The sequence below is a fragment of the Dendrobates tinctorius genome, unplaced genomic scaffold, assembly GCF_039654945.1.
Source record: "Dendrobates tinctorius isolate UK_male_01 unplaced genomic scaffold, ASM3965494v1 ptg000152l, whole genome shotgun sequence".
NCBI classification, from domain to species: domain Eukaryota; kingdom Metazoa; phylum Chordata; class Amphibia; order Anura; family Dendrobatidae; genus Dendrobates; species Dendrobates tinctorius.
The window spans coordinates 6,323,704-6,393,105 of record NW_027361819.1 but is presented as its reverse complement, the minus strand read 5'-3'; the positions used below and the strand labels follow the sequence as shown (position 1 = coordinate 6,393,105).

Genomic DNA, 69,402 nt, shown 5'->3' with positions numbered 1-69,402 from the left:
GACAGTGTAGTGTCTGGCACAGGGTGGAGGCAGTGTAGTGTCTGGCACAGGGTGGAGGCAGTGTAGTGTCTGGCACAGGGTGGAGGCAGTGTAGTGTCTGGCACAGGGTGGAGGCAGTGTAGTGTCTGGCACAGGGTGGAGGCAGTGTAGTGTCTGGCACAGGGTGGAGGCAGTGTAGTGTCTGGCACAGTGTGGAGGCAGTGTAGTGTATGGCACAGTGTGGAGGCAGTGTATTGTCTGGCAGTGGAGGCAATGTAGTGTCTGTCACAGGGTGGAGGCAGTTAGTGGCTGGCACAGGGTAGAGGCAGTGTAGTGTCTGGCACAGGGTGGAGGCAGTGTAGTGTCTGGCAGTGTGGAGGCAATGTAGTGTCTGTCAGGAGGCAATGTAGTGTCTGTCACAGGGTGGAGGCAGTTAGTGTCTGGCACAGGGTGGAGGCAGTGTAGTGTCTAGCACAGGGTGGAGGCAGTGTAGTGTCTGGCATAGTGTGGAGGCAGTGTATTGTCTGGCACAGGGTGGAGGCAGTGTAGTGTCATGCACAGGGTGGAGGCAGTGTAGTGTCTGGCACACTGTGGAGGCAGTGTAGTGTTTGGCACAGGGTGGAGGCAGTGTAGTGTACAGGGTGGAGGCAGTGTAGTGTCTGGCACAGTGTGGAGGCAGTGTAGTGTCTGGCACAGTGTGGAGGCAGTGTATTGTCTGGCACAGGGTGGAGGCAGTGTAATGTCTGGCACAGTGTGGAGGCAGAGTAGTGTCTGGCACAGTGTGGAGGCACTGTAGTGTCTGGCACAGGGTGGAGGCAGTGTAGTGTCTGGCACAGGGTGGATGCAGTGTAGTGTCTGGCACATTGTGGAGGCAGTGTAGTGTCTGGCACAGTGTGGAGGCAGTGTATTATCTGGCAGTGGAGGCAATGTAGTGTCTGTCACAGGATGGAGGCAGTTAGTGGCTGGCACAGGGCAGAGGCAGTGTAGTGTCTGGCACAGGGTGGAGGCAGTGTAGTGTCTGGCAGTGTGGAGGCAATGTAGTGTCTGTCACAGGGTGGAGGCAGTTAGTGTCTGGCACAGGGTGGAGGCAGTGTAGTGTCTGGCACAGGGTGGAGGCAGTGTAGTGTCTGGCAAAGTGTGGAGGCAGTATAGTGTCTGGCATAGTGTGGAGGCAGTGTATTGTCTGGCACAGGGTGGAGGCAGTGTAGTGTCTTGCACAGGGTGGAGGCAGTGTAGTGTCTGGCACAGTGTGGAGGCAGTGTAGTGTTTGGCACAGGGTGGAGGCAGTGTAGTGTCTGGCACAGGGTTGAGGCAGTGTAGTGTCTGGCACAGGGTTGAGGCAGTGTAGTGTACAGGGTGGAGGCAGTGTAGTGTCTGGCACAGTGTGGAGGCAGTGTAGTGTACAGGGTGGAGGCAGTGTATTGTCTGGCACAGTGTGGAGGCAGTGTAGTGTCTGGCACAGTGTGGAGGCAGTGTATTGTCTGGCACAGGGTGGAGGCAGTGTAGTGTCTGGCACAGTGTGGAGGCAGTGTAGTGTCTGGCACAGTGTGGAGGCAGTGTAGTGTCTGGCACAGGGTGGAGGCAGTGTAGTGTCTGGCACAGGGTGGAGGCAGTGTAGTGTCTGGCACAGGGTGGAGGCAGTGTAGTGTCTGGCACAGGGTGGAGGCAGTGTAGTGTCTGGCACAGGGTGGAGGCAGTGTAGTGTCTGGCACAGTGTGGAGGCAGTGTAGTGTTTGGCACAGGGTGGAGGCAGTGTAGTGTACAGGGTGGAGGCAGTTTAGTGTCTGGCACAGTGTGGAGGCAGTATAGTGTCTGGCACAGTGTGGAGGCAGTGTAGTATCTATCACAGGGTGGAGGCAGTGTTGTGTTTGGCACAGGGTGGAGGCAGTGTAGTGTCTGGCACAGTATGGAGGCAGTGTAGTGTCTGGCACAGGGTGGAGGCAGTGTAGTGTCTGGCACAGTGTGGAGGCAGTGTAGTGTCTGGCACAGTGTGGAGACAGTGTAGTGTACACGGTGGAGGCAGTGTAGTGTCTGGCACAGTGTGGAGGCAGTGTAGTGTCTGGCACAGGGTGGAGGCAGTGTAGTGTCTGGCACAGGGTGGAGGCAGTGTAGTGTCTGGCACAGGGTGGAGGCAGTGTAGTGTACAGGGTGGAGGCAGTGTAGTGTCTGGCACAGTGTGGAGGCAGTGTAGTGTCTGGCACAGTGTGGAGGCAGTGTAGTGTCTGGCACAGTGTGGAGGCACTGTAGTGTCTGGCACAGGGTGGAGGCAGTGTAGTGTCTGGCACAGGGTGGAGGCAGTGTAGTGTCTGGCACAGTGTGGAGGCAGTGTAGTGTCTGGCACAGTGTGGAGGCAGTGTATTGTCTGGCAGTGGAGGCAATGTAGTGTCTGTCACAGGGTGGAGGCAGTTAGTGGCTGGCACAGGGTAGAGGCAGTGTAGTGTCTGGCACAGGGTGGAGGCAGTGTAGTGTCTGGCAGTGTGGAGGCAATGCAGTGTCTGTCACAGGGTGGAGGCAGTTAGTGTCTGGCACAGGGTGGAGGCAGTGTAGTGTCTTGCACAGGGTGAAGGCAGTGTAGTGTACAGGGTGGAGGCAGTGTATTGTCTGGCACGGGGTGGAGGCAGTGTAGTGTCTGGCACAGTGTGGAGGCAGTGTAGTGTCTGGCACAGTGTGGAGGCACTGTAGTGTCTGGCACAGGGTGGAGGCAGTGTAGTGTCTGGCACAGGGTGGAGGCAGTGTAGTGTCTGGCACAGTGTGGAGGCAGTGTAGTGTCTGGCACAGTGTGGAGGCAGTGTATTGCCTGGCAGTGGAGGCAATGTAGTGTCTGTCACAGGGTGGAGGCAGTTAGTGGCTGGCACAGGGTAGAGGCAGTGTAGTGTCTGGCACAGGGTGGAGGCAGTGTAGTGTCTGGCAGTGTGGAGGCAATGCAGTGTCTGTCACAGGGTGGAGGCAGTTAGTGTCTGGCACAGGGTGGAGGCAGTGTAGTGTCTGGCACAGGGTGAAGGCAGTGTAGTGTCTGGCACAGTGTGGAGGCAGTGTAGTGTTTGGCACAGGGTGGAGGCAGTGTAGTGTACAGGGTGGAGGCAGTTTAGTGTCTGGCACAGTGTGGAGGCAGTGTAGTGTTTGGCACAGGGTGGAGGCAGTGTAGTGTCTGGCACAGGGTTGAGGCAGTGTGGTGTCTGGCACAGTGTGGAGGCAGTGTAGTGTACAGGGTGGAGGCAGTGTAGTGTCTGGCACAGTGTGGAGGCAGTGTAGTGTCTGGCACAGTGTGAAGGCAGTGTATTGTCTGGCACAGGGTGGAGGCAGTGTAGTGTCTGGCACAGTGTGGAGGCAGTGTAGTGTCTGGCAGAGTGTGGAGGCAGTGTAGTGTCTGGCACAGGGTGGAGGCAGTGTAGTGTCTGGCACAGGGTGGAGACAGTGTAGTGTCTGGCACAGGGTGGAGGCAGTGTAGTGTCTGGCACAGTGGGAGGCAGTGTTGTGTCTGGCACAGTGTGGAGGCAGTGTAGTGTCTGGCACAGGGTGGAGGCAGTGCAGTGTCTGGCTCAGTGTGGAGGCAGTGTAGTGTCTGGCACAGGGTGGATGCAATGTAGCGTCTGGCACAGGGTGGAGGCAGTGTAGTGCCTGGCACAGGGTGGAGGCAATATAGTGTCTGGCACAGGGTGAAGGCAGTGTAGTGTCTTGCACAGGGTGGAGGGAGTGTAGTGTCTGGCACAGGGTGGAGGCAGTGTAGTGTACAGGGTGGAGGCAGTGTAGTGTCTGGCACAGGGTGGAGGCAGTGTAGTGTCTGGCACAGTGTGGAGGCAGTGTAGTGTCTGGCACAGGGTGGAGACAGTGTAGTGTCTGGCACAGGGTGGAGGCAGTGTAGTGTCTGGCACAGGGTGGAGGCAGTGTAGTGTCTGGCACAGGGTGGAGGCAGTGTAGTGCCTGGCACAGGGTGGAGGCAGTGTAGTGTCTGGCACAGGATGGAGGGAGTGTAGTGTCTGGCACAGGGTGGAGACAGTGTAGTGTCTGGCACAGGGTGGAGGCAGTGTAGTGTCTGGCACAGGGTGGAGGCAGTGTAGTGTCTGGCACAGGGTGGAGACAGTGTAGTGTCTGGCACAGGGTTGAGGCGGTGTAGTGTCTGGCAAAGGGTGGAGGCAATGTAGTGTCTGGCACATGGTGGAGGCAGTGTAGTGCCTGGCACAGAGTGGAGGCAGTGTAGTGCCTGGCACAGGGTGGAGGCAGTGTAGCGTCTGGCACAGTGTGGAGGCAGTGTAGTGTCTGGCACAGGGTGGAGGCTGTGTAGTGTCTGGCACAGGGTGGAGGCAATGTAGTGTCTGGCACAGGGTGAAGGCAGTGTAGTGTCTGGCACAGGGTGGAGGCAGTGTAGTGCCTGGCACAGGGTGGAGGCAGTGTAGTGTCTGGCAAAGGGTGGAGGCACTGTAGTGTCTGGCACAGTGTAGAGGCAGTGTAGTGTCTGGCACAGGGTGGAGGCAGTGTAGTGCCTGGCACAGGGTGGAGGCAGTGTAGTGTCTGGCACAGGATGGAGGGAGTGTAGTGTCTGGCACAGGGTGGAGACAGTGTAGTGTCTGGCACAGGGTGGAGACAGTGTAGTGTCTGGCACAGGGTTGAGGCGGTGTAGTGTCTGGCAAAGGGTGGAGGCAGTGTAGTTTCTGACACAGGGCGACAGCAATTATATGGAGCAGTTGCCCGTGCACCTGAACATCAGCTTCCATCAGCCACCACAATGTGATCACAGGGCGCCATCAGTGAACCACGGCAGCTGATTACTGCCATCTTGGTACTCCTGTGAATCCCAGCGACAGGCTAAGCTTCATCGGAGGCCACGATCCACACTATATGTCGATATACACTCCCCTCGGAAGAAAGCTAATATGACAAAACGTGCGTCGGGGTACCTGGCTCCACCCTTTCTGTACATCGATGGCATTTATGTCTACCTGATAGATCATTTGGTTTGTATGTACTGTTGATTCATGAGAGTTCCTACAGGGGCCATATATTATTACAGACTATTATGTTACATACATTTTTGTGTTTTACTACTCATCATGTTATTCATTGCTCCTGTAACCCTCCTCAAAGATTTGTTCATGTTTAAAGACTGTTTTTTTCTTATCATGTCACTATGATTTACTGGTTTGTGGGCCACCATATTGGCTAGTTGTATGTCTTTGTATTTTTATCATATGCTAATAAACGTTTTTATTTCACTAGACACGGTTATCCACTCCTTTTCTGGCGTCAGATCTGGGGATCGTGGTATACATGTATACTTTCCTGTGACTGGTCGAAAGTGCACCATGATATTACGGACACACTGTATATTACTTGCTGTTTGCACAGATGTGTTATCTAGGACGACGTATTGATACTTATTTTGTGTCGCCAATCCCTTTGATGCTATATACCGCTGGTAGTGCAGTATATAGAGGAAGCGATCAGATGACCACAAGTTCACGTCCCATAGAGAAATGTAAGAATGGCTCGACATTAATGAGAATGGAGGATTAAACCATAATGTGATGATCACTAAAGTCTTGGGGGGAAAGAATTCCAAACCGGCAACGGACGGGACTTTCTTCACAAAACAAAGACTTTTTATCTGATTCTAAAGACACGAAAATCTAAAAGAGGAACAAGAAGATACAAATCTAAATGATTTGAGGTTAGTTCTGAACTGACACTTACTTGTTGGGGTCTCTGTCTCTCTGGTTCCTTGTAAATAAAGGAAAACAAGAAGATACAATGTATCCAAGAATAAACGTTATTCTATTAAAGCTTCATGGATGTCCTCCCGTAGATGAAGGAGTCCTCGCTGTGGACATTTCTCCAGGCTTCTAATCTCTCCACCATGTTGTCTGTTATGGTATATGTGGCGTCCCTGAGGCTCAGTCGCCACAGAGGTACTGCACCTCCTCCTGAGGTGTGGTGCCCCACCATCCAGGTAAGGTGGAGACTCCTGACCACACTCCAACACCTGCACCCCACACAATAGAGTAGTGTAGCAAAGCACCTTCGGGGGCTCCCTGCTTGGAGTATAGCAAAGCACCCATTGGTGGCTCCCTGCTTGGAGGGTAGCAAAGCACCCATTGGTGGCTCCCTGCTTGGAGTATAGCAAAGCACCCATTGGTGGCTCCCTGCTTGGAGTGTAGCAAAGCACCCATTGGTGGCTCCCTGCTTGGAGTATAGCAAAGCACCCATTGGTGGCTCCCTGCTTGGAACACGAAACGTGCTGGAGGTGGGTGGAGCTTAGTTTACATTAAAAAGAGCGGGAAGAGTTTAGGATTTTAGTTAGTCAGTTGGTCAGTAGTCAGTCAGTAAGCAGTGAGAGAAGAAGATCCCCAGAGAGAGGGATAGATGGATGGAAGTGCTGCAGCAGATCCCAGTGATCTGGGTCTGCTGGCACAGGAAAGGAAGAGAGAGAGAGCGACATAGACTGAAAGCCTGACTCTCCATAGAAAGAAAGATCAGTACGGAACGTGAGGAGTAAAAGAGAACAGAGGACGTGGGTGAGAAGAGAACCCTTCCTAGAAGTTCTAAGCGCAAGGCCGGGGCCCAGTCCCTAAGGTTGTATGGATACTAATGGTCCTGCAGCAGACACCGGAGGAATAGAAGTAGTGACCACTTTATTCCCACACAAGACTTGGGGGCACAACAGCATCAGAGAAGTGATCCGGGACTTAGTAGCAAGGAGTCCCCGAAGCAGGCTACAGCTGTCTGCCGTACAAGTAGGGTTCATAAGAACATCGGACAGGAGGAACTCCAGTGTAACTCAGTACTAGGAGTACTTCATTTAAAGGCGCTATAAGAGGAGACGTTCAGCAAGGCACATGTTGGCGGAGTGTTGGAAAGGAGTATTCCATCTGACCTGGAGGTTGACTGAGTCCCTGACCCGGAGGACATGGCACGGAGGCGGGCACCTGTTTGTACAGCAGACTGTGAGTAAAGCTTTGGAACTACAGTCATGGCCAAAAGTTTTGAGAATGACACAAATATTATATTTTCACATGATCTGCTGGCCTCTGGTTTTTATGTGTGTTTGTCAGATGTTTTTATCACATACAGAAATATAATTGCAATCATATTATGAGTAACAAAAGGTTATATTGACAGTTAGAATGAGTTAATGCAGCAAGTCAATATTTGCAGTGTTGACCCTTCTTCTTCAGGACCTCAGCAATTCTCCCTGGCATGCTCTCAATCAACTTCTGGATCAAATCCTGACTGATAGCAGTCCATTCTTGCAAAATCAATGCTTTTATTGTGTCTGAATTTGAAGGTTTTTGTTTGTCCACCCGTCTCTTGATGATTGACCACAAGTTCTCAATGGGATTAAGATCTGGGGAGTTTCCAGGCCATGGTCCCAAAATCTCTATGTTTTGTTCCCTGAGCCATTTAGTTATCACCTTTGCTTTATGACAAGGTGCTCCATCATGTTGAAAAAGGCATTGTTGATCGCCAAACTGCTCTTGGACGGTTGGGAGAAGTTGCTCTTGGAGGACATTCTGGTACCATTCTTTATTCATGGCTGTGTTTTTAGGCAAGACTGAGAGAGAGCCCATTCCCTTGGCTGAGAAGCCACCCCACACATGAATGGTTTCAGGATGCTTGACAGTTGGCATGAGACAAGACTGGTGGTAGAGCTCACCTGGTCTTCTCCGAATAAGCCGTTTTCCAGATGTCCCAAACAATTGAAAAGGGGATTCATCAGAGAAAATGACTTTACCCCAGTCCTCAGCAGTCCACTCCCTGTACCTCTTGCAGAATATCAGTCTGTCCATGATGTTTTTCCTGGAGAGAAGTGGCTTCTTTGCTGCCCTCCTTGAGACCAGGCCTTGCTCCAAGAGTCTCCGCCTCACAGTGCGTGCAGATGCACTCACACCTGCCTGCTGCCATTCCTGAGCAAGCTCTGCACTGCTGGTAGCCCGATCCCGCAGCTGAAACACTTTTAAGAGACGTCCTGGCGCTTGCTGGTCTTTCTTGGGCGCCCTGGAGCCTTTTTGGCAACAAGGGAACCTCTCTCCTTGAAGTTCTTGATGATGCGAAAGATTGTTGACTGCGGTGCAATCTTTCTAGCTGCGATACTCTTCCCTGTTAGGCCATTTTTGTGCAGTGCAATGATGACTGCATGTGTTTCTTTAGAGATAACCATGGTTAACAGAAGAGAAACAATGATGCCAAGCACCAGCCTCCTTTTAAAGTGTCCAGTGGTGTCATTCTTACTTAATCATGACAGATTGATCTCCAGCCCTGTCCTCATCAACACTCACACCTGTGTTAATGGAGCAATCACTGAAACGATGTTAGCTGGTCCTTTTAAGGCAGGGCTGCAATGATGTTGAAATGTGTTTTGGGGGATAAAGTTCATTTTCTAGGCAAATATTGACTTTGCAAGTAATTGCTGTTAAGCTGATCACTCTGTATAACATTCTGGAGTATATGCAAATTGCCATTAGAAAAAATGAAGCAGTAGACTTTGTAAAAATTAATATTTGTGTCATTCTCAAAACTTTTGGCCATGACTGTACATGCCCTGGTGTCCTCCACTCATTCCTGCGCCACACACCTGGAACCGCTACATCCCTGTGCCTACAGTGCACCATTCCTGCAACGCTTATCTACACTGCCCTGGGACTACAGCTTCACCTGTGGGGAGCGATACCATCTTTGCTGCGCCATACCATCAGTCCCAGAGGATCTGCATGCAGCGTCGGCTTAACATCTCCCTTGCCGAATACCACGGGTGGCGTCACGAACCATTCAACTTTATTCCGTCATTCAATTCCCCTTTTACTTGGGCGCCCAGGGCCACGAACCGGGTCACCGCTGCTGTGACACCTTACCCCTGAGTTGCCGGCCCGGTACCGAGTACCCCACAGCCCTGGGAGGGCGACCCATAGACATCCATCCAGGTTCATGGACTGAAAGGTTTGGGGTGTCTAGATGGCGTCCATGGATGGTGGGGTTTGGGTGTCTAGATGGCGTCCATGGATGGTGGGGTTTGGGTGGTCTAGATGGCATCCATGGATGGTGGGGTATGGGGTGTCTAGATGGCATCCATGGATGGTGGGGTATGGGGTGTCTAGATGGCGTCCATGGATGGTGGGGTATGGGGTGTCTAGATGGCGTCCATGGATGGTGCGGTTTGGGGTGTCTAGATGGCGTCCATGGATGGTGGGGTTTGGGGGGTCAAGATGGCGTCCATGGAATGTGGGGTTTGGGGGGACTAGATGGCGTCCATGTATGGTGGGGTTTGGGGTGTCTAGATGGCGTCCATGGATGGTGGGGTTTGGGGTGTCTAGATGGCGTCCATGGATAGTGGGGTTTGGGGGGTATAGATGGCGTCCATGGACTGAATAGTTGTTGTCTTCTATTCTTCAATCAGCTGGAGAACGATTTCTGAGAACAGGAACGTTCCTGAGATATTTGTGACAACCTCAGCGATTCTTGAGTACAATGGACAGAGAGTCTTCTGGTAAGACCTCACGGTGGCTGGTTTTCCCCAAATGTCCCGTCCCCAATGTTCCTGTATTTGCCCTTCTTCTGGTCTATATATAGTCACTATGTGGCAATGTCTCATCACATCAGTGAATCCTGGAGACACTCTACAATGAAGGTAAGGGATCGCACTTTTCCGTGTTTTCTAGAAAGCCATTTTCTCCTCCATTCCCAGGTTATTAAAGGGGTTTTTGGGGGCTTAAGTTACATTTCTGCAATCACTTTAAGTGCTGAATCCTGACAGTAGGCCATGTGCACGCTCTCAGGATTCCTCGCGTATCAACTATTAACTTTTCCTATTTTTCTTAATGATCTGTTGAGAGAAGCGGATGAGGAGCTGGTGGACACATGACCACCGCCTGGAGCACAATCCTGACTGTGCGCACAAGGCTAATGTCAGGATCCAGCAATCTCCAGAATGTCCCTTCTTCTCTTTGGGTCTTGAAGCTTTCCAGTTTCACTGGCAATATGGAGGCTGCTCCTGTCCTGACTCTTATTTTCCCCATCATCCACCATCTTCTTCTACTATGAGCCGAGTCTTCCTGTTACACTGAATGTCCAGAGTTAGATGATGCCTCCGTCTGGTCATCTGGTGGATACTCCGGATGTTACCTGTGCTCCCACCAGGAGCTCCCATTGTTTCCACACCTTCCACAGCTGTGTGGGACTTTCTGGGCCAGACACGAGCGCGCTAGTGGAAAGCAGCAGGGGTCTTGGGCCTCCATCCTGACATTTTGTGGTGGTCCGGTGGGTAAACCCCCAATATAACAACTGGGACACCTATGTAAGAGAAGGCGAAGAATCCACTGTTCTCACCTCCCACGTCGCAGGTCTCAGGTCCTAATATTCCCCCGTCCTCTTCCTGTTGTGGGGTCCATACAATCTGCTCCCCCGATCTCTCGGCCCCTGATTAGGGCTCAGGACCTGTGCTGTCCCCCCGGGTCCATGTGATGGTTGTACATGTCTTCTCTTTGTCTTCTAGATCTTCCTCCTTCTTGGGTTTTATCTTATTCCACAAGTCACCTGCAGCTGGAACAAGACTGCACCAGGTGAGTGGCGAAAAGCGCGTGAGCGCGGACCACCCTGCACCGTATCGGGGTCATTGCCACTGCTGCTTGCCCACTTATGTGTGTATGCTCACCATATACCGCATGCACGCTCACTACAATATACTATGCACGCTCACTATGTATATTTACACCTATGCATGCTCACTATATATGCACATACTGGGGCACATTCATGCATGAGATCAGTTTTCTACACACGTTAGCCACGTGCTCCCAACATGTGATCCTGGCGCCATACTAGCGACTGTCACCCCCTTCTCAGCTCTGCGACCCCTGTCTGAGGGCGGACGGCTTCCTGTAGACTGTCAGGATATTTGTGACATACGTGGACCCTCTTGCGGAGTCTACATCATATATCCACAAGGTGCGCAGCGTCCCCTCCCGGTGTACTGTGACGTGACGGGTGACGGGCTGGTGTGGACGGTGAGTATTCCTGGGGGGTGACGTGAGACGGGCTGGTGTGGACGGTGATTAGTCCTGGGGGGTGACGGGCTGGTGTGGACGGTGATTAGTCGTGGGGGGTGATGGGCTGGTGTGGACGGTGATTAGTCCTGGGGGGTGATGGGCTGCTGTGGACAGTGATTAGTCCTGGGGGGTGACGAGCTGGTGTGGACGGTGATTAGTCCTGGGGGGTGACGAGCTGGTGTGGACGGTGATTAGTCCTGGGGCTGACGGGCTGGTGTGGACGGTGATTAGTCCTGGGGGGTGACGGGCTGGTGTGGACGGTGACTAGTCCTGCGGGTGACGGGCTGGTGTGGACGGTGATTAGTCCTGGGGCTGACGGGCTGGTGTGGACGGTGATTAGTCCTGGGGGGTGACGGGCTGGTGTGGACGGTGACTAGTCCTGCGGGTGACGGGCTGGTGTGGACGGTGATTAGTCCTGGGGGGGGACGGGCTGGTGTGGACGGTGATTAGTCCTGGGGGGTGACAAGCTGGTGTGGACGGTGATTAGTCCTGGGGCTGACGGGCTGGTGTGGACGGTGATTAGTCCTGGGGGGTGACGGGCTGGTGTGGACGGTGATTAGTCCTGCGGGTGACGGGTTGGTATGGATGGAGATTAGTCCTGGGGGGGTGATGGGCTGGTGTGGACGGAGATTAGTCCTGGGGGGTGACGGACTGGTGTGGACGGTGACTAGTCCTGCGGGTGACGGGCTGGTGTGGACGGTGATTAGTCCTGGGGGGGACGGGCTGGTGTGGACGGTGATTAGTCCTGGGGGGGGACGGGCTGGTGTGGACGGTGATTAGTCCTGAGGGGGTGATGTGTGGATGGTGATTATTCCTGGGGGGGTGATGTGTGGATGGTGATTATTCCTGGGGGGGTGATGTGTGGATAGTGATTATTCCTGGGGGGGTGATGTGTGGATGGTGATTATTCCTGGGGGGGTGATGTGTGGATGGTGATTATTCCTGGGGGTTGATGTGTGGATGGTGATTATTCCTGGGGGGGTGATGTGTGGATGGTGATTATTCCTGGGGGGGTGATGTGTGGATGGTGATTAGTCCTGGGGGGGTGACGTGTGGATGGTGATTAGTCCTGGGGGGTGACATGGGGGCTGGTGTGGACGGTGATTAGTCCTGAGGGGGTGATGTGTCGATGGTGATTATTCCTGGGGGGGTGATGTGTGGATGGTGATTATTCCTGGGGGGGTGATGTGTGGATGGTGATTATTCCTGGGGGGGTGATGTGTGGATGGTGATTAGTCCTGGGGGGGTGATGTGTGGATAGTGATTAGTCCTGGGGGGGTGATGTGTGGATGGTGATTATTCCTGGGGGGGTGATGTGTGGATGGTGATTATTCCTGGGGGGGTGATGTGTGGATGGTGATTAGTCCTGGGAGGGTGACGTGTGGATGGTGATTAGTCCTGGGGGGTGACATGGGGGCTGGTGTGGACGGTGATTAGTCCTGAGGGGGTGATGTGTCGATGGTGATTATTCCTGGGGGGGTGACATGTGGATGGTGATTAGTCCTGGGGCTGACGGGCTGGTGTGGACGGTGATTAGTCCTGGGGGGTGACGGGCTGGTGTGGACGGTGATTAGTCCTGCGGGTGACGGGTTGGTATGGATGGAGATTAGTCCTGGGGGGGTGATGGGCTGGTGTGGACGGACATTAGTCCTGGGGGGTGACGGACTGGTGTGGACGGTGACTAGTCCTGCGGGTGACGGGCTGGTGTGGACGGTGATTAGTCCTGGGGGGGACGGGCTGGTGTGGACGGTGATTAGTCCTGGGGGGGGACGGGCTGGTGTGGACGGTGATTAGTCCTGAGGGGGTGATGTGTGGATGGTGATTATTCCTGGGGGGGTGATGTGTGGATGGTGATTATTCCTGGGGGGGTGATGTGTGGATGGTGATTATTCCTGGGGGGGTGATGTGTGGATGGTGATTATTCCTGGGGGGGTGATGTGTGGATAGTGATTAGTCCTGGGGGGGTGATGTGTGGATGGTGATTATTCCTGGGGGGGTGATGTGTGGATGGTGATTATTCCTGGGGGGGTGATGTGTGGATGGTGATTATTCCTGGGGGGGTGATGTGTGGATGGTGATTATTCCTGGGGGGGTGATGTGTGGATGGTGATTATTCCTGGGGGGGTGATGTGTGGATGGTGATTAGTCCTGGGGGGGTGACGTGTGGATGGTGATTAGTCCTGGGGGGTGACATGGGGGCTGGTGTGGACGGTGATTAGTCCTGAGGGGGTGATGTGTCGATGGTGATTATTCCTGGGGGGGGTGACGTGTGGATGGTGATTATTCCTGGGGGGGTGACGTGTGGATGGTGATTATTCCTGGGAGGGTGACGTGTGGATGGTGATTAGTCCTGGGGGGGGGTGACGTGTGGATGGTGATTAGTCCTGGGGGGGGTGACGTGTGGATGGTGATTATTCCTGGGAGGGTGACGTGTGGATGGTGATTAGTCCTGGGGGGTGACGTGTGGATGGTGATTAGTCCTGGGAGGGTGACGTGTGGATGGTGATTAGTCCTGGGGGGGTGACGTGTGGATGGTGATAAGTCCTGGGGGGGTGACGTGTGGATGGTGATTAGTCCTGGGGGGGGGTGACGTGTGGATGGTGATTAGTCCTGGGGGGGGTGACGTGTGGATGGTGATTAGTCCTGGGGGGGGTGACGTGTGGATGATTAGTCCTGGGGGGGGTGACGTGTGGATGGTGATTAGTCCTGGGGGGGTGACGTGTGGATGGTGATAAGTCCTGGGGGGGGTGACGTGTGGATGGTGATAAGTCCTGGGGGGGGTGACGTGTGGATGGTGATTAGTCCTGGGGGGGTGACGTGTGGATGGTGATTAGTCCTGGGGGGGTGACGTGTGGATGGTGATTAGTCCTGGGGGGGGGGGTGACGTGTGGATGGTGATTAGTCCTTGGAGGGTGACGTGTGGATGGAGATAAGTCCTGGGGGGGGTGACGTGTGGATGGTGATTAGTCCTGGGGGGGTGACGTGTGGATGGTGATAAGTCCTGGGGGGGGTGACGTGTGGATGGTGATTAGTCCTGGGGGGGTGACGTGTGGATGGTGATTAGTCCTGGGGGGGTGACGTGTGGATGGTGATTAGTCCTGGGGGGGTGACGTGTGGATGGTGATTAGTCCTGGGGGGGTGACGTGTGGATGGTGATTAGTCCTGGGGGGGTGACGTGTGGATGGTGATTAGTCCTGGGGGGGGTGACGTGTGGATGGTGATTAGTCCTGGGGGGGGGGGGTGACGTGTGGATGGTGATTAGTCCTGGGGGGGGGTGACGTGTGGATGGTGATTAGTCCTGGGGGGGGTGACGTGTGGATGGTGACTAGTCCTGGGGGGGGTGACGTGTGGATGGTGATTAGTCCTGGGGGGGGGGTGACGTGTGGATGGTGATTAGTCCTGGGGGGGGTGACGTGTGGATGGTGATAAGTCCTGGGGGGGGTGACGTGTGGATGGTGATTAGTCCTGGGGGGGTGACGTGTGGATGGTGATTAGTCCTGGGGGGGTGACGTGTGGATGGTGATTAGTCCTGGGGGGGGGTGACGTGTGGATGGTGATTAGTCCTGGGGGGGGGTGACGTGTGGATGGTGATTAGTCCTGGGGGGGTGACGTGTGGATGGTGATTAGTCCTGGGGGGGGGTGACGTGTGGATGGTGATTAGTCCTTGGAGGGTGACGTGTGGATGGAGATAAGTCCTGGGGGGGTGACATGGGGGCTTATACCATCCCTTTATAATAACTGCCCCCACAGGTGTTTCAGAGGCGGCTGGACGGTTCGGAGGACTTCGGACGCCCCTGGCAGGATTATGTGAGCGGCTTTGGGAGCGCGGACGGCGAGTACTGGCTCGGTAAGTGGTGACGGCACCACAGCCTCACATGGAGGAAATGTCTGACCTCCCCCAGAAGCTGAGGTCGGGGCTGCTGTTTGCAGGGTCCTCACAGGTCAGAATGGAGTTTGGCGCCATGTTGCCGTTCTTGGGTTGCGGTGAATGTGGCGTCACTGAATATTGGGGGCCATGTCTCTATAAACGCTTTGACCTCTCCCCTTGGTATCAGGGCTGCAGAATATTTACCGCCTGACCGTGAGCGGCGACTACGAGCTGCGGGTGGAGCTGGAGGATGTGGAGGGGACGCGGGTGACAGCGCAGTACACCAACTTCAGCCTGTCCCGCCACGCCCTCAACCCGGACAGCGACGGATACCGCCTGCACCTCGGGGAGTTCAGCGATGGAGGGGCCGGTGAGGACGACACGTACATACAAACGCTTTAATTGAGGTTATTTAAAAGGGATTGTCTGGAATTAAAAATATATATTTCAACCCCTACTTCTCCCTCACCGCTGCTCTGGGGGTCTCTACTTACTTTCCTGCAGGTGATTACAAGCTGTGTACCACTGCAGCCAATCACTGGTCTCAGTCATCTCACACCAGAATCTGGAGGTCAACGATTGGCTGCAGCGGTCATACGGCTGGTAATCAGCTGCAGGGAAGTCCACTCACGAGGTCAAAGCGGTGGACACAACATGGACAGTCCCTTTAAGCCGACCTTGTCTTTGCAGGGGACGCGCTGAGCCTCCACGCCGGACACACGTTCTCCACATACGACCACGACCAGGACGGACACGCTCAGAACTGCGCGGAGTATTGGGGGGGAGGCTTCTGGTACCACACAGGGGGCTGCGCTGAGGCCGGCCTGAACGCACGCTACCACATGACCGACCCCCTGCACCCCGCATTCTCCTGGACCACCTGGGTGGATTTTCCACAGACCCTGCGGGGGAGTCAGATGAAGCTGAGGAGGGTCTCAGCATGATGAAGCCCCCATAAGCTGGAGCGGAGGCAAATATATACTGAACCCCTGGCAATAAAACATGTGCTGGCAAATGAATGTTTGATTTCCATCAATGAGTGCCCCCTATATAGGGGATGGTGCAGACCCCTCAGACGGCTCTTAAAGGCACAGTATCTCATTTTCATCTTACTGGTGAGAAGTGGTCCCCTAGAGGGCACGGATAGCTCTGCTCATCCTGAGCCTCCTGGTTCATACAAGAGCGATGATGACATTGGTGCAGGCAGCATGAGAGGGCGAGCGGGGCGCCCAGCCCACTGACACCACCCCCCCGTTACCCATGAAGGAGACGTTCTCGCTTTTTTTTTTTACTGAATGCGGATACATTTATTGAGCTCTGAAAGGTAATGACAAGGGGTAGGGGCACGGCCGGCGCCTGGACCTGTGGGACCATAGTGGTGTAAGGCGCTGGAACGGCCTCCTGGTCACGGCACGTGGTGAAGGACCCTGAGCGGCCCCCCGTTCTTCCCCGAGTCGTTCAGGCAGGGGCAGAAGTAGGGGTAGATGGTCTCGGAGAAGGAGGTGACGAAGGTATAGATGTGGGACATGTCGTCGGCGTTGTAGAAGGACAGCTGGCCGCCCTCGTAGTCGAGGTAAATGCCCACGCGCTGCGGTTTGCTCCTCAGGGTCAGCGTCCGGTACGGGACGTCCAGGGCTTTGAACTCGTGGCCGTTCCTCAGCCACAGTATCCAGAAGCCGTTCTCCGGGGACAGCGTGATCCCGCCCCGGCGGTTCACCGACTCTTTGGCCACGCCAAGATTCCACTTGGTCTTGCTGCCGACGTCGACAGCCCAGTAATGGCGGCCAGAGGTGAAGCCCTCGGTGCCCAGGACGCAGCAGCAGTAGTCGAAGCGCCGTGGGTTCTCTGGTAACGACTGCTTGGTGTCGCTGTATCGTACGCTGGTCAGGTCCTCAGACAGCACCAGGTTCAGGTGAGCCGTGCTGGGGTCCATGATGATGTCCGGTAAGGCTGGAAAAGAAGGAGGGGAGTAAAGATGGTGCCGAGAGGTGGCGGCAGGGGCAGTAGTGTATAGGGGGCACACACATACCGGGGGGTCCTGTATACATCAGAGGTCTGTGGGGGGCACACACACATACCAGGGAGGTCCTGTATACATCAGGTCTGTGGGGGCACACACACACACATACCAGGGGGGTCCTGTATACATCAGATGTCTGTGGGGGGCACACACACACATACCAGGGGGGTCCTGTATACATCAGATGTCTGTGGGGGGCACACACACATACCAGGGAGGTCCTGTATACATCAGGTCTGTGGGGGCACACACACACACACATACCAGGGGGGTCCTGTATACATCAGATGTCTGTGGGGGGCACACATACCAGGGGGGTCCTGTATACATCAGATGTCTGTGGGGGGCACACACACATACCAGGGAGGTCCTGTATACATCAGGTCTGTGGGGGGCACACACACACATACCAGGGGGGTCCTGTATACATCAGGTCTGTGGGGGGCACACACACACATACCAGGGGGGTCCTGTATACATCAGGTCTGTGGGGGGCACACACACACATACCAGGGGGGTCCTGTATACATCAGAGGTCTGTGGGGGCACACACATACTGGGGGGGTCCTGTATACATCAGGTCTGTGGGGGCACACACACATACCAGGGGGGGTCCTGTATACATCAGGTCTGTGGGGGGCACACACACACACACCAGGTGGGTCCTGTATACATCAGGTCTGTGGGGGCACACACACATACCAGGGGGGGTCCTGTATACATCAGGTCTGTGGGGGGCACACACACACACACACATACCAGGGGGGGTCCTGTATACATCAGGTCTGTGGGGGCACACACACATACCAGGGGGGGGTCCTGTATACATCAGGTCTGTGGGGGCACACACACACACACCAGGTGGGTCCTGTATACATCAGGTCTGTGGGGGCACACACACATACCAGGGGGGGTCCTGTATACATCAGGTCTGTGGGGGGCAAACACACACACACCAGGTGGGTCCTGTATACATCAGGTCTGTGGGGGCACACACACATACCAGGGGGGGTCCTGTATACATCAGGTCTGTGGGGGGCACACACACACACACACATACCAGGGGGGGTCCTGTATACATCAGGTCTGTGGGGGCACACACACATACCAGGGGGGGGTCCTGTATACATCAGGTCTGTGGGGGCACACACACATACCAGGGGGGTCCTGTATACATCAGAGGTCTGTGGGGGCACACACACATACCGGGGGGTCCTGTATACATCAGGTCTGTGGGGGGCACGCACACACACATACCAGGGAGGCACTGTATACATCAGGTCTGTGGGGGCACACACACATACCGGGGGGTTCTGTATACATCAGAGGTCTGTGGGGGGCACACACACACACACACACACACACACACACATATACCAGGGAGGCACTGTATACATCAGAGGTCTGTGGGGGCACACACACACATACCAGGGGGGTCCTGTATACATCAGAGGTCTGTGGGGGCACACACACACATACCAGGGGGGTCCTGTATACATCAGAGGTCTGTGGGGGCACACACACACATACCAGGGGGGTCCTGTATACATCAGAGGTCTGTGGGGGCACACACACATACCAGGGGGGTCCTGTATACATCAGAGGTCTGTGGGGGCACACACACACATACCAGGGGGGTCCTGTATACATCAGAGGTCTGTGGGGGGCACACACACACATACCAGGGGGGTCCTGTATACATCAGAGGTCTGTGGGGGGCACACACACACACACATACCAGGGGGGTCCTGTACACATCAGAGGTCTGTGGGGGGCACACACACATACCAGGGGGGTCCTGTATACATCAGAGGTCTGTGGGGGCACACACACACACACATACCAGGGAGGTCCTGTATACATCAGGTCTGTGGGGGCACACACATACCAGGGGGGTCCTGTATACAATACATGGGTGTATGGGGGGGGTTATGTTGTGGGCACTGTAGAGTCGCCATCCTAGGGGTCTGCTCACCGGGGCTGATATAAGACTTCATATCCTTCCAGGCCGTATATTGGATCAGGTCCTTCACTCCTCCGTAGCCAAAGTCTCTGGGAGCCACCACATTCTGTGCCGGGAACCCATCCCTGTAGCCCCCATAACATCTGATAACAGAGAGATAAAGAGGTGGGTCAGATCGGATCAGAGTCACGGGGCGCAGGAGACGGGGAAGCAGCAGATACTCACATGTCCATACACGACTTTATATCCTGCAAGAAAAGAAGAGAAGTCAGGGAATAGCACTGGACACAAAACCCCAGGACAAGCCCCCCGGGACTAGCCTCCCCCCAAGACAAGCCCCCCTGTGACTAGCCTCCCCCAGGACAAGCCCCCGCTACAAGGCTATGTCAGTTATCATCTGCCAACTCAAAAATGGCTGCCCTGAACAGGATTAGGGTAAGTGACTCAGTTTACCGCCGGGGTCAGACTTGCGAGTGCATCAACATCCGGCACTCGGACCGGAGATGCAGATACATGCATTTCTATGCAGCCGCACCTTCCGGTCCCGAGTATTGATGTGAGTGTGACCGCGGCCTACCAGGTAGGAGGGCTTTCCTTGTATAGGGGTCTGGAGATACACAGAGTCAGCTGCTGGCCGGTGGTGCAGGCTGGCAGGCACAGAACAAAATCAGTAAGCAAAAGAAATGTCAGTAAGTGGACTGTGGTCCGACAAGAGGGATAGAACAAAACAAGTCCTGTGCGGAGCACAGACCCACATGTGGCAGCTCCCGGCAGTGAGATTGGAGCATTAGTACTATCAGTAAGGTGCAATGCTGGGCTGAAGAAGGGACCTGATTGCTCCAGCTGGACAGCACATGCACCAATACTGCCAGGCTGGACGGCACTACAGGTTCCAGCAACCCCAGTCTCAGTGGCCTGAAAAGAGCCTGCGTCGTACAGAGCTCCTGGCCCCGACGTCGCCCGCAGAATGAATATGGCCGCGACTGGCGACAGCAGAGTCACAGGAGCTGCCCCGGAGGAGATGGGACAACGCCCAGAACTATCCTCCCCAGGACTACAACCCCTAGAATGCAAGTGGCAGAGAGTGATGGGACTTGTAGTTCTACAGATAGTCTGACACATCAATTACAGGACGTCTGTAGTGAGACCCCCAGACCTGCCGACAATCACGCGGGGCGCGGAGTCAACTGTAGCGAGACAAAATTTCAGAAATCCGTCCCGTCCGAACAAAGAAGATAAAAGTAAAAGATCTTTACCGAAAATCCATAAAACCACAAACCGGTTCAGGAATCTTCTAGAAGACGTCAGTTTCACCTGAACCGGTTTGTGGTTTTATGGATTTTCGGTAAAGATCTTTTACTTTTATCTACTTCGTCGGACGAATTTCTGAAGTGTTGTCCACTACTGCTGAGCACAGCAGCAAAACGCCTGACACCCGCCGCCGATCATCTATCCATCCCGCAGATATACAGCAGGCCGGGCTCATGTAGGGGCCCCGTGTGATATCGGGGTACTCACTGAGGAAGGTGACGGCTCCCCCAGTCCTGGGCTCATGTAGGGGCCCCGTGTGATATCGGGGTACTCACTGAGGAAGGTGACGGCTCCCCCAGTCCTGGGCTCATGTAGGGGCCCCCGTGTGATATCAGGGTACTCACTGAGGAAGGTGACGCTCCCCCAGTCCTGGGCTCATGTAGGGACCCCAGTGTGATATCGGGGTACTCACTGAGGAAGGTGACGGCTCCCCCAGTCCTGGGCTCATGTAGGGGCCCCGTGTGATATCGGGGTACTCACTGAGGAAGGTGACGGCTCCCCCAGTCCTGGGCTCATGTAGGGGCCCCCGTGTGATATCAGGGTACTCACTGAGGAAGGTGACGCTCCCCCAGTCCTGGGCTCATGTAGGGACCCCAGTGTGATATCGGGGTACTCACTGAGGAAGGTGACGGCTCCCCCAGTCCTGGGCTCATGTAGGGGCCCCCGTGTGATATAGGGGTACTCACTGTGAGGAAGGTGACTGCTCCCCCAGTCCTGGGCCCATGTAGGGGCCCCCGTGTGATTTAGGGGTACTCACTGAGGAAGGTGACGCTCCCCCAGTCCTGGGCTCATGTAGGGACCCCCGTGTGATATAGGGGTACTCACTGTGAGGAAGGTGACTGCTCCCCCAATCCTGGGCTCATGTAGGGGCCCCCCGTGTGATATCGGGGTACTCACTGTGAGGAAGGTGACGCTCCCCCCAGTCCTGGGCTCATGTAGGGACCCCAGCGTGATAACGGGGTACTCACTGTGAGGAAGGTGACGCTCCCCCAGTCCTGGGCTCATGTAGGGACCACAGTGTGATATCAGGGTACTCACGGTGAGGAAGGTGACGGCGTCCTGCTCGTACAGCCGCGGCTGGGTGCTGCTGATTGTCTGGAGGATGCCCTGGCAGTTCTGCTTCATCTTGCTGAGACTTTCCTCCATCTCGGCCAGGATCAGGTCCCCCTCCTGTTGCAGCTCCCGCAGCAGCCGCTCCTCTCGCTCCCGCAGGAACTGGTGCAGCTTCTCGAACTCCAGACTCACATGGTGCTTGGTGCTGAGGAGGTTCCCCTGTGAGAGAAGGAAGAGTAGTCAGTGCCCCTGGATGTCTGCTCCTGGGAAAGCTGGGTGCCTCGGGCAGGGGACTATCCTCCGACTCTACATCATCTCCTGCCTTCTCATCACTAGGTGTCAGGGTGGCCGCTCAGGAGTCAGTAGGGGCAGAGGTGGCGGTGGCCAATGACCTGCTGTACGGTGGCTGCCATCACTAACCCACAGGCGCTCGGGGTCCGCCATGGCCAGGCCTTTGTACCCTGGGGGATAAATGGCTCCAGAAGTGCACAGGGTGGAATCGCTTATTGGGAGACCCCCTTACGTGGCATCTCTATGGTCGCCCCTACTGACAAGGCCACACTGCGGTGCTCTGTAATGGCGAAAAGTAGACGAGAGCGGACCCCAGAGCAAGCGTGACAGCGTGGACCCCTATTCTACCCCGCCCCGAGGGTGGGAGCAGCATGGCACTTTCATAGCCGGTGCGGAGCAGAGGCAAGGGAAGGATGGGAGCAGGGGCAAGAGGAGAGGGCAGGAGGAGGATAGCAGGGGACTATCCTCCGGCTCTCCATCGTCTCCTGCCTTCTCATCACTAGGTGTCAGGGTGGTCGCTCAGGAGTCAGTAGGGGCAGAGGTGGCCCATGACCTGCTGTATGGTTGCCGCCATCACTGACCCACAGGCGCTCGGGGTCCGCCATGACCAGGCCTTTGTACCCTGGGGGATAAATGGCGCCAGAAGTGCACAGGGAGGAATCGCTCAGTGGGTCACCCCCTCACGTGGCATCTTTATGGTCGCCCCTACTGACAAGGCCACACTGCGAGAGCGGAGCCCAGAGCAAGCGTGACAGCCTGGACCCCTGGCTGTGCCGTGTGACCCCCATTTCCACCCCGCCCCGAGGGTGGGAGCAGCATGGCGCTGTCATACCCGGTGCTGTGCGATCATCTGCTCCTGGGCGCACTGCATCTGCTGCAGCTCCTTCAGCCGGGCCTCCAGCGGTGCCATGGCCGACATCAGCTCATCCTGTGGAGGGAATAAAGACGTGAATGGCGCAGAGCTGGGGGTGGGCGCCGGCCTCAGTGCCCGCAGGCCTCACCTTGTAGCCCCCCACGGCCTCCTGTATGGGGATCATGGCGTGAGGTGGCTCGGCGGCCCCCTGGCAGCGCGGGCACAGTAACCTTCCGTCCTGCGTGGAGTACAGCTGCACCTTCTCGCCATGCTCCGCGCACAGCCCCCTCTGTACCCCGTCCGGGGCCTGCACCGGGGTGGGCCGGCATTTGGGGCAGGTCGGGTAGGTCTCCTGGCCCCTCCATGCCTGCTCCAGGCAGCCCCGGCAGAGGCAGTGCCCGCAGGACATGGTGACCGGCTCCCGGGGCACATCCCGGCACACGGCGCAGCTCAGCGAGGGCAACAGGGGCAGCGGGCTAGGAGTGGTGGCCATGGCTGACCTGAAGAAGGCGGCGGCTCCTGTGAAGGCGGTGTGGGACCCCTGATGGCTCTGACCCCACAACGGCTCGGACCCCACAACAGCTCAGACCCCACAACAGCTCGGACCCCACAACAGCTCGGACCCCACAACAGCTCGGACCCCACAACAGCTCGGACCCCACAACAGCTCGGACCCCACAACAGCTCGGACCCCACAACAGCTCGGACCCCACAACAGCTCGGACCCCACAACAGCTCGGATGGCCCTCACCCCACAGCTCTGACCCCACTGCTCGGATGGTCCTCACCCCACAGCTCTGACCCCACTGCTCGGATGGTCCTCACCCCACAGCTCTGACCCCACTGCTCGGATGGTCCTCACCTCACAGCTCTGACCCCACTGCTCGGATGGTCCTCACCCCACAGCTCTGACCCCACTGCTCGGATGGTCCTCACCCCACAGCTCTGACCCCACTGCTCGGATGGTCCTCACCCCACAGCTCTGACCCCACTGCTCGGATGGTCCTCACCCCACAGCTCTGACCCCACTGCTCGGATGGTCCTCACCCCACAGCTCTGACCCCACTGCTCGGATGGTCCTCACCCCACAGCTCTGACCCCACAGCTCGGATGGTCCTCACCCCACAGCTCTGACCCCACAGCTCGGATGGTCCTCACCCCACAGCTCTGACCCCACTGCTCGGATGGTCCTCACCCCACAGCTCTGACCCCACTGCTCGGATGGTCCTCACCCCACAGCTCTGACCCCACTGCTCGGATGGCCCTGGCCCCTGCTCTCTTCCTGGTCCCTTTCGCCCCTGTTTCCTCCCTGCCTCATGCGTCGGAGCTGCAGGAGGGAAGAGGACGGGGAGGAGGGAGCAAGGAGGGGGGGCGACACAAAAACCGGGGGAAAGAGGGCGGGGGAGGAGGAGATGGAGGCTGCGAGAGAGGCGGGGGGATGGGAACTAAGCCGGGGCGGGGAGAGAGGGCGAGCTCCGGGGAAACCCGGCGGCGGCTCCCAGCACAGGAGCCCGGACACACTGCACAGGGGCCGGCGGCTGCAACTGTATCACTGCGGCACCAAGGGTTAATAAAGTGTGAGGGAGGAGGGAGGAGGGAGGAGGGAGGAGGAGGAGGAGGAGGAGGAGGAGGAGGAGGAGGAGGGAGCCGCAGCGTAAGGCGAGGGGGAGGGGAGTGGGGGATTACATCAAAGGATGATTGGAGGAAGCTGCTGCTCACAGAGGGGGGAGGAGGAGGAGAGGAGAAGGGGCAAGAGGAGGAGAGGGCAGAAGCAGCAACAGGGAGGGAAAGCAAGGACAAGAGAAAGCGATATAGGGCAAGAGAGAAGCAAAGGAGAGGAGCAGGAGGATGGTAGAGAGGCTAGAGGGGGGCAGGGAAGAGTAGTGGCAAGAAGAAAAGACACAGAGCAGAAGGTAGGGCAACAACAGCAGGAGCAAAGTGAAAGTAGAAGAAAGAGGAAGAGAGATGGGTCAGAAGGTGTCACCGATACCCCTCATATCTCTGGTACTCATCGTTCTGCCCCTCCTATCACCGATACCCCTCATATCTCTGGTACTCATCGTTCTGCCCCTCCTATCACCGATACCCCTCATATCTCTTGTACTCATCGTTCTGCCCCTCCTATCACCGATACCCCTCATATCTCTTGTACTCATCGTTCTGCCCCTCCTATCACCGATACCCCTCATATCTCTGGTACTCATCGTTCTGCCCCTCCTATCACCGATACCCCTCATATCTCTGGTACTCATCGTTCTGCCCCTCCTATCACCGATACCCCTCATATCTCTGGTACTCATCGTTCTGCCCCTCCTATCACCGATACCCCTCATATCTCTGGTACTCATCGTTCTGCCCCTCCTATCACTGATACCCCTCATATCTCTGGTACTCATCGTTCTGCCCCTCCTATCACTGATACCCCTCATATCTCTGGTACTCATCGTTCTGCCCCTCCTATCACTGATAACCCTCATATCTCTGGTACTCATCGTTCTGCCCCTCCTATCACCGATACCCCTCATATCTCTGGTACTCATCGTTCTGCCCCTCCTATCACCGATACCCCTCATATCTCTGGTACTCATCGTTCTGCCCCTCCTATCACTGATAACCCTCATATCTCTGGTACTCATCGTTCTGCCCCTCCTATCACCGATACCCCTCATATCTCTGGTATTCATCGTTCTGCCCCTCCTATCACCGATACCCCTCATATCTCTGGTGCTCATCGTTCTGCTCCTCCTATCACCGATACCCCTCATATCTCTGGTACTCATCGTTCTGCCCCTCCTATCACCGATACCCCTCATATCTCTGGTACTCATCGTTCTGCTCCTCCTATCACCGATACCCCTCATATCTCTGGTACTCATCGTTCTGCTCCTCCTATCACCGATACCCCTCATATCTCTGGTACTCATCGTTCTGCCCCTCCTATCACCGATACCCCTCATATCTCTGGTACTCATCGTTCTGCTCCTCCTATCACCGATACCCCTCATATCTCTGATGCTCATCGTTCTGCTCCTCCTATCACCGATACCCCTCATATCTCTGGTACTCATCGTTCTGCCCCTCCTATCACCGATACCCCTCATATCTCTGGTACTCATCGTTCTGCCCCTCCTATCACCGATACCCCTCATATCTCTGGTACTCATCGTTCTGCTCCTCCTATCACCGATACCCCTCATATCTCTGGTACTCATCGTTCTGCTCCTCCTATCACCGATACCCCTCATATCTCTGGTACTCATCGTTCTGCTCCTCCTATCACCGATACCCCTCATATCTCTGGTACTCATCGTTCTGCTCCTCCTGTCACCGATACCCCTCATATCTCTGGTACTCATCGTTCTGCTCCTCCTATCACCGATACCCCTCATATCTCTGGTACTCATCGTTCTGCCCCTCCTATCACCGATACCCCTCATATCTCTGGTACTCATCGTTCTGCTCCTCCTATCACCGATACCCCTCATATCTCTGGTACTCATCGTTCTGCCCCTCCTATCACCGATACCCCTCATATCTCTGGTACTCATCGTTCTGCTCCTCCTATCACCGATACCCCTCATATCTCTGGTACTCATCGTTCTGCCCCTCCTATCACCGATACCCCTCATATCTCTGGTACTCATCGTTCTGCCCCTCCTATCACCGATACCCCTCATATCTCTGGTACTCATCGTTCTGCCCCTCCTATCACCGATACCCCTCATATCTCTGATGCTCATCGTTCTGCTCCTCCTATCACCGATACCCCTCATATCTCTGGTATTCATCGTTCTGCTCCTCCTATCACCGATACCCCTCATATCTCTGGTACTCATCGTTCTGCTCCTCCTATCACCGATACCCCTCATATCTCTGGTACTCATCGTTCTGCTCCTCCTATCACCGATACCCCTCATATCTCTGGTACTCATCGTTCTGCTCCTCCTGTCACCGATACCCCTCATATCTCTGGTACTCATCGTTCTGCTCCTCCTATCACCGATACCCCTCATATCTCTGGTACTCATCGTTCTGCTCCTCCTATCACCGATACCCCTCATATCTCTGGTACTCATCGTTCTGCTCCTCCTATCACCGATACCCCTCATATCTCTGGTATTCATCGTTCTGCTCCTCCTATCACCGATACCCCTCATATCTCTGGTACTCATCGTTCTGCTCCTCCTGTCACCGATACCCCTCATATCTCTGGTACTCATCGTTCTGCTCCTCCTATCACCGATACCCCTCATATCTCTGGTATTCATCGTTCTGCTCCTCCTATCACCGATACCCCTCATATCTCTGGTACTCATCGTTCTGCTCCTCCTATCACCGATACCCCTCATATCTCTGGTACTCATCGTTCTGCTCCTCCTATCACCGATACCCCTCATATCTCTGGTACTCATCGTTCTGCCCCTCCTATCACCGATACCCCTCATATCTCTGGTACTCATCGTTCTGCCCCTCCTATCACCGATACCCCTCATATCTCTGATACTCATCGTTCTGCTCCTCCTATCACCGATACCCCTCATATCTCTGGTACTCATCGTTCTGCCCCTCCTATCACCGATACCCCTCATATCTCTGGTACTCATCGTTCTGCTCCTCCTATCACCGATACCCCTCATATCTCTGGTACTCATCGTTCTGCCCCTCCTATCACCGATACCCCTCATATCTCTGGTAGTCATCGTTCTGCCCCTCCTATCACCGATACCCCTCATATCTCTGGTACTCATCGTTCTGCTCCTATCACCGATACCCCTCATATCTCTGATACTCATCATTCTGCCCCTCCTATCACCGATACCCCTCATATCTCTGGTACTCATCGTTCTGCCCCTCCTATCACCGATACCCCTCATATCTCTGATACTCATCATTCTGCCCCTCCTATCACCGATACCCCTCATATCTCTGGTGCTCATCGTTCTGCCCCTCCTATCACCGATACCCCTCATATCTCTGGTACTCATCGTTCTGCTCCTCCTATCACCGATACCCCTCATATCTCTGGTGCTCATCGTTCTGCCCCTCCTATCACCGATACCCCTCATATCTCTGGTGCTCATCGTTCTGCTCCTCCTATCACCGATACCCCTCATATCTCTGGTACTCATCGTTCTGCTCCTCCTATCACCGATACCCCTCATATCTCTGGTACTCATCGTTCTGCTCCTCCTATCACCGATACCCCTCATATCTCTGGTACTCATCGTTCTGCTCCTCCTATCACCGATACCCCTCATATCTCTGGTACTCATCGTTCTGCTCCTCCTATCACCGATACCCCTCATATCTCTGGTACTCATCGTTCTGCTCCTCCTATCACCGATACCCCTCATCTCTCTGGTACTCATCGTTCTGCTCCTCCTATCACCGATACCCCTCATATCTCTGGTACTCATCGTTCTGCTCCTCCTATCACCGATACCCCTCATATCTCTGGTACTCATCGTTCTGCCTCTCCTATCACCGATACCCCTCATATCTCTGATACTCATCGTTCTGCTCCTCCTATCACCGATACCCCTCATATCTCTGGTGCTCATCGTTCTGCCCCTCCTATCACCGATACCCCTCATATCTCTGATACTCATCGTTCTGCCCCTCCTATCACCGATACCCCTCATATCTCTGATACTCATCGTTCTGCTCCTCCTATCACCGATACCCCTCATATCTCTGGTACTCATCGTTCTGCTCCTCCTATCACCGATACCCCTCATATCTCTGGTACTCATCGTTCTGCTCCTCCTATCACCGATACCCCTCATATCTCTGGTACTCATCGTTCTGCTCCTCCTATCACCGATACCCCTCATATCTCTGGTACTCATCGTTCTGCTCCTCCTATCACCGATACCCCTCATATCTCTGGTACTCATCGTTCTGCTCCTCCTATCACCGATACCCCTCATATCTCTGGTACTCATCGTTCTGCTCCTCCTATCACCGATACCCCTCATATCTCTGGTACTCATCTTTCTGCCCCTCCTATCACCGATACCCCTCATATCTCTGGTACTCATCGTTCTGCTCCTCCTATCACCGATACCCCTCATATCTCTGGTACTCATCGTTCTGCCCCTCCTATCACCGATACCCCTCATATCTCTGGTACTCATCGTTCTGCCCCTCCTATCACCGATACCCCTCATATCTCTGGTACTCATCGTTCTGCTCCTCCTATCACCGATACCCCTCATATCTCTGGTACTCATCGTTCTGCTCCTCCTATCACCGATACCCCTCATCTCTCTGGTACTCATCGTTCTGCTCCTCCTATCACCGATACCCCTCATATCTCTGGTACTCATCGTTCTGCTCCTCCTATCACCGATACCCCTCATATCTCTGGTACTCATCGTTCTGCCTCTCCTATCACCGATACCCCTCATATCTCTGATACTCATCGTTCTGCTCCTCCTATCACCGATACCCCTCATATCTCTGGTGCTCATCGTTCTGCCCCTCCTATCACCGATACCCCTCATATCTCTGGTACTCATCGTTCTGCCCCTCCTATCACCGATACCCCTCATATCTCTGATACTCATCGTTCTGCTCCTCCTATCACCGATACCCCTCATATCTCTGGTACTCATCGTTCTGCCTCTCCTATCACCGATACCCCTCATATCTCTGATACTCATCGTTCTGCTCCTCCTATCACCGATACCCCTCATATCTCTGGTGCTCATCGTTCTGCCCCTCCTATCACCGATACCCCTCATATCTCGGGCAGCACGGTGGCTCAGTGGTTAGCGCTGCAGCCTTGCAGCGCTGCTGGGGTCCTGGGTTCGAATCCCACCAAGGACAACATCTGCAAGGAGTTTGTATGTTCTCCCCGTGTTTGCGTGGGTTTCCTCCGGGCACTCCGGTTTCCTCCCACACTCCAAAGACATACTGATAGGGAATTCAGATTGTGAACCCCACCGGGGACAGTGATGAAATGTGTGCAAACTGTAAAGCGCTGCGGAATATGTTAGCGCTATATAAAAAAAAATAAAGAAGAAGAAAGATATCTCTGATACTCATCATTCTGCCCCTCCTATCACCGATACCCCTCATATCTCTGGTGCTCATCGTTCTGCCCCTCCTATCACCGATACCCCTCATATCTCTGATACTCATCATTCTGCCCCTCCTATCACCGATACCCCTCATATCTCTGGTGCTCATCGTTCTGCCCCTCCTATCACCGATACCCCTCATATCTCTGGTACTCATCGTTCTGCTCCTCCTATCACCGATACCCCTCATATCTCTGATACTCATCGTTCTGCTCCTCCTATCACCAATACCCCTCATATCTCTGATACTCATCGTTCTGCTCCTCCTATCACCGATACCCCTCATATCTCTGGTGCTCATCGTTCTGCTCCTCCTATCACCGATACCCCTCATATCTCTGATACTCATCGTTCTGCTCCTCCTATCACCGATACCCCTCATATCTCTGATACTCATCGTTCTGCTCCTCCTATCACCGATACCCCTCATATCTCTGGTAGTCATCGTTCTGCTCCTCCTATCACCGATACCCCTCATATCTCTGATACTCATCGTTCTGCTCCTCCTATCACCGATACCCCTCATATCTCTGGTAGTCATCGTTCTGCTCCTCCTATCACCGATACCCCTCATATCTCTGATACTCATCGTTCTGCTCCTCCTATCACCGATACCCCTCATATCTCTGGTAGTCATCGTTCTGCCCCTCCTATCACCGATACCCCTCATATCTCTGATACTCATCGTTCTGCTCCTCCTATCACCGATACCCCTCATATCTCTGGTACTCATCGTTCTGCCCCTCCTATCACCGATACCCCTCATATCTCTGGTACTCATCGTTCTGCTCCTCCTATCACCGATACCCCTCATATCTCTGGTACTCATCGTTCTGCTCCTCCTATCACCGATACCCCTCATATCTCTGATGCTCATCGTTCTGCCCCTCCTATCACCGATAACCCTCATATCTCTGGTACTCATCGTTCTGCTCCTCCTATCACCGATACCCCTCATATCTCTGGTACTCATCGTTCTGCCCCTCCTATCACCGATACCCCTCATATCTCTGATGCTCATCGTTCTGCTCCTCCTATCACCGATACCCCTCATATCTCTGATGCTCATCGTTCTGCCCCTCCTATCACCGATACCCCTCATATCTCTGGTACTCATCGTTCTGCTCCTCCTATCACCGATACCCCTCATATCTCTGGTACTCATCGTTCTGCCCCTCCTATCACCGATACCCCTCATATCTCTGATACTCATCGTTCTGCTCCTCCTATCACCGATACCCCTCATATCTCTGGTACTCATCGTTCTGCCCCTCCTATCACCGATACCCCTCATATCTCTGGTGCTCATCGTTCTGCCCCTCTTATCACAGATACCCCTCATATCTCTGGTACTCATCGTTCTGCCCCTCCTATCACCGATACCCCTCATCTCTCTGGTACTCATCGTTCTGCCCCTCCTATCACCGATACCCCTCATATCTCTGGTACTCATCGTTCTGCCCCTCCTATCACCGATACCCCTCATATCTCTGGTACTCATCGTTCTGCCCCTCCTATCACCGATACCCCTCATATCTCTGGTACTCATCGTTCTGCTCCTCCTATCACCGATACCCCTCATATCTCTGATACTCATCGTTCTGCCCCTCCTATCACCGATACCCCTCATATCTCTGATACTCATCGTTCTGCCCCTCCTATCACCGATACCCCTCATATCTCTGGTACTCATCGTTCTGCTCCTCCTATCACCGATACCCCTCATATCTCTGGTACTCATCGTTCTGCCCCTCCTATCACCGATACCCCTCATATCTCTGGTACTCATCGTTCTGCTCCTCCTATCACCGATACCCCTCATATCTCTGGTACTCATCGTTCTGCTCCTCCTATCACCGATACCCCTCATATCTCTGGTACTCATCGTTCTGCCCCTCCTATCACCGATACCCCTCATATCTCTGGTACTCATCGTTCTGCCCCTCCTATCACCGATACCCCTCATATCTCTGGTACTCATCGTTCTGCCCCTCCTATCACCGATACCCCTCATATCTCTGGTGCTCATCGTTCTGCTCCTCCTATCACCGATACCCCTCATATCTCTGGTACTCATCGTTCTGCTCCTCCTATCACCGATACCCCTCATATCTCTGGTACTCATCGTTCTGCTCCTCCTATCACCGATACCCCTCATATCTCTGGTACTCATCGTTCTGCCCCTCCTATCACCGATACCCCTCATATCTCTTGTACTCATCGTTCTGCTCCTCCTATCACCGATACCCCTCATATCTCTGGTACTCATCGTTCTGCTCCTCCTATCACCGATACCCCTCATATCTCTGGTACTCATCGTTCTGCTCCTCCTATCACCGATACCCCTCATATCTCTGGTACTCATCGTTCTGCTCCTCCTATCACCGATACCCCTCATATCTCTGGTACTCATCGTTCTGCTCCTCCTATCACCGATACCCCTCATATCTCTGGTACTCATCGTTCTGCCCCTCCTATCACCGATACCCCTCATATCTCTGGTACTCATCGTTCTGCCCCTCCTATCACCGATACCCCTCATATCTCTGGTACTCATCGTTCTGCTCCTCCTATCACCGATACCCCTCATATCTCTGGTACTCATCGTTCTGCCCCTCCTGTCACCGATACCCCTCATATCTCTGGTACTCATCGTTCTGCTCCTCCTATCACCGATACCCCTCATATCTCTGGTACTCATCGTTCTGCCCCTCCTATCACCGATACCCCTCATATCTCTGGTACTCATCGTTCTGCCCCTCCTGTCACCGATACCCCTCATATCTCTGGTACTCATCGTTCTGCCCCTCCTATCACCGATACCCCTCATATCTCTGGTACTCATCGTTCTGCTCCTCCTATCACCGATACCCCTCATATCTCTGGTACTCATCGTTCTGCCCCTCCTATCACCGATACCCCTCATATCTCTGATACTCATCGTTCTGCCCCTCCTATCACCGATACCCCTCATATCTCTGGTACTCATCGTTCTGCCCCTCCTGTCACCGATACCCCTCATATCTCTGGTACTCATCGTTCTGCCCCTCCTATCACCGATACCCCTCATATCTCTGGTACTCATCGTTCTGCTCCTCCTATCACCGATACCCCTCATATCTCTGATACTCATCGTTCTGCCCCTCCTATCACCGATACCCCTCATATCTCTGGTACTCATCGTTCTGCCCCTCCTGTCACCGATACCCCTCATATCTCTGGTACTCATCGTTCTGCTCCTCCTATCACCGATACCCCTCATATCTCTGGTACTCATCGTTCTGCCCCTCCTATCACCGATACCCCTCATATCTCTGGTACTCATCGTTCTGCCCCTCCTGTCACCGATACCCCTCATATCTCTGGTACTCATCGTTCTGCCCCTCCTATCACCGATACCCCTCATATCTCTGGTACTCATCGTTCTGCTCCTCCTATCACCGATACCCCTCATATCTCTGGTACTCATCGTTCTGCCCCTCCTATCACCGATACCCCTCATATCTCTGATACTCATCGTTCTGCCCCTCCTATCACCGATACCCCTCATATCTCTGGTACTCATCGTTCTGCCCCTCCTGTCACCGATACCCCTCATATCTCTGGTACTCATCGTTCTGCTCCTCCTATCACCGATACCCCTCATATCTCTGATACTCATCGTTCTGCCCCTCCTATCACCGATACCCCTCATATCTCTGGTACTCATCGTTCTGCTCCTCCTATCACCGATACCCCTCATATCTCTGGTACTCATCGTTCTGCTCCTCCTATCACCGATACCCCTCATATCTCTGGTACTCATCGTTCTGCCCCTCCTATCACCGATACCCCTCATATCTCTGGTACTCATCGTTCTGCCCCTCCTATCACCGATACCCCTCATATCTCTGGTACTCATCGTTCTGCCCCTCCTGTCACCGATACCCCTCATATCTCTGGTACTCATCGTTCTGCTCCTCCTATCACCGATACCCCTCATATCTCTGGTGCTCATCGTTCTGCTCCTCCTATCACCGATACCCCTCATATCTCTGGTACTCATCGTTCTGCCCCTCCTATCACCGATACCCCTCATATCTCTGGTGCTCATCGTTCTGCTCCTCCTATCACCGATACCCCTCATATCTCTGATACACATCGTTCTGCTCCACCTATCACCGATACCCCTCATATCTCTGGTACTCATCGTTCTGCCCCTCCTATCACCGATACCCCTCATATCTCTGGTACTCATCGTTCTGCTCCTCCTATCACCGATACCCCTCATATCTCTGGTACTCATCGTTCTGCTCCTCCTGTCACCGATACCCCTCATATCTCTGGTAGTCATCGTTCTACCCCTCCTGTCACCGATACCCCTCATATCTCTGGTACTCATCGTTCTGCCCCTCCTATCACCGATACCCCTCATATCTCTGGTACTCATCGTTCTGCCCCTCCTATCACCGATACCCCTCATATCTCTGGTACTCATCGTTCTGCCCCTCCTATCACCGATACCCCTCATATCTCTGGTACTCATCGTTCTGCTCCTCCTATCACCGATACCCCTCATTTCTCTGGTACTCATCGTTCTGCTCCTCCTATCACTGATACCCCTCATATCTCTGATACTCATCGTTCTGCCCCTCCTATCACCGATACCCCTCATATCTCTGGTACTCATCGTTCTGCCCCTCCTATCACCGATACCCCTCATATCTCTGGTACTCATCGTTCTGCCCCTCCTATCACCGATACCTCTCATCTCTCTGGTACTCATCGTTCTGCCCTTCCTATCACCGATACCCCTCATATCTCTGGTACTCATCGCTCTGCCCCTCCTATCACCGATACCCCTCATATCTCTGGTACTCATCGTTCTGCCTCTCCTATCACCGATACCCCTCATATCTCTGGTACTCATCGTTCTGCCCCTCCTATCACCGATACCCCTCATATCTCTGGTAGTCATCGTTCTACCCCTCCTATCACCGATACCCCTCATATCTCTGGTACTCATCGTTCTGCCCCTCCTATCACCGATACCCCTCATATCTCTGGTACTCATCGTTCTGCCCCTCCTATCACCGATACCTCTCATCTCTCTGGTACTCATCGTTCTGCCCCTACTATCACCGATACCCCTCATATCTCTGGTACTCATCGCTCTGCCCCTCCTATCACCGATACCCCTCATATCTCTGGTACTCATCGTTCTGCCTCTCCTATCACCGATACCCCTCATATCTCTGGTACTCATCGTTCTGCCCCTCCTATCACCGATACCCCTCATATCTCTGGTAGTCATCGTTCTACCCCTCCTATCACCGATACCCCTCATATCTCTGGTACTCATCGTTCTGCCCCTCCTATCACCGATACCCCTCATATCTCTGGTGCTCATCGTTCTGCTCCTCCTATCACCGATACCCCTCATATCTCTGGTACTCATCGTTCTGCCCCTCCTATCACCGATACCCCTCATATCTCTGGTGCTCATCGTTCTGCTCCTCCTATCACGATACCCCTCATATCTCTGGTGCTCATCGTTCTGCCTCTCCTATCACCGATACCCCTCATATCTCTGGTACTCATCGTTCTGCCCCTCCTATCACCGATACCCCTCATATCTCTGGTAGTCATCGTTCTACCCCTCCTATCACCGATACCCCTCATATCTCTGGTACTCATCGTTCTGCCCCTCCTATCACCGATACCCCTCATATCTCTGGTGCTCATCGTTCTGCTCCTCCTATCACCGATACCCCTCATATCTCTGGTGCTCATCGTTCTGCCCCTCCTATCACCGATACCCCTCATATCTCTGGTACTCATCGTTCTGCTCCTCCTATCACCGATACCCCTCATATCTCTGGTACTCATCGTTCTGCTCCTCCTATCACCGATACCCCTCATATCTCTGGTACTCATCGTTCTGCTTCTCCTATCACCGATACCCCTCATATCTCTGGTACTCATCGTTCTGCTCCTCCTATCACCGATACCCCTCATATCTCTGGTACTCATCGTTCTGCCCCTCCTGTCACCGATACCCCTCCTATCTCTGGTACTCATCGTTCTGCCCTTCCTATCACCGATACCCCTCATATCTCTGGTGCTCATCGTTCTGCCCCTCCTATCACCGATACCCCTCATATCTCTGGTGCTCATCGTTCTGCTCCTCCTATCACCGATACCCCTCATATCGCTGGTGCTCATCGTTCTGCCCCTCCTATCACCGATACCCCTCATATCTCTGGTACTCATCGTTCTGCCCCTCCTATCACCGATACCCCTCATATCTCTGGTACTCATCGTTCTGCCCCTCCTATCACTGATAACCCTCATATCTCTGATGCTCATCGTTCTGCCCCTCCTATCACCGATACCCCTCATATCTCTGGTACTCATCGTTCTGCCCCTCCTATTACCGATACCCCTCATCCCTCTGGTGCTCATCGTTCTGCCCCTCTTATCACAGATACCCCTCATATCTCTGGTATTTATCGTTCTGCCCCTCCTATCACCGATACCCCTCATATCTCTGGTACTCATCGTTCTGCCCCTCCTGTCACCGATACCCCTCATATCTCTGATACTCATCGTTCTGCCCCTCCTATCACCGATACCCCTCATATCTCTGGTACTCATCGTTCTGCTCCTCCTATCACCGATACCCCTCATATCTCTGGTTCTCATCGTTCTGCCCCTCCTATCACCGATAACCCTCATATCTCTGGTACTCATCGTTCTGCCCTTCCTATCACCGATACCCCTCATATCTCTGATACTCATCGTTCTGCCCCTCCTATCACCGATACCCCTCATATCTCTGGTACTCATCGTTCTGCCCCTCCTATCACCGATACCCCTCATCTCTCTGGTACTCATCGTTCTGCCCCTCCTATCACCGATACCCCTCATCTCTCTGGTACTCATCGTTCTGCCCCTCCTATCACCGATACCCCTCATATCTCTGGTACTCATCGTTCTGCCCCTCCTATCACCGATACCCCTCATATCTCTGGTACTCATCGTTCTGCCCCTCCTATCACCGATACCCCTCATATCTCTGGTACTCATCGTTCTGCCCCTCCTATCACCGATACCCCTCATATCTCTGGTACTCATCGTTCTGCCCCTCCTATCACCGATACCCCTCATATCTCTGGTACTCATCGTTCTGCCCCTCCTATCACCGATACCCCTCATATCTCTGGTACTCATCGTTCTGCTCCTCCTATCACCGATACCCCTCATATCTCTGGTACTCTTCGTTCTGCTCCTCCTATCACCGATACCCCTCATATCTCTGATACTCATCGTTCTGCCCCTCCTATCACCGATACCCCTCATATCTCTGGTACTCATCGTTCTGCCCCTCCTATCACCGATACCCCTCATATCTCTGGTACTCATCGTTCTGCCCCTCCTATCACCGATACCTCTCATCTCTCTGGTACTCATCGTTCTGCCCCTCCTATCACCGATACCCCTCATATCTCTGGTACTCATCGCTCTGCCCCTCCTATCACCGATACCTCTCATCTCTCTGGTACTCATTGTTCTGCCCCTCCTATCACCGATACCCCTCATATCTCTGGTACTCATCGCTCTGCCCCTCCTATCACCGATTCCCCTCATATCTCTGGTACTCATCGTTCTGCCCCTCCTATCACCGATACCCCTCATATCTCTGGTACTCATCACTGCAAGCCCCAAAGTGGGCTGCACCTGCAGCGCGGCGTAGGACACTGCCGCTCGATGACAAAGCAAGGAAGCAGGTGCAGTGTCGGACGCTAGCACTGTGGATGATGGTGTAGTGGCTTGAGATGTTGTGAGTTCATTTTTCCCTTCACCATTGAGGTCTGATGAACTCCCTCCTCTGGTGAAGGAAGTTAGTGAGGCTGATTATCAAACACCTGGGCAACTAGATGATGACTGGGTGGCTGGAATTGAGGACTGGATATAAGGCTGCCGACGCCCTTCTTCCTGGCTGGTGATTTTCCTGCTGGATTCTTGGAGACCAGTCTGATTCCTGCATCTCAAAGCTAAGTTTTTCTGCTCTGCTTTGTACTCTTCAGTTTTGTTTTTGTTTTGCCTTGTTTTTTGGGAGTTCTGCCATCCCCGGCCAGGGGTGAGCTGAATTCCATTTTTGTCTCTGATCTGTTGATCTTTTGCTCTGTCTTCAGAATATACCTGAGTGCTGATATAGTCTTTTGAAGCCTAGCGACTTCAGGGCCTGTTTTTCCTATCAGTCGGTTGGCTCATTTTGATAGGGTTTTTGCGGATGGCAGACAGCAGCTTTCCTATCCTGTCCTATGTAGTTAGCTTGGGCCCCATCATTTGCTCAACCTATCTTTCTATCTGTGTTAGTGTTTTCATCTTGCTTCACCGTCATTATATGTTGGGGGCTGCCTATTGCTTTGGGGTCTGCTCTGGGGCAGTTTAGTTTTTCCCCTTTCTGTCTTTAGGCTATGTAATTCTCCGGCTGTGATCGAGGGGTCTAGGGCACCGTAGGAACCCCCCAAGGCTACTGCTAGTTGTTGTGGATAGGTCCAGGGGTCTGCAATCCGATAGCTGCCAACCTCTCTGGTTTTTCTGGACTTAGCTGGTATTTTGTTTTTTCCTCCTTCGGTGACTCATCATAACAGAATCACCGGCCATACCGCAGATCCTAGGGTACTCAATAGCAGGAGAGAATTGTTAAAAAAAAAAAAAGTGTCAGAATTTTTTTTTTGTGTGTGTGCATATTTTTCCCTCTATATCTCTGGGGCCGTAGGGGGAATTTTTCTCTCAATGGAGATGAAGCAATTGTCTGATCGTGTGGAGCAGCTCGCTGCTAATGTGCGGAGAAATTCCGCCTATCTTGCTCATTCACATGCTGCTGAACCAAAGATTCCCACTCCTGATGTGTTTTTTGGGGATCGGTCTAAATTCTTGAATTTCAAGAATAATTGTAAATTATTTTTTGCCTTGAAGCCTAACTCGTCGGGGAACTCCGCGCAGCAGGTTAAAATTGTCATCTCTTTGCTGCGCGGCGATACCCAGGATTGGGCGTTTTCTTTGAAACCTGATGATCCTATTCTGAATAATGTGAACGCATTTTTTCAAGCCTTGGGGTTGTTGTATGATGAACCTAATGCTATTGATCAGGCTGAAAAGACCCTGTTGGCATTAAGCCAGGGTCGGGATTCGGCAGAGTTGTACTGTCAAAAATTCCGAAAGTGGGCGGTCCTTACTACCTGGAATGATGGTGCCTTGGCAGCCCTCTTTCGGAAGGGTTTGTCAGAAACTGTAAAAGATACTATGGTGGGATTTCCTGTTCCCTCTGGTCTTGACGATTCTATGTCATTAGCCATTCAGGTGGATCGGCGTTTACGTGAACGCAAAGCTGCACGAGAGGTGTTGCCACCTGTTGAACAAATGTCTGAGCCTATGCAATGTGATAGAGTTTTGTCTAGGGCGCAACGTCAGGAGTTCAGAAGGCATAATAAGCTGTGTTTTGTTTGAGGAGATGCCTCGCATATTATTTCTGTCTGCCCTAAACGAGAGAAAAGTTGTGCACACACGTTTTCTGTGGGTGGTGTTCAACCTAAGTTTCTTCTGGCAATTACTCTGATCTGCTCCCTGTCCACATTTTCCGCCAAGGCTTTTGTGGATTCAGGAGCAGCTCTTAACCTGATGGACTTGGATTTTGCTAAACGTTGTGGATTTCCTATGACACCTCTGCGGACGCCTATCCCTTTGAGGGGTATTGATGCTACTCCTTTGGCGAAGAATAAACCTCAGTTTTGGACCCAGGTGGTAATGCGGGTCACCCCAGACCATCAAGAAAATTGCAGATTTTTGGTGTTGCATAATTTGCATGATACCATTGTTCTGGGGTTTCCCTGGTTGCAAATCCATAATCCAGTTCTGGATTGGAAATCTTTGTCTGTGGTGAGTTGGGGTTGTCGGTGTGCCCTTAGTGATGCTCCTGTTTTCTCCACCTCTCCCCAGTCGCATGATGTTCCTGACTATTTGGCTGACTTTTATGATGTATTTAGTGAGAATGAGTCTGCATCTTTGCCTCCTCATAGGAGTTATGACTGTGCAATTGAGCTAAACCCGGGGTGTAAATTCCCCAAGGGTCGGCTCTTCAATTTATCTGTACCCGAGCACGAGGCTATGCGATCATATATTAAGGAGGCGTTGGAGAAGGGTCATATTAGACCATCCTCTTCACCTTTAGGTGCTGGGTTTTTTTTCGTGGCTAAAAAGGATGGTTCATTAAGGCCTTGTATTGACTATCGTGCCCTCAACAAAATTACTGTTAAATATCAGTATCCGTTACCCCTGATTTCTGATCTATTCTCCAGAGTTAAAGGTGCTTGCTGGTTTACCAAGCTTGACCTCAGGGGGGCGTATAATCTTATTTGCATTAAGCATAGGGATGAATGGAAGACGGCGTTTAATACTCCGGAGGGACATTTTGAATACCTGGTGATGCCTTTTGGGCTCACTAATGCCCCTTCTGTCTTCCAGTGCTTCATGAACGATATATTACGAGACTTTGTGGATACATTTTTGATTATCTATCTGGATGATATTTTGATCTTCTCCAAGAATTGGGACTCTCATGTGGAACATGTTCGGACTGTGTTCCGGATTTTGAGGGAGAATTCCCTGTATGTCAAGGGATCGAAATGCCTTTTTGGGGTACAGAGGATTTCATTTTTGGGATTTATTTTGTCACCGTCAACTATTGAAATGGACCCAGCCAAGGTACAGGCCATTTATGATTGGGTTCAGCCCACTTCTTTGAAGGCCCTCCAGAAGTTTTTGGGTTTTGCTAATTTTTATCGGAAATTTATAGCTAATTTTTCTGGTATTGCCAAGCCATTGACGGATTTGACTAGGAAGGGTGCTGATGTCCTGAATTGGTCTCCGGAGGCTGTTTCTTCCTTTCAGGAGCTGAAGCGAAGATTCACTTCTGCTCCGGTTTTGCGGCAACCTGATGTCTCACTCCCATTTCAGGTGGAGGTGGACGCTTCTGAGATTGGTGCAGGAGAACCGTTGGCCATGAAATGGGCATTTGAGGAGTGGAGACATTGGTTGGAGGGAGGCAAACACCAAGTCGTGGTCCTTACTGACCACAAGAATTTCATTTACCTGGAGTCGGCCAAGCGCTTGAATCCTAGACAGGCTAGGTGGGCCTTGTTTTTCACACGTTTTGATTTTGTGGTCTCTTTTCTTCCGGGCACTAAGAATGCCAAGGCAGATGCCCTCTCTAGGAGTTTCCTTGCTGATTCTCCTGTTGTGACTAAGCCTGCTACCATCTTAGGCGAGGGGGTAGTTCTTTCGACCATCTCGCCCGATTTGAGACATGCTCTGGAAGAGTTTCAGGAGGACAAACCTGAGCATTGTCCCAGTGGAAAGTTGTATGTTCCTGACCAGTGGAGGAAGAGAGTGATGTCTGAAGTTCATTGCTCTGCATTGGCTGGTCATCCAGGTATTTTTGGTACTAGAGATCTGGTGAGTCGGTCTTTTTGGTGGCCCGCCTTGTCTCATGATGTCAGGAATTTTGTGCAGTCCTGTGGGACTTGCTCCCGGTCTAAACCTTGTTCTCGCTCTAGTGGCTTGTTGATGCCTTTGCCGGTGCCCAGGCAGCCATGGACCAATATTTCAATGGATTTTATCTCTGATATGCCTGTCTCTCAGAGAATGACTGTTATTTGGGTGATTTGTGATAGATTCTCTAAGATGGTCCATCTTGTACCACTCCCTAAGTTGCCATCTTCCTCTGAGTTGGTGCCCTTGTTTTTGCAACAGGTGGTTCGCTTGCACAGGATTCCTGAGAACATTGTATCTGACAGAGGAGTTCAGTTTGTGTCAAGATTTTGGAGGACTTTCTGTTCCAAGCTGGGAATTCAGTTGTCCTTCTCCTCTGCGTTTCACCCTCAGACCAATGGGCAGACGGAGAGAACAAACCAGACTTTGGAGTCGTATTTGAGATGTTTTATTTCTGCTGATCAGGATGATTGGGTTTCATTTTTACCCTTGGCCGAATTTGCTTTAAATAATAGAGCTAGTTCTGCCACTTTGATGTCACCTTTTTTTTGTAACTTTGGTTTTCACCCTCGATTTTCTTCAGGGCAAGTGGAGCCTTCTGCCTGCCCAGGTGTTGACACTGTGGTGGAGAGAATGCACCAGATCTGGGACCAAGTAGTGGATAAGTTGTCTCTCTCCCAGGAAAAGGCCCAGCGGTTTTCCAACCGGTGTAGGACCGTTGGTCCCCAGTTTAAGGTGGGTGATATGGTTTGGTTGTCATCAAAAAATATCGCTATGAAGGTGGCTTCTCCTAAGTTTAAGCCTAGATTTATTGGACCTTACAAGATTTTGGAGATTATTAATCCGGTCTCTTTTTGGTTGGCTCTTCCTGTCACATTTAAAATTCAAAATGTTTCATAAGTCCTTGTTGAAGAGGTTTGTTGAACCAGTAGTTCCTGTGGTGGCACCTCCTGACCCTATATTGGTTGAAGGTACCATGGAATATGAGGTAAAGATACTGGATTCCCGTCTGGCTAGACGGAGACTCCAGTATTTGGTTAAGTGGAAGGGTTATGGTCAGGAGGATAATTCCTGGGTCTCTGCCTCTGATATTCATGCCGAAAGATTGGTGCATGCCTTTCATCGGGCTCACCCGGATCGCCCTGGTGGCATGGATGAGGGTTCGTGAACCCTTCCTCAAGGGGGAGGTACTGTTGTGAGTTCATTTTTCCCTTCACCATTGAGGTCTGATGAACTCCCTCCTCTGGTGAAGGAAGGTAGTGAGGCTGATTATCAAACACCTGGGCAGCTAGATGATGACTGGGTGGCTGGAATTGAGGACTGGATATAAGGCTGCCGACGCCCTTCTTCCTGGCTGGTGATTTTCCTGCTGGATTCTTGGAGACCAGTCTGATTCCTGCATCTCAAAGCTAAGTTTTTCTGCTCTGCTTTGTACTCTTCAGTTTTGTTTTTGTTTTGCCTTGTTTTTTGGGAGTTCTGCCATCCCCGGCCAGGGGTGAGCTGAATTCCATTTTTGTCTCTGATCTGTTGATCTTTTGCTCTGTCTTCAGAATATACCTGAGTGCTGATATAGTCTTTTGAAGCCTAGCGACTTCAGGGCCTGTTTTTCCTATCAGTCGGTTGGCTCATTTTGATAGGGTTTTTGCGGATGGCAGACAGCAGCTTTCCTATCCTGTCCTATGTAGTTAGCTTGGGCCCCATCATTTGCTCAACCTATCTTTCTATCTGTGTTAGTGTTTTCATCTTGCTTCACCGTCATTATATGTTGGGGGCTGCCTATTGCTTTGGGGTCTGCTCTGGGGCAGTTTAGTTTTTCCCCTTTCTGTCTTTAGGCTATGTAATTCTCCGGCTGTGATCGAGGGGTCTAGGGCACCGTAGGAACCCCCCACGCCTACTGCTAGTTGTTGTGGATAGGTCCAGGGGTCTGCAATCCAATAGCTGCCAACCTCTCTGGTTTTTCTGGACTTAGCTGGTATTTTGCTTTTTCCTCCTTCGGTGACTCATCATAACATTGAGGCTTGCCACGCGCTGGCTCTAATCTAAGTCCCTGTACACATTCGTAATATCAGAGGGAGGGGATCTTAATGAGTCATTAGCAGGTTCATACATCCATCATCACTCACACAGTAGCAACTAGAGACTATACTAGCGCATGGCTGAACGGTCATGTGCGCTTTTTATAGCCGGGACCTTCCAGAAGCTTCCAGATCTCCGAGATGGACGAATGAGATCTGGAGCAGGACCTGGGCGCATGCCCAGTAGGAGAACAGAGGGACTTAGTCTCTGGAGCGATCTGCTGCAAAACAATCTCCTCTGCGGGAGATAGACAGCAGGAGACCGCAGAATGTGAGGCTCTGGGTTCCTGCAAAGCAGATGCAGAAACCTGACGCCTAACACCTCTCCTCCTGTCCCCGTTTTCCTCATCCTCTCCTCCTCCTGTCCCCGGTTCTCCTCATCCTCCTCCTGTCCCCGGTTCTCCTCATCCTCTCCTCCTGCCCCCGGGTCTCCTAATCCTCTCCTCCTCCTGTCCCCCGTTCTTCTCATCATCCTCTCCTGCCCCCGGGTCTCCTCATCCTCTCCCCGGTTCTCCTCATCATCCTCCACCTGTCCCCGGTTCTCCTCATCCTCTCCCCGATTCTCCTCATCCTCTCCTCCTGTCCCCAATTCTCCTCATCCTCTCCTCCTGTCCCCGGTTCTCCTCATCCTCTCCTCCTCCTGTCCCCCTCATCCTCTCCTCCTCCTGTCCCCGATTCTCCTCATCCTCTCCTCCTGTCCCCGGTTCTCCTCATCCTCTCCTGTCCCCGGTTTTCCTCCTCCTGTCCCCCGTTCTCATCCTCTCCTCCTCCTGTCTGTGGTTCTCATCATCCTCTCCTGTCCCCGGTTCTCCTCATCCTCTCCTGTCCCCGGTTCTCCTCATCCTCTCCTCCTCCTGGGAACAGGAGGAGGAGAGGATGAGGAGAATCGGGGACAGGAGGAGGAGAGGATGAGGAGAACCGGGGACAGGAGAGGATGAGGAGAACCGGGGACAGGAGGAGGAGAGGATGAGGAGAACCGGGGACAGGAGGAGGAGAGGATGAGGAAAACGGGGACAGGAGGAGAGGTGTTAGGCGTCAGGTTTCTGCATCTGCTTTGCAGGAACCCAGAGCCTCACATTCTGCGGTCTCCTGCTGTCTATCTCCCGCAGAGGAGATTGTTTTGCAGCAGATCGCTCCAGAGACTAAGTCCCTCTGTTCTCCTACTGGGCATGCGCCCAGGTCCTGCTCCAGATCTCATTCGTCCATCTCGGAGATCTGGAAGCTCCGGTTCTCCTCGCCTCCTCCTGTCCCCGGTTCTCCTCATTCTCTCCTCCTCCTGTCCCCGGTTTTCCTCATCCTCTCCTCCTCCTGTCCCCGGTTCTCCTCTTCCTCTCCTCCTCCTGTCCTCAGTTCTCCTCATTCTCTCCTCCTCCTGTCCCCGGTTTTCCTCATCCTCTCCTCCTCCTGTCCCCGGTTCTCCTCATCCTCTCCTCCTCCTGTCCCCAGTTTTCCTCATCCTCTCCTCCTCCTGTCCCCGGTTCTCCTCATTCTCTCCTCCTCCTGTTCCCGGTTTTCCTCATCCTCTCTTCCTCCTGTTCCCGGTTTCCCTCATCCTCTCCTCCTCCTGTCTCCGGTTCTCCTCATCCTCTCCTGCTCCTGTCTCCGGTTATCTTCCCCGTCCCCGGGTCTCCTCTCCTGTCCCTGGTTCTCCTCCTCTTTCCCCAGTTCTCCTGTCCCCGATTCTCCTCCTGTCCCCGGTTCTCCTCCCCCTGTCCCTGGTTCACCTCTGCTGTCCCCGGTTCTCCTCCCCCTGTTCCCGGTTCTCCTCCTCTTTCCTCTGCTCTCCTGTCCCCGGTTCTCCTCCTGTCCCTGGTTCTCCTCCTCTTTCTCCGGTTCTCCCCCCCCCTGTCCCCGGTTCTCCTCCTCTTTCCCCTGCTCTCCTGTCGCTGGTTCTCCTCATCCTCTCCTCCTGTCCCCGGTTCTCCTCATCCTCTCCTCCTGTCCCCGGTTCTCCTCATCCTCTCCTCCTCCTGTCCCTGGTTCTCCTCATCCTCTCCTCCTGTCCCCGGTTCTCCTCATCCTCGCCTCCTCCTGTCCCCGGTTCTCCACATTCTCTCCTCCTCCTGTCCCCGGTTTTCCTCATCCTCTCCTCCTCCTGTCCCCGGTTCTCCTCATCCTCTCCTCCTCCTGTCCCCGGTTCTCCTCATCCTCTCCTCCTCCTGTCCCCGGTTCTCCTCATACTCGCCTCCTCCTGTCCCCGGTTCTCCTCATACTCGCCTCCTCCTGTCCCCGGTTCTCCTCATACTCTCCTCCTCCTGTCCCCGGTTCTCCTCATCCTCTCCTCCTCCTGTCCCCGATTCTCCTCATCCTCTGCTCCTCCTGTCCCCGGTTCTCCTCATCCTCTCCTCCTCCTGTCCCCGGTTCTCCTCATGCTCTCCTCCTCCTGTCCCCGGTTCTCCTCATGCTCTCCTCTTCCTGTCCCCGGTTCTCCTCATCCTCTCCTCTTCCTGTCCCCGGTTCTCCTCATCCTCTCTTCCTCCTGTCCCCGGTTCTCCTCATCCTCTCTTCCTCCTGTCCCCGGTTCTCCTCATCCTCTCTTCCTCCTGTCCCCGGTTCTCCTCATCCTCTCCTCCTCCTGTCCCCGATTCTCCTCATCCTCTCCTCCTCCTGTCCCCGGTTCTCCTCATCCTCTCCTCCTCCTGTCCCCGCTTCTCCTCATCCTCTCCTCCTCCTGTCCCAGATTCTCCTCATCCTCTCCTCCTCCTGTCCCAGATTCTCCTCATCCTCTCTTCCTCCTGTCCCCGGTTCTCCTCATCCTCTCTTCCTCCTGTCCCCGGTTCTCCTCATCCTCTCCTCCTCCTGTCCCCGATTCTCCTCATCCTCTCCTCCTCCTGTCCCCGGTTCTCCTCATCCTCTCCTCCTCCTGTCCCCGGTTCTCCTCATGCTCTCCTCTTCCTGTCCCCGGTTCTCCTCATCCTCTCTTCCTCCTGTCCCCGGTTCTCCTCATCCTCTCTTCCTCCTGTCCCCGGTTCTCCTCATCCTCTCTTCCTCCTGTCCCCGGTTCTCCTCATCCTCTCCTCCTCCTGTCCCCGATTCTCCTCATCCTCTCCTCCTCCTGTCCCCGGTTCTCCTCATCCTCTCCTCCTCCTGTCCCCGCTTCTCCTCATCCTCTCCTCCTCCTGTCCCAGATTCTCCTCATCCTCTCCTCCTCCTGTCCCAGATTCTCCTCATCCTCTCTTCCTCCTGTCCCCGGTTCTCCTCATCCTCTCTTCCTCCTGTCCCCGGTTCTCCTCATCCTCTCCTGTCCCCGATTCTCCTCATCCTCTCCTCCTCCTGTCCCCGGTTCTCCTCATCCTCTCCTCCTCCTGTCCCCGGTTTTCCTCATCCTCTCCTCCTCCTGTCCCCGGTTCTCCTCATCCTCTCTTCCTCCTGTCCCCGGTTCTCCTCATCCTCTCCTCCTCCTGTCCCCGGTTCTCCTCATCCTCTCCTCCTCCTGTCCCCGGTTCTCCTCATCCTCTCCTCCTCCTGTCCCCGGTTTTCCTCATCCTCTCCTCCTCCTGTCCCCGGTTTTCCTCATGCTCTCCTCCTCCTGTCCCCGGTTCTCCTCATCCTCTCCTCCTCCTGTCCCCGGTTCTCCTCATCCTCTCCTCCTCCTGTCCCCGGTTTTCCTCATCCTCACCTCCTCCTGTCTCCGGTTATCTTCCCCGTCCCCGGGTCTCCTCTCCTGTCCCTGGTTCACCTCTGCTGTCCCCGGTTATCCTCCCCCTGTTCCCGGTTCTCCTCCTCTTTCCTCTGCTCTCATGTCCCCGGTTCTCCTCCCCCTGTCCCCGGTTCTCCTCCCCCTGTCCCCGGTTCTCCTCATCCTCTCCTCCTCCTGTCCCTGGTTCTCCTCATCCTCTCCTCCTCCTGTCTCCGGTTATCTTCCCCGTCCCCGGTTCTCCTCTCCTGTCCCCGGTTCTCCTCCCCTGTCCCCGGTTCTCCTCCTCTTTCCTCTGCTCTCCTGTCCCCGGTTCTCCTCCCCCTGTCCCGTCCCCGGTTCTCCTCCCCCTGTCCCCGGTTCTCCTCCCCCTGTCCCCGGTTCTCCTCCCCCCTGCTCTCCTGTCCCCGGTTCTCCTCCCCCTGTCCCCGGTTCTCCTCCCCCTGTCCCCGGTTCTCCTCCCCTTGTCCCCAGTTCTCCTCTCCCTGTCCCCGGTTCTCCTCCCCTTGTCCCCGGTTCTCCTCTCCCTGTCCCCGGTTCTCCTTCCCTTGTCCCCGGTTCTCCTCCCCCTGTCCCTGGTTCTTCTCCCCCTGTCCCCTGCTCTCCTGTCCCCGGTTCTCCTCCCCTTGTCCCCGGTTCTCCTCTCCCTGTCCCCGGTTCTCCTCCCCTTGTCCCCGGTTCTCCTCTCCCTGTCCCCGGTTCTCCTCTCCCTGTCCCCGGTTCTCCTCATGCCGCTCATTGCACCCACTCTAGTAGTTTCAGTACAGTCACATGGTCACATTGGCGGCCAAATGGTTGCTAGGCAGCAGGACACGCCCCTCAGAAGCGCATATTCGCTCGCCCATTGGCTTTGGAGCTGAGAGTCAGCAGTGGCCCCGCCCCGTGGTCACGGATTGGTGGAGCCGGAGCGCTCCCTAGACGCAGACTTCTCTAGCCACGCCCTCAGGCTTCTGCTCTACATCCGGGGACCTGAGTGTCCGCAGCTCGGCACTCGGGATACTTTTACCTCAGAGGAGCCGCCGCGCTCTGCTGCCCCTCGTGTCAGGCGGGAGCGACTGTGGGGCAGGGTCACGGGCCTGGTCAACTGGGCGGGGCCGGGTGCTGTCACATGAGCTGACCCCAGGTACGGAGTGTGGGGGGCTGGTGTTGGGGTGTGCCCCCCCTCATGTGTGGACCCTGTGTGTGTCTTCTCGTGTGTGGCGGTGCACGGTCTCCCTGTTGTGCGGCACCCTTGTGTGTGGCGGTGCGACCCCTCGCATGTGGCGGTGCGCGGCCCCCTTGTGTGTGTAATCCTTTGTGTGTGGCCCCTCGTGTGCGTGTGTCCCCTGTTGCGCGGCCCCCTCGTGTGCGTGTGGCCCCTGTTGCGCGGCCCCCTCGTGTGCGTGTGTCCCCTGTTGCGCGGCCCCCTCGTGTGCGTGTGTCCCCTGTTGCGCGTCCCCCTCGTGTGCGCGCGTCCCCTGTTGCGCGGCCCCCTCGTGTGCGCGCGTCCCCTGTTGCGCGGCCCCCTCGTGTGCGCGCGTCCCCTGTTGCGCGGCCCCCTCGTGTGCGTGTGGCCCCCTCGTGTGCGTGTCCCCTGTTGCGCGGCCCCCTCGTGTGCGTGTGTCCCCTGTTGCGCGGCCCCCTCGTGTGCGTGTGTCCCCTGTTGCGCGGCCCCCTCGTGTGCGTGTGTCCCCTGTTGCGCGACCCCCTCGTGTGCGCGCGTCCCCTGTTGCGCGGCCCCCTCGTGTGCGTGTGTCCCCTGTTGCGCGGCCCCCTCGTGTGCGTGTGGCCCCCTCGTGTGCGTGTGGCCCCCTCGTGTGCGTGTGTCCCCTGTTGCGCGGCCCCCTCGTGTGCGTGCGTCCCCTGTTGCGCGGCCCCCTCGTGTGCGCGCGTCCCCTGTTGCGCGGCCCCCTCGTGTGCGCGCGTCCCCTGTTGCGCTGCCCCCTCGTGTGCGCGCGTCCCCTGTTGCGCGTCCCCCTCGTGTGCGCGCGTCCCCTGTTGCGCGGCCCCCTCGTGTGCGCGAGTGCCCTGTTGCGCGGCCCCCTCGTGTGCGCGCGTCCCCTGTTGCGCGGCCCCCTCGTGTGCGCGCGTCCCCTGTTGCGCGGCCCCCTCGTGTGCGCGCGTCCCCTGTTGCGCGGCCCCCTCGTGTGCGCGAGTGCCCTGTTGCGCGGCCCCCTCTTGTGTGTGGTGCGCTGTTTATGATATTTTGACCTCTCTTCCAGCTCAGGATGGAGGACAAGCCGTCGGGGGCCGCGATGCCGGATACGGAGCCCCCCAAGCTCCCGCCCTCGCGCTGCACCTCCTCCACGGCTGCTAAGAACCTGGCCCTCCTGCAGCAGCGATCCTTCGACATCAACTTTGACGTTGGCGACGAGTATGAGATCATCGAGACCATCGGCACGGGCGCCTATGGCGTGGTGTCCTCTGCACGAAGGAAGGACACAGGTGAGACGGAGACACGGACTACAAGTCCCAGCAGGCAGGCGTTCTCCATTGTCAGCTGTGCTCCCTTGTCCCTCCATATGTCAGCGGCTGACACCAGAGAACAGCAGCCACCAGATATATATTAATAGCGCTATCCTGCACTGATAAATTGTACCGACCCCTCAGCTGTGAGAAATGTCTGCTCAGGATGAGGCATTTTCTGGTTGTAGCCCCTTCTCCCTCACTGACCGCACTCCTCCTCCTCCGCAGGTCAGAAGGTCGCCATTAAGAAGATCCCCAACGCCTTCGATGTGGTGACGAATGCCAAACGCACGCTGCGCGAGCTGAAGATCCTGAAGCACTTCAAGCACGACAACGTCATCGCCATCAAGGACATCCTGAGGCCCGACGTGCCCTACTGCGACTTCAGAGCCGTGTGAGCAGCACAGAGGATGTCAGCAGAGGAGGGCGCTGATCACATAGGGGGTCACAGATACATAGAGGAAGGAGCAGGGTCCTCAGCAGCACAGAGGATGTCAGCAGAGGAGGGCACTGATCACATAGGGGGTCACAGATACATAGAGGAAGGAGCAGGGTCCTCAGCAGCACAGAGGATATCAGCACAGGAGGGGGCTGATCACATAGGGGGGGTCACAGATACATAGAGGAAGGAGAAGGGTCCTCAGCAGCACAGAGGATGTCAGCAGAGGAGGGGGCTGATCACATAGGGGGGTCACAGATACATAGAGGAAGGAGCGGGGTCTTCAGCAGCACAGAGGATGTCAGCAGAGGAGGACGCTGATCACATAGGGGATCACAGATACATAGAGGAAGGTGCAGGGTCCTCAGCAGCACAGAGGATGTCAGCAGAGGAGGGCGCTGATCACATAGGGGGGTCACAGATACATAGAGAAAGGAGCAGGGTCCTCAGCAGCACAGAGGATGTCAGCAGAGGAGGGCGCTGATCACATAGGGGGGTCACAGATACATAGAGGAAGGAGCAGGGTCCTCAGCAGCACAGAGGATGTCAGCAGAGGAGGGCGCTGATCACATAGGGAGGTCACAGATACATAGAGGAAGGTGCAGAGTCCTCAGCAGCACAGAGGATGTCAGCAGAGGAGGGCGCTGATCACATAGGGGGGTCACAGATACATAGAGGAAGGAGCAGGGTCCTCAGCAGCACAGAGGATGTCAGCAGAGGAGGGCGCTGATCACATAGGGGGGTCACAGATACATAGAGGAAGGTGCAGGGTCCTCAGCAGCACAGAGGATGTCAGCAGAGGAGGGCGCTGATCACATAGGGGGGTCACAGATACATAGAGGAAGGTGCAGGGTCCTCAGCAGCACAGAGGATGTCAGCAGAGGAGGGCGCTGATCACATAGGGGGTCACAGATACATAGAGAAAGGTGCAGGGTCCTCAGCAGCACAGAGGATGTCAGCAGAGGAGGGCGCTGATCACATAGGGAGGTCACAGATACATAGAGGAAGGAGCAGGGTCCTCAGCAGCACAGAGGATGTCAGCAGAGGAGGGCGCTGATCACATAGGGGATCACAGATACATAGAGGAAGGTGCAGGGTCCTCAGCAGCACAGAGGATGTCAGCAGAGGAGGGCACTGATCACATAGGGGGGTCACAGATACATAGAGGAAGGTGCAGGGTCCTCAGCAGCACAGAGGATGTCAGCAGAGGAGGGCGCTGATCACATAGGGGGGTCACAGATACATAGAGAAAGGAGCAGGGTCCTCAGCAGCACAGAGGATGTCAGCAGAGGAGGGCGCTGATCACATAGGGAGGTCACAGATACATAGAGGAAGGAGCAGGGTCCTCAGCAGCACAGAGGATGTCAGCAGAGGAGGGCGCTGATCACATAGGGAGGTCACAGATACATAGAGGAAGGAGCAGGGTCCTCAGCAGCACAGAGGATGTCAGCAGAGGAGGGGGCTGATCACATAGGGGGGTCACAGATACATAGAGGAAGATGCAGAGTCCTCAGCAGCACAGAGGATGTCAGCAGAGGAGGGCGCTGATCACATAGGGGGGTCACAGATACATAGAGGAAGGAGCAGGGTCCTCAGCAGCACAGAGGATGTCAGCAGAGGAGGGCGCTGATCACATAGGGGGGTCACAGATACATAGAGGAAGGTGCAGGGTCCTCAGCAGCACAGAGGATGTCAGCAGAGGAGGGTGCTGATCACATAGGGGGGTCACAGATACTTAGAGGAAGGTGCAGAGTCCTCAGCAGCACAGAGGATGTCAGCAGAGGAGGGCGCTGATCACATAGGGGGGGTCACAGATACATAGAGGAAGGTGCAGAGTCCTCAGCAGCACAGAGGATGTCAGCAGAGGAGGGCGCTGATCACATAGGGGGGGTCACAGATACATAGAGGAAGGAGCAGGGTCCTCAGCAGCACAGAGGATGTCAGCAGAGGAGGAGGCTGATCACATAGGGGGGGTCACAGATACATAGAGGAAGGAGCAGGGTCCTCAGCAGCACAGAGGATGTCAGCAGAGGAGGGCGCTGATCACATAGGGGGGTCACAGATACATAGAGGAAGGAGCAGGGTCCTCAGCAGCACAGAGGATGTCAGCAGAGGAGGGCACTGATCACATAGGGGGGTCACAGATACATAGAGGAAGGTGCAGGGTCCTCAGCAGCACAGAGGATGTCAGCAGAGGAGGGAGCTGATCACATAGGGAGGTCACAGATACATAGAGGAAGGAGCATGGTTCTCAGCAGCACAGAGGATGTCAGCAGAGGAGGGCGCTGATCACATAGGGGGGTCACAGATACATAGCGGAAGGAGCAGGGTTCTCAGCAGCACAGAGGATGTCAGCAGAGGAGGGCGCTGATCACATAGGTGGGTCACAGATACATAGAGGAAGGTGCAGGGTCCTCAGCAGCACAGAGGATGTCAGCAGAGGAGGGGGCTGATCACATAGGGGGTCACAGATACATAGAGGAAGGAGCAGGGTCCTCAGCAGCACAGAGGATGTCAGAAGCGGTTTCCAACCTGCTGCCACAGTTGTGCTGACTTGCGTCTGTCTCTGCCCTCAGGTACGTGGTGCTGGACCTCATGGAGAGCGACCTCCACCAGATCATCCACTCCTCACAGCCGCTCACGCTGGAGCATGCCCGCTACTTCCTGTACCAGCTGCTGCGGGGGCTGAAGTACATCCACTCGGCCAACGTCCTCCACCGCGACCTGAAGCCGAGTAACCTCCTGATCAACGAGAACTGCGAGCTGAAGATCGGAGACTTTGGGATGGCGCGGGGGCTCTGCACCAAACCCGACGAGTACAAGTACTTCATGACAGAGTACGTGGCCACCCGCTGGTACCGCGCCCCGGAGCTCATGCTCTCGCTACACGAGTATACCCAGGCAATCGACATGTGGTCCGTGGGCTGCATCTTTGCTGAAATGCTGGGGCGCAAGCAGCTGTTCCCCGGGAAGAACTACATCCACCAGCTGCAGCTCATCATGATGGTTCTCGGGACGCCGTCCAGCCAAGTCATCCGCGCCATCGGTGCTGAGAGGGTAAGAGCCTACATCCAGAGTCTGCCCACCCGCCAGCCGGTGCCTTGGACAGACTTGTACCCACAAGGAGACCGCAAAGCCCTAGACCTCCTGTCCAAAATGCTACGGTTCGACCCGCGGGAACGGATTTCCGTCAGGGAAGCTTTGCGCCACCCTTTCTTGTCCAAATACCACGACCCCGACGATGAGCCCGAGTGTGTACCCGCCTTTGACTTTGGCTTTGACAAGAAGGTTCTGACCAAAGAGCAAATTAAAGAGGCCATCGTGACAGAGATAGACAGCTTCCACCGCCGCCGAGAGGGTATCCGGCGGCAGATCAGCTTCAAGCCCGCCCTAAAACCCGCTGTTGAAGGACAAGTGCCAGAGACAGTGGTGAGAGTAGAGGACTTCAACTCGCCACCACTTCCGCCACCCTCGGAGGGATTAGATGTGGACATGCTCAGTGCCAACTCCGCCAGAGACCGGGTAGACTTTCATATGGAGTCGCCCAGAGTTGCGGAGAAGCCGGAGACCATCGACCTGACATCTCCAGTGGAGAGCAGAGACCCAGAACCGCAATCGGTGAAGGAAGAGGCGAAAGATGAGGCGCCCGCTATCAAAGCTGATCCAGAGCCTGTGCCGAAACGAGAGGGTGCCATATCCGATGACACCAAGGCGGCACTAAAGGCTGCACTACTGAAATCAGCCCTGAGGAATAAATCCAAAGGTGAGAACCCCACATCAACACACCTAACCCCGATCTCCTCTGTATGGGGAAGTATTATAGTAGTTATATTCTTGTACATAGGGGCAGTATTATAGTAGTTATATTCTTGTACATAGGAGCAGTATTATAGTAGATATATTCTTGTACATAGGGGCAGTATTATAGTAGTTATATTCTTGTACATAGGGGCAGTATTATAGTTGTTATATTCTTGTACATTGGGGGCAGTATTATAGTAGTTATATTCTTGTACATAGGGGCAGTATTATAGTAGTTATATTCTTGTATATAGGAGCAGTATTATAGTAGTTATATTCTTGTACATAGGGGCAGTATTATAGTAGTTATATTCTTGTACATAGGGGCAGTATTATAGTAGTTATATTATTGTACATAGGAGCAGTATTATAGTAGTTATATTCTTGTACATAGGGTGCAGTATTATAGTAGTTATATTATTGTACATAGGAGCAGTATTATAGTAGTTATATTCTTGTACATAGGGGCAGTATTATAGTAGTTATATTATTGTACACAGGAGCAGTATTATAGTAGTTATATTCTTGCACATAGGGGCAGTATTATAGTATAGTCTTGTACATAGGGGCAGTATTATAGTAGTTATATTCTTGTACATAGGGGCAGTATTATAGTAGTTATATTCTTGTACATAGGGGCAGTATTATAGTTGTTATATTCTTGTACATTGGGGGCAGTATTATAGTAGTTATATTCTTGTACATAGGGGCAGTATTATAGTAGTTATATTCTTGTATATAGGAGCAGTATTATAGTAGTTATATTCTTGTACATAGGGGCAGTATTATAGTAGTTATATTCTTGTACATAGGGGCAGTATTATAGTAGTTATATTATTGTACATAGGAGCAGTATTATAGTAGTTATATTCTTGTACATAGGGGCAGTATTATAGTAGTTATAGTCTTGTACATAGGGGCAGTATTATAGTAGTTATAGTCTTGTACATAGGGGCAGTATTATAGTAGTTATATTCTTGTACATAGGGGCAGTATTATAGTAGTTATATTCTTGTACATAGGGGCAGTATTATAGTAGTTATATTCTTGTACACAGGAGCAGTATTATAGTAGTTATATTCTTGTACATAGGGGCAGTATTATAGTAGTTATATTCTTGTACACAGGAGCAGTGTTATAGTAGTTATATTCTTGTACATAGGAGCAGTATTATAGTAGTTATATTCTTGTACACAGGAGCAGTATTATAGTAGTTATATTCTTGTACATAGCAGTATTATAGTAGTTATATTCTTGTACATAGGGGCAGTATTATAGTAGTTATATTCTTGTACATAGGAGCAGTATTATAGTAGTTATATTCTTGTACATAGGGGGCAGTATTATAGCAGTTATATTCTTGTACATAGGAGCAGTATTATAGTAGTTATATTCTTGTACATAGGGGGCAGTATTATAGTAGTTATATTCTTGTACACAGGAGCAGTATTATAGTAGTTATATTCTTGTACATAGGGGCTGTATTATAGTAGTTATATTCTTGTACATAGGGGCAGTATTATAGTAGTTATATTCTTGTACATAGGGGCAGTATTATAGTAGTTATATTCTTGTACATAGGAGCAGTATTATAGTAGTTATATTCTTGTACATAGGAGCAGTATTATAGTAGTTATATTCTTGTACATAGGGGCTGTATTATAGTAGTTATATTCTTGTACATAGGAGCAGTATTATAGTAGTTATATTCTTGTACATAGGAGCAGTATTATAGTAGTTATATTCTTGTACATAGGAGGCAGTATTATAGATAGTTGCGTTGCCGCTCTGTACCGCTGTGTAATGATATCCTCTTTCTTCTGCAGATGTTCCGTGTTTAGTTAATGAGACATCAGATTTGAAGAAGCCGATAACGGCTCAGGAACGTCAGCGGGAGCGGGAAGAGAAAAGGAGAAGACGTCTGGAACGTGCTCGAGAGAAGGAAAAGAAGCAGAAAGAGAAGGAACGTCGTGATATAAAGAAAGTGGAGGGGTTCGGGGGGCTTGTGCTGAGTGAAAACGATAAGAACCTTCTGGAACGTTGGAATCGAATGATCGATCAGAACCTGCAGCAAGTTCTGCCTCCTTCCGGGCAAAACACTCCGGCGCCTAAACCCGCAGTGATGGGCCCTGACGTCTGCCCGGCCGCGCAGCCTCTACCACCGCAGTCGGTCTTTTCTATCACGAACCTTAATCCTGTTCCTGAAGTCAGTACCCAGCAGAGGGGCACCCTCCCTGCCCCGTCTGTGGCACCTAACATCCAGTTCGTGCCCCGCTGCCTAAACCCCTGCCCTGTACCCAACCTTCTGCACTACGTGCCCCCGGCCTCTGCCACCTTCCAGATGGCCCCGGTGGTGTTGACGCCTCATGTGAAGCCGGTGACCCCTCCCGTCCCCTCCCAGCTCCCTCCTGATGTCAAGTTTGCGGCTGGAGGACCCGTCTTACCCGCTGCTTTCCCTGCTCCTGTCCGACTCGCCCCTACATGGCACAGAGCAGGACATCAGGACGGCCTCTGGTCTGCACCCGACACTGGAGACGAGAAGAGCAGCGCTGTCACCTTGGATCCTGCAATGTTCCTGCGCAGTCCCGCCGACCTTGAGCGTCCCCCGCAGCAGGTTACAGGGATGTCATACCCCGGACGAGTGGCGGCAGCGGTGAAGCCCCAGGATTTGTCAGCAGCCACCTTCGCCATGACGGACAACAACACGATGTCTACAGATATCAACCTGGTGACGCAGCAGCTTTCGAGGTCGCAGGTCAGACCGGCGCTGCCGTCCCCCATTGTGCTGTCCTTCCCTCATTCATTAAACCCTTTATACCTGATTACTCACTTGTTTATTTTGCAGGTGGAAGACATGTTGCCCCCTGTTTTCTCTGTTACCCCTAAAGGCAGTGGCGCCGGGTATGGTGTGGGCTTTGACCTGGAGGAATTTTTGAACCAATCCTTCGAGATGACTCCAGAGAATCGTGAAAGGTGATGGAGCGCCGCACGGAGTAAAGCGTGAGACTTCGGCCATCGGACCACACTCTTCTAATACTCGTAGTTTTGTCTTCCAGCCTGGTTGACTCCACTCCGCTGTCAGCGTCGCTGCTGGCTGACTGGCTGGATGTTCATCGTATGAACCCCGCAGACATGGCCTCCCTCCAGGAGGACCTACAGCTGGGATCTCCCATGAGCCTGTCTGATATCCCCGACCTCCATGATGGATGATTGTGGAACGGCCAGACGGTCATTATCATCGCGACACTTAATGTTATGACAAGGGGCGAAATTTGTATGTGTAAGCGCCCTGCATGAGACGCAGCGGCCGCACCGCACATCGGTCAACGCACGGACTCAACATCTGCAGCCATCAATGAACCTACACTGAGCTCTGTGCTCTCTGCAGCTGCTGACTACACCGGTGACTGAGCTCTGTGCTCTCTGCAGCTGCTGACTACATCGGTGACTGAGCTCTGCGCTCTCTGCAGCCGCTGGCTACATCGGGGACATCTCTGTGCTCTCTGCAGCCGCTGACCACACCGGGGACTGAGCTCTGCGCTCTCTGCTGCCGCTGGCTACATCGGGGACATCTCTGTGCTCTCTGCAGCCGCTGACCACACCGGGGACTGAGCTCTGCGCTCTCTGCTGCCGCTGACCACACCGGGGACTGAGCTCTGCGCTCTCTGCTGCCGCTGACCACACCGGGGACTGAGCTCTGCGCTCTGCTGCCACTGGCCACACTGGAGACAGAGCTCTGCGCTCTCTGCTGCCACTGACCACACTGGGGACTGAGCTCTGCACTGTCTGCAGCTGCTGGCTGCAACGGGGACTGAACTCTGCGCTCTCTACAGCTGCTGGCTGCAACGGGGACTGAGCTCTGCACTGTCTGCAGCTGCTGGCTGCAACGGGGACTGAACTCTGCGCTCTCTACAGCTGCTGGCTGCAACGGGGACTGAGCTCTGCGCTCTCCACAGGTGCTGGCTGCAACGGGGACTGAGCTCTGCGCTCTCTGCAGCTGCTGGCTGCAACGGGGACTGAGCTCTGCGCTCTCTGCAGCTGCTGGCTGCAACGGGGACTGAGCTCTGCGCTCTCTGCAGCTGCTGGCTGCAATGGGGACTGAGCTCTGCGCTCTCTGCAGCTGCTGGCTGCAACGGGGACTGAGCTCTGCGCTCTCTGCAGCTGCTGGCTGCAACGGGGACTGAGCTCTGCGCTCTCTGTAGCTGCTGGCTGCAACGGGGACTGAGCTCTGCGCTCTCTGCAGCTGCTGGCTGCACCTGGGACTGAGCTCTGTGCTCTCTGCAGCCGCTGGCTACATCGGGGACTGAGCTCTGTTCTCTCTGCAGCTTCTGGCTACATCGGGGACTGAGCTCTGCGCTCTCTGCAGCCGCTGGCTACATTGGGGACTGAGCTCTGCAGCCGCTGGCTACATTGGGGACTGAGCTCTGCATTATCCTCTCCAACCTGCTCATCACTTGCACTTTCCTGGCTGTGGTCACAGCGCTGAGGATGGGGCCGATTCTGATTTTTCATTATTTGGAAATAAAGTCTTATTTATTTACTGGAGTCTGATCTATGAAAGAGGAGCAAGAGAAGAACCTGCGGAGAGACGCTGAGGAGCAGCTGTTGTCCTCTGTTATCAGGGCATTAGATTGAGGTAATTTTCTGTTGCATGATGGCGCTGATCTCCCCATTCCTGGCTGATTACATGGGTAACGCTGCAGATGATGATGTCTGCCTATCTTAGGTGCGATCAGGGAGGTGGTGTCTGCTCTGTGGCCTCCTGACATTGTATCAGTCTCTGACCCCTTTCTCTGGAATAGTGGCCTCTTTATTTGGGGTGGTATCGTAATGTCTATGAGGCAGTGGAGTCTGGTCTGTGCGCTCTCTGGGGCATTAGAGGAACGGATAAAGGGAGAAGACACAGATTAGATATTAGAAAAAACTTTTTGACAGGGTGATCAATGAGTGGAACAGGCTGCCACGAGAGGTGGTGAGTTCTCCTTCAATGGTAGCCTTCAAACAGGCTGGACAGACATCTGTCGGGGATGGTTTAGTGACTCCTGCATTGAGCAGGGGTTGGACACAAGGAACCCAGAGGTCCCTTCCAACTCTAAAATTCTATGATTAGTATCACTTTGCTTGCCTGGGATGGTGAAATCTGGTATCGTGCTTTCTCGCTCTTTGGGGTGGCGGGATCGTGTCCTCTTCCTTTTGGTTGGTGGAATCGTGCCTGCTCTCTGGGGCGGCGGTGGTATCGTGCCCTCTTCTTTTGGGGCGGTGGTATTGTGCCCTCTTCCTTTTGGTTTGGTGGTATTGTGCCTGCTCTCTTTGGGGCGGCGATGGTATTGTGCCCTCTTCCTTTTGGTTTGATGGTATCATGCTCTTTTCCGTTTGGTGGTATCGTGCCCTCTTCCTTTTGGGGCGGTGTTGGTATTGTGCCCTCTTCCTTTTGGGGCGGTGGTGGTATTGTTCCCTTTTCCTTTTGGCTTGGTGGTATCGTGCCCTCTTCCTATTGGGGCGGTAGTATCGTGCCCTCTTCCTTTTGAGGCAGTGGTATTGTGATCCTCTTCCTTTTGGGGCGGTGGTATCGTGCCTGCTCTCTTTGGGGCGATGGTGGCATTGTGCCCTCTTCCATTTGGGGTGGTGGTATCGTGCCCTCTTCCTTTTGGGGCGGTGGTATTGTGCCTGCTTTCTTTGGAGCGGTGGTGGTTTTGTGCCCTCTTCCTTTTGGGGCGGTGGTGGTATTGTGCCCTTTTCCTTTTGGTTTGGTGGTGGTATGCCCTCTCCCTATTGGGGTGGTGGTATTGTGCCTGCTCTTTGGGGCGGTGGTGGTATTGTGCCCTTTTCCTTTTGGTTTGGTGGTATCGTGCCATCTTCCTTTTGGGGCGGTGGTATTGTGCCTGCTCTCTTTGGGGCGGTGATGGTATCGTGCCCTCTTCCTTTTGGTTTGGTGGTATCGTGCCCTCTTCCTTTTGGGGCGAGTGACGCTGACCTGAGTCATTAACCCTTTCTCGCTGCAGCCAGTTTTTGCGCTTCTGCTTTTCCCTTCTCTCTTTGTATTTCTGATTGTTGCGTCCCGTTGTTAGTCCTGCTGCCTGTGGTCATAGTGAGCGGGACCCTGCGCCTCCTCTGCCTTCTGATAATACAAAATCCCAGTAACAGAAAACATATCAAACAATGGTCATAGGTGATACCCAAACCACCAGATGGCACGAGCCATGGAGAACTCCCACCAAACCTGTAAACGCGCAAGAAACACGGAGTGCGAGTCCACGGATAAAATCAGATCACTATTTTTATTCGTAAGTAAATCACAAAGATTAACTAACAGAATTAGAGAAAAGTATTATGGCAGAATACTGACGAGAGACATCGGTGCAACACAAATACAGCACCAACAGTGGGACAGCATAATGCCAGGCAAACATAAAATGGGAAGCGAGGGGCCCCAGAGATCAGATCGGCAAAGACATACAGTGATCGCAACAGCTCCCAGAAGCCCATGCGAAACGCGTGTCGGGGCGCAGTGTTCGGCACCTTGGGCAGGGCAGTTATGGGTAAGACTCGTATGAGGTTATGACCTGGTGACTTGATCCCTGTAGTCACACTGTTGGTGCTGTATTTGTGTTGAACCGATGTCTCTTGTCAGTATTCTCCCATAATACTTTTCTCTAATTCTGGTTGTTAATCTTTGTGATTTTATCCGAGGAGTCGCACTCCGTGTTTCTTGCATGTTTCCTCCTCTGCCTTCAGGTAGTCGTAGTGGCCGGGGCCCTGCACCTCCTCTGCCTTCTGATGGTTGTAGTGGCTGGGGCCCTGCGCCTCCTCTGCCTTCTGATGGTTGTAGTGGCCGGGGCCCTGCGCCTCCTCTGCCTTCTGTTGGTCGTAGTGGCTGGGGCCCTGCGCATCCTCTGCCTTCTGGTGGTCGTAGTGGCTGGGGCCCTGCGCATCCTCTGCCTTCTTTTGGTCGTAGTGGCTGGGGCCCTGCGCATCCTCTGCCTTCTGGTGGTTGTAGTGAGCGGGGCCCTGCGTCTTCTATGCCTTCTGGTGGTCGTAGTGGCCGGGGCCCTGCGCCTCCTCTGCCTTCTGGTGGTTGTAGTGGCCGGGGCCCTGCGCCGCCTCTGCTTTCTGGTGGTTGTAGTGCCTTCTGGTGGTTGTAGCCGAGGCCCTATGCCTTCTGGTGGTTGTAGTGGCCGGGGCCCTGCGCCTTCTATGCCTTCTGGTGGTTGTAGTGGTCAGGGCCCTGCGCCTTCTATGCCTTCTGGTGGTCGTAGTAGCCAGGGCCCTGCGCCTTCTATGCCTTCTGGTGGTTGTAGTGGCTGGGGCCCTGTGCCTCCTCTGCCTTCTGGTGGTTGTAGTGGCCGGGGCCCTGCGCCTTCTATGCCTTCTGGTGGTCGTAGTGGCCGGGACCCTGCTCCTCCTTCTGGTGGTCGTAGTAGCCGGGGCCCTGCGCCTCCTCTGCCTTCTGGTGGTTGTAGTGACCGGGGCCCTGCGTCTTCTATGCCTTCTGGTGGTTGTAGTGGCCGGGGCCCTGCGCCTCCTCTGCCTTCTGGTGGTTGTAGTGGCCGGGGCCCTGCACCTCATCTGCCTTCTGGTGGTCGTAGTGGCCGGGGCCCTCCGCCTTCTAAGCCTTCTGGTGGTCGTAGTGGCCGGGGCCCTGCGCCTCCTCTGCCTTCTGGTGGTTGTAGTGGCCGGGGCCCTGTGCCTTCTATGCCTTCTGGTGGTTGTAGTGGTCAGGGCCCTGCGCCTTCTATGCCTTCTGGTGGTCGTAGTAGCCGGGGCCCTGCGCCTTCTATGCCTTCTGGTGGTTGTAGTGGCTGGGGCCCTGCGCCTCCTCTGCCTTCTGGTGGTTGTAGTGGCCGGGGCCCTGCGCCTTCTATGCCTTCTGGTGGTCGTAGTGGCCGGGACCCTGCTCCTCCTTCTGGTGGTCGTAGTAGCCGGGGCCCTGCGCCTCCTCTGCCTTCTGGTGGTTGTAGTGGCCGGGGCCCTGCGCCTCCTCTGCCTTCTGGTGGTTGTAGTGGCCGGGGTCCTGTGCCTCCTTTGCCTTCTGGTGGTTGTAGTGGCCGGGGCCCTGCGCCTCCTGTGCCTTCTGGTGGTCGTAGTGGCCGGGGCCCTGCGCCTCCTCTGCCTTCTGGTGGTTGTAGTGGCCGGGGCCCTGCGCCTCCTCTGCCTTCTGGTGGTCATAGAGGCCGGGGCCCTGCGCCTCCTCTGCCTTCTGGTGGTCGTAGTGGCCGGGGCCCTGCGCCTCCTCTGCCTTCTGTTGGTCGTAGTGGCCGGGGCCCTGCGCCTCCTCTGCTTTCTGGTGGTTGTAGTGGCCGGGGCCCTGCGCCTTCTCTGCCTTCTGGCGGTCTCTCCCGCTGCTTGCCGGTCGTCTGCTCATCTCGGACATTGGAGGTTTTTTGTTTTTAGTTGCTGCGCCCTCCGGTGTGTGGTGGGGTCTCAGCGGCCGCTCCTCCTCCCCGGCTGGGGTCGGGGGTGTCGCTGACGCTTCTCATTCTGGGTCACATTACGTTATTATCTGGCGTTTGTGGCCGCGAACACTAATAGGTATAATTAATAATACATTTTATTTTTATAGCGCCGACATATTCCGCAGCACTTTACATTTCAGAGGGGATTTGTACAGACAATAGACATTACAGCATAACAATAATCACATAGATCATAACAGATACCAAGAGGAATGAGGGCCCTGCTCACAAGCTTACAGTCTATGAGGAAAGAGGGAGACACGAAAGGTGGGTGGTAACAGTTGCCCTGATTGTATGGACCAGCCATAATGTTAAGTGTGTAACAGTACAGACACAGAGGGCTAATGGATGCATAAAGCATGTGGGAACATGATGCGGGGAACCTGGTTATGGTAAAACTTTTGTCTGTGCCACACAGGGATAGATTAGGTTAATGTGTTGAGGCGATAGGCCAGTCTGAATAAATGCGTTTTCAGGGCACGCTTAAAATTGTGGGGATTGGGGACTAATCGTATTGACCTGGGAAGTGCATTCCAAAGAATTGGCGCAGCACGTGTAAAGTCTTGGAGACGGGAGTGGGAGGTTCTGATTATTGAGGATGCTAACCTCAGGTCATCAGCAGAACGGAGGGCACGGGTAGGGTGGTATACTGAAACAAGGGAGGAGATGTAGGGTGGTGCTGAGCCATGGAGGGCTTTGTGGGTGAGGGTAATAAGTTTATACTGGATTCTGGAGTGGATGGGTAGCCAGTGTAATGACTGGCACAAGGTAGAGGCATCGGTGTAACGATTGGTGAGGAATATGATCCTGGCTGCAGCATTCAAGACAGATTGGAGAGGGGAGAGTTTGGTAAGAGGGAGACCGATTAGAAGAGAGTTACAATAGTCGAGACGAGAATGAATAAGAGAAACAGTAAGAGTTTTTGTATTTTCATACATTACAAATACAATATAAATAAAAAAATAAATTCTGTCGTTAACCCTTCCCTTTGTAGATGAAATACTGTCTAGATCGTTTTTGTAGCCTGCCCTCCATATAGAGGCTGTGCGCTCTGCTGATGGTTTCCGGGAACAGTCAGTACAGCTCCCGGCTCTCCACGTGCGGGTGACAGGCGGCGCTAGGACCCAGCGCCTCCCCGCACTCTGATACAATGTATCACTGCTCCGCTCTGATAGCCCCGCCCCCGGATGGCTCTGGCCTCACGATGCGGACCACACTTCCCAGCATGCTCCGCTCACCTGGCTCCGCCTCTTCCCGCGGTTGCCGTGTGACTGGCGCCTGCGGACCACACTTCCCAGCATGCTCCGCTCACCTGGCTCCGCCTCTTCCTGCGGTTGCCGCGTGACTGGCGCCTGCGGACCACACTTCCCAGCATGCTTTGATCTCCTTGCCCCGCCTCTTCCTGTGGCTGCTGTGTGCCTGACTGGGGCTGCGGACACGTCAGCTGTAGGTGAGGATGGCGGCGGCGCGGGTCCCGGGCTGGGAGCGGGCGGTGCGGCTCCTGCTCTGCGCTCTGGGCCTCGCCCTCTCTGTGTACGCCTATCACGTGGAGACCTCCCGGGAGAACGACGCCGGATACCGGGCGCTGTGCGACATTAACCCTTCCATCAGCTGCTCCAAGGTGTTCACGTCCAGGTGAGTGCGGCCCCGCGTGGTGTGAACACAGCTCTATCTACCCTCCCCTCTGTGCGCCCCGCGTGTCTCCGTCCTCCCCTCTGTGCGCCCCGCGTGTCTCCGTCCTCCCCTCTGTGCGCCCCGCGTGTCTCCGTCCTCCCCTCTGTGCGCCCCGCGTGTCTCCGTCCTCCCCTCTGTGCGCCCCGCGTGTCTCCGTCCTCCCCTCTGTGCGCCCCGCGTGTCTCCGTCCTCCCCTCTGTGCGCCCCGCGTGTCTCCGTCCTCCCCTCTGTGAGCCCCGCGTGTCTCCGTCCTCCCCTCTGTGCGCCCCGCGTGTCTCCGTCCTCCCCTCTGTGCGCCCCGCGTGTCTCCGTCCTCCCCTCTGTGCGCCCCGCGTGTCTCCGTCCTCCCCTCTGTGCGCCCCGCGTGTCTCCGTCCTCCCCTCTGTGCGCCCCGCGTGTCTCCGTCCTCCCCTCTGTGCGCCCCGCGTGTCTCCGTCCTCCCCTCTGTGCGCCCCGCGTGTCTCCGTCCTCCCCTCTGTGCGCCCCGCGTGTCTCCGTCCTCCCCTCTGTGCGCCCCGCGTGTCTCCGTCCTCCCCTCTGTGCGCCCCGCGTGTCTCCGTCCTCCCCTCTGTGCGCCCCGCGTGTCTCCGTCCTCCCCTCTGTGCGCCCCGCGTGTCTCCGTCCTCCCCTCTGTGCGCCCCGCGTGTCTCCGTCCTCCCCTCTGTGCGCCCCGCGTGTCTCCGTCCTCCCCTCTGTGCGCCCCGCGTGTCTCCGTCCTCCCCTCTGTGCGCCCCGCGTGTCTCCGTCCTCCCCTCTGTGCGCCCCGCGTGTCTCCGTCCTCCCCTCTGTGCGCCCCGCGTGTCTCCGTCCTCCCCTCTGTGCGCCCCGCGTGTCTCCGTCCTCCCCTCTGTGCGCCCCGCGTGTCTCCGTCCTCCCCTCTGTGCGCCCCGCGTGTCTCCGTCCTCCCCTCTGTGCGCCCCGCGTGTCTCCGTCCTCCCCTCTGTGCGCCCCCCGTGTCTCCGTCCTCCCCTCTGTGCGCCCCCCGTGTCTCCGTCCTCCCCTCTGTGCGCCCCCCGTGTCTCCGTCCTCCCCTCTGTGCGCCCCCCGTGTCGCCGTCCTCCCCTCTGTGCGCCCCCCGTGTCGCCGTCCTCCCCTCTGTGCGCCCCCCGTGTCTCCGTCCTCCCCTCTGTGCGCCCCGCGTGTCTCCGTCCTCCCCTCTGTGCGCCCCGCGTGTCTCCGTCCTCCCCTCTGTGCGCCCCGCGTGTCTCCGTCCTCCCCTCTGTGCGCCCCGCGTGTCTCCGTCCTCCCCTCTGTGCGCCCCGCGTGTCTCCGTCCTCCCCTCTGTGCGCCCCGCGTGTCTCCGTCCTCCCCTCTGTGCGCCCCGCGTGTCTCCGTCCTCCCCTCTGTGCGCCCCGCGTGTCTCCGTCCTCCCCTCTGTGCGCCCCGCGTGTCTCCGTCCTCCCCTCTGTGCGCCCCGCGTGTCTCCGTCCTCCCCTCTGTGCGCCCCGCGTGTCTCCGTCCTCCCCTCTGTGCGCCCCGCGTGTCTCCGTCCTCCCCTCTGTGCGCCCCGCGTGTCTCCGTCCTCCCCTCTGTGCGCCCCGCGTGTCTCCGTCCTCCCCTCTGTGCGCCCCGCGTGTCTCCGTCCTCCCCTCTGTGCGCCCCGCGTGTCTCCGTCCTCCCCTCTGTGCGCCCCGCGTGTCTCCGTCCTCCCCTCTGTGCGCCCCGCGTGTCTCCGTCCTCCCCTCTGTGCGCCCCGCGTGTCTCCGTCCTCCCCTCTGTGCGCCCCGCGTGTCTCCGTCCTCCCCTCTGTGCGCCCCGCGTGTCTCCGTCCTCCCCTCTGTGCGCCCCGCGTGTCTCCGTCCTCCCCTCTGTGCGCCCCGCGTGTCTCCGTCCTCCCCTCTGTGCGCCCCGCGTGTCTCCGTCCTCCCCTCTGTGCGCCCCGCGTGTCTCCGTCCTCCCCTCTGTGCGCCCCGCGTGTCTCCGTCCTCCCCTCTGTGCGCCCCGCGTGTCTCCGTCCTCCCCTCTGTGCGCCCCGCGTGTCTCCGTCCTCCCCTCTGTGCGCCCCGCGTGTCTCCGTCCTCCCCTCTGTGCGCCCCGCGTGTCTCCGTCCTCCCCTCTGTGCGCCCCGCGTGTCTCCGTCCTCCCCTCTGTGCGCCCCGCGTGTCTCCGTCCTCCCCTCTGTGCGCCCCGCGTGTCTCCGTCCTCCCCTCTGTGCGCCCCGCGTGTCTCCGTCCTCCCCTCTGTGCGCCCCGCGTGTCTCCGTCCTCCCCTCTGTGCGCCCCGCGTGTCTCCGTCCTCCCCTCTGTGCGCCCCCCGTGTCTCCGTCCTCCCCTCTGTGCGCCCCCCGTGTCTCCGTCCTCCCCTCTGTGCGCCCCCCGTGTCTCCGTCCTCCCCTCTGTGCGCCCCCCGTGTCGCCGTCCTCCCCTCTGTGCGCCCCCCGTGTCTCCGTCCTCCCCTCTGTGCGCCCCCCGTGTCTCCGTCCTCCCCTCTGTGCGCCCCGCGTGTCTCCGTCCTCCCCTCTGTGCGCCCCGCGTGTCTCCGTCCTCCCCTCTGTGCGCCCCGCGTGTCTCCGTCCTCCCCTCTGTGCGCCCCGCGTGTCTCCGTCCTCCCCTCTGTGCGCCCCGCGTGTCTCCGTCCTCCCCTCTGTGCGCCCCGCGTGTCTCCGTCCTCCCCTCTGTGCGCCCCGCGTGTCTCCGTCCTCCCCTCTGTGCGCCCCGCGTGTCTCCGTCCTCCCCTCTGTGCGCCCCGCGTGTCTCCGTCCTCCCCTCTGTGCGCCCCGCGTGTCTCCGTCCTCCCCTCTGTGCGCCCCGCGTGTCTCCGTCCTCCCCTCTGTGCGCCCCGCGTGTCTCCGTCCTCCCCTCTGTGCGCCCCGCGTGTCTCCGTCCTCCCCTCTGTGCGCCCCGCGTGTCTCCGTCCTCCCCTCTGTGCGCCCCGCGTGTCTCCGTCCTCCCCTCTGTGCGCCCCGCGTGTCTCCGTCCTCCCCTCTGTGCGCCCCGCGTGTCTCCGTCCTCCCCTCTGTGCGCCCCGCGTGTCTCCGTCCTCCCCTCTGTGCGCCCCGCGTGTCTCCGTCCTCCCCTCTGTGCGCCCCGCGTGTCTCCGTCCTCCCCTCTGTGCGCCCCGCGTGTCTCCGTCCTCCCCTCTGTGCGCCCCGCGTGTCTCCGTCCTCCCCTCTGTGAGCCCCGCGTGTCTCCGTCCTCCCCTCTGTGAGCCCCGCGTGTCTCCGTCCTCCCCTCTGTGCGCCCCGCGTGTCTCCGTCCTCCCCTCTGTGCGCCCCGCGTGTCTCCGTCCTCCCCTCTGTGCGCCCCGCGTGTCTCCGTCCTCCCCTCTGTGCGCCCCGCGTGTCTCCGTCCTCCCCTCTGTGCGCCCCGCGTGTCTCCGTCCTCCCCTCTGTGCGCCCCGCGTGTCTCCGTCCTCCCCTCTGTGCGCCCCGCGTGTCTCCGTCCTCCCCTCTGTGCGCCCCGCGTGTCTCCGTCCTCCCCTCTGTGCGCCCCGCGTGTCTCCGTCCTCCCCTCTGTGCGCCCCGCGTGTCTCCGTCCTCCCCTCTGTGCGCCCCGCGTGTCTCCGTCCTCCCCTCTGTGCGCCCCGCGTGTCTCCGTCCTCCCCTCTGTGCGCCCCGCGTGTCTCCGTCCTCCCCTCTGTGCGCCCCGCGTGTCTCCGTCCTCCCCTCTGTGCGCCCCGCGTGTCTCCGTCCTCCCCTCTGTGCGCCCCGCGTGTCTCCGTCCTCCCCTCTGTGCGCCCCGCGTGTCTCCGTCCTCCCCTCTGTGCGCCCCGCGTGTCTCCGTCCTCCCCTCTGTGCGCCCCGCGTGTCTCCGTCCTCCCCTCTGTGCGCCCCGCGTGTCTCCGTCCTCCCCTCTGTGCGCCCCGCGTGTCTCCGTCCTCCCTTCTGTGCGCCCCGCGTGTCTCCGCCCTCGCCCCTTCTGTGCGCCCCGCGTGTCTCCGTCCTCCCCTCTGTGCGCCCCGCGTGTCTCCGCCCTCGCCCCTTCTGTGCGCCCCGTGTGTCTCCGCCCTCGCCCCTTCTGTGCGCCCCGCGTGTCTCCGTCCTCCCCTCTGTGCGCCCCGCGTGTCTCCGTCCTCCCCTCTGTGCGCCCCGCGTGTCTCCGTCCTCCCCTCTGTGCGCCCCGCGTGTCTCCGTCCTCCCCTCTGTGCGCCCCGCGTGTCTCCGTCCTCCCCTCTGTGCGCCCCGCGTGTCTCCGTCCTCCCCTCTGTGCGCCCCGCGTGTCTCCGTCCTCCCCTCTGTGCGCCCCGCGTGTCTCCGTCCTCCCCTCTGTGCGCCCCGCGTGTCTCCGTCCTCCCCTCTGTGCGCCCCGCGTGTCTCCGTCCTCCCCTCTGTGCGCCCCGCGTGTCTCCGTCCTCCCCCCTGTGCGCCCCGCGTGTCTCCGTCCTCCCCCCTGTGCGCCCCGCGTGTCTCCGTCCTCCCCCCTGTGCGCCCCGCGTGTCTCCGTCCTCCCCCCTGTGCGCCCCGCTTGTCTCCGTCCTCCCCTCTGTGCGCCCCGCGTGTCTCCGTCCTCCCCTCTGTGCGCCCCGCGTGTCTCCGTCCTCCCCTCTGTGCGCCCCGCGTGTCTCCGTCCTCCCCTCTGTGCGCCCCGCGTGTCTCCGTCCTCCCCTCTGTGCGCCACGCGTGTCTCCGTCCTCCCCTCTGTGCGCCCCGCGTGTCTCCGTCCTCCCCTCTGTGCGCCGCGCGAGTCTCCGTCCTCCCCTCTGTGCGCCCCGCGTGTCTCCGTCCTCCCCTCTGTGCGCCCCGCGTGTCTCCGCCCTCGCCCCTTCTGTGCGCCCCGGTGTGTTGTGGGGTCGCTGCTCTCCCCTGGTTCATCGCCCGCTCTTCTTTCTTCCAGGTGGGGCCGAGGCTTCGGGCTGGTGGAGGACGTCCTGGGGCCGCAGAGTCTCCTCAATCAGCCCAACAGCGTGTTCGGGGTCCTGTTCTACGCGCTGCAGACTGTGCTGGGTACGTAACGGCTGATACCGGCTGCTCCACGTCCTCCCCGGACCCCGCACTGCAGATCAGGAGCGGATACTTACCTGAAGGGTCAGGGGGCCCCCAGGTTAACCTTTTCCTGTCATACTGTAACTTTTCCCATCTCTTGCATTGGCATAGAGGTGGCGCCTGGCGTCAAGCCCCCTCCCTGCGATGTAGCTGGCGGCAGTTCTCTGAGTCATAGAATCATAGAATCGTAGAGTTGGAATGGACCTCCTGGGCCATCTGGTCCAACCCCCTGCTCAAAGCAGGATTCGCTAAATCATCCCAGTCAGATGTCTGTCCAGCCTCTGTTTGAAGACTTCCATTGAAGGAGAACTCACCACTTCTCGTGGCAGTCTGTTCCACTCATTGATCACTCTAACTGTCAAAAAGTTTTTTCTAATATCTAATCTGTGTCTCTTCCCATTCAGTTTCATCCCATTGCTTCTAGTCTTTCCTTGTGCAAATGAGAATAAAGTTGATCCTTCTACAATGTGACAGCCCTTTACATATTTGTAGACAGCTATTAAGTCTCCTCTCAGTCTTCTCTTTTGCAAACTAAACATTCCCAAATCCTGCAACCTTTCCTCATAAGACAGGGTTTGCAGACCGGTCACCATTCTGGTCGCTCTTTTCTGAACTTGCTCCAGTTTGTTGATGTCTTTTTTAAAATGTGATGCCCAAAACTGGACACAATATTCCAGATGAGGTCTGACCAAAGAGGAGTAGAGGGAAATAATGACTTCACGTGATCTAGACTGTATGCTTCTGTTAATACATCCTAGAATTGCATTTGCCTTTTTTGCTGCTGCATCACACTGTTGACTCATATTCAGTCTGTGATCTATTAGTATACCCAAGTCTTTTTCACATGTACTGTCACTTAGCCCTATTCCTCCCATTCTATATATGCTTTTTTCATTTTTATTGCCCAGATGTAGTACTTTGCATTTCTCCCTGTTAAAAACCATTCTGTTAGTTACTGCCCAC

At 55.4% G+C, this 69,402-nt stretch overlaps 4 protein-coding genes across 4 annotated transcripts in view; 3 read left to right on the top strand and 1 right to left on the bottom strand.

Moving 5' to 3' along the window:
- Positions 1-9,572: 9,572 nt before the first annotated feature.
- On the top strand, positions 9,573-15,899 carry LOC141050838 (microfibril-associated glycoprotein 4-like). Its single transcript, XM_073547517.1, has 6 exons — positions 9,573-9,595; positions 10,460-10,526; positions 10,810-10,970; positions 14,763-14,859; positions 15,068-15,250; positions 15,571-15,899. The coding sequence occupies exons 1-6, from the start codon at positions 9,590-9,592 to the stop codon at positions 15,822-15,824; spliced, it is 768 nt and encodes a 255-aa protein (XP_073403618.1). The 5' UTR covers positions 9,573-9,589; the 3' UTR covers positions 15,825-15,899.
- Positions 15,900-16,123: 224 nt separating this feature from the next.
- On the bottom strand, positions 16,124-23,908 carry TRIM69 (tripartite motif containing 69). Its single transcript, XM_073547516.1, has 6 exons — positions 22,520-23,908; positions 22,351-22,446; positions 21,213-21,446; positions 19,089-19,111; positions 18,876-19,006; positions 16,124-16,830 (listed from the first exon to the last, which is right to left on the bottom strand). The coding sequence occupies exons 1-6, from the start codon at positions 22,862-22,864 to the stop codon at positions 16,286-16,288; spliced, it is 1,374 nt and encodes a 457-aa protein (XP_073403617.1). The 5' UTR covers positions 22,865-23,908; the 3' UTR covers positions 16,124-16,285.
- A 23,680-nt stretch (positions 23,909-47,588) lies between these two features.
- On the top strand, positions 47,589-57,931 carry MAPK7 (mitogen-activated protein kinase 7). The gene is made up of 7 exons (XM_073547515.1): positions 47,589-47,829; positions 48,908-49,130; positions 49,380-49,545; positions 52,167-53,353; positions 55,218-56,146; positions 56,237-56,364; positions 56,448-57,931. The coding sequence occupies exons 2-7, from the start codon at positions 48,914-48,916 to the stop codon at positions 56,599-56,601; spliced, it is 2,781 nt and encodes a 926-aa protein (XP_073403616.1). The 5' UTR covers positions 47,589-47,829; positions 48,908-48,913; the 3' UTR covers positions 56,602-57,931.
- Positions 57,932-63,146: 5,215 nt separating this feature from the next.
- The window catches only part of LOC141050834 (vitamin K epoxide reductase complex subunit 1-like protein 1), a 13,225-nt gene continuing 6,969 nt past the window's right edge, over positions 63,147-69,402 (top strand). The window contains exons 1-2 of the mRNA XM_073547512.1: positions 63,147-63,479; positions 68,291-68,400. Coding sequence (XP_073403613.1) covers positions 63,301-63,479; positions 68,291-68,400 — 289 coding nt within the window. The 5' untranslated portion in view covers positions 63,147-63,300. The remainder of the gene's footprint in view (positions 63,480-68,290; positions 68,401-69,402) is intronic.

Bases quoted from the DNA above. Each gene is read 5' to 3' on its own strand.
- TRIM69 (XM_073547516.1), bottom strand. From the start codon at position 22,864: ATGGCCACCACTCCTAGCCCGCTGCCCCTGTTGCCCTCGCTGAGCTGC. The intron at 22,447-22,519 runs GTGAGGCCTGCG...TTCCCTCCACAG, and splicing joins AGGCCGTGGGGGGCTACAAG to GATGAGCTGATGTCGGCCAT. The intron at 16,831-18,875 runs GTGAGCAGACCC...CTTCTTTTCCAG, and splicing joins GAAGTCTTATATCAGCCCCG to CCTTACCGGACATCATCATG.
- MAPK7 (XM_073547515.1), top strand. From the start codon at position 48,914: ATGGAGGACAAGCCGTCGGGGGCCGCGATGCCGGATACGGAGCCCCCC. The intron at 49,546-52,166 runs GTGAGCAGCACA...CTCTGCCCTCAG, and splicing joins TACTGCGACTTCAGAGCCGT to GTACGTGGTGCTGGACCTCA. The intron at 56,365-56,447 runs GTGATGGAGCGC...TTTGTCTTCCAG, and splicing joins ACTCCAGAGAATCGTGAAAG to CCTGGTTGACTCCACTCCGC.
- LOC141050838 (XM_073547517.1), top strand. The intron at 10,971-14,762 runs GTGAGTATTCCT...CTGCCCCCACAG, and splicing joins GTGACGGGCTGGTGTGGACG to GTGTTTCAGAGGCGGCTGGA. The intron at 14,860-15,067 runs GTAAGTGGTGAC...CCTTGGTATCAG, and splicing joins GGACGGCGAGTACTGGCTCG to GGCTGCAGAATATTTACCGC.